The sequence below is a fragment of the Archocentrus centrarchus genome, unplaced genomic scaffold, assembly GCF_007364275.1.
Source record: "Archocentrus centrarchus isolate MPI-CPG fArcCen1 unplaced genomic scaffold, fArcCen1 scaffold_41_ctg1, whole genome shotgun sequence".
NCBI classification, from domain to species: Eukaryota; Metazoa; Chordata; class Actinopteri; order Cichliformes; family Cichlidae; genus Archocentrus; species Archocentrus centrarchus.
Genome location: NW_022060267.1, coordinates 1,697,480 through 1,769,568, shown reverse-complemented (window position 1 = coordinate 1,769,568; position 72,089 = coordinate 1,697,480). Strand labels below are relative to the sequence as shown.

The window sequence follows — 72,089 nt, the reverse complement described above, 5'->3', positions numbered from 1 at the left end:
CTGACTCCTCATTTTGGACAGTGGCTGCTCCAGCTCCAAAGTATTTCAGAAGTGCCCCTGAATTCACAATTAAGATAATATTATAAGTTAGATGACACTTACATCACACATGCATCAGTTACCCTATTAAAATGACCATGATGCACTTTATTAACATTTATTAACATCTTATTAACTAAGCACAACACACAACAATTTATTTTAAAAGATATATGACATGTAGCTTAAAAATGCTATGTCAATGTATATTATAAGTTATTCAATTTAGCATAGCCTATAGCAATAAAAACAAATCCACAGTCAGGACATATGTGTGAATTTGCACTTGTTGTGTTGCAAACACAAACCAGACTAAGTTGTCTGGGTGAAATTAGTTGCATGACATGATGCCTCAATTCTAATTCTAATTCAGCAAAACTCGAAACCAATTACAGTCGCCCTCTGTCACTAATTAGCAACATATTAGCAAGAGGCTAATAAATAGCCTATCGCCTAATGTCAATGACGTCACTCACAGAAATCTGCGTACCTTTATCCTTTGCCCGTTTCTCCTCTTCTTCTTTTTCTAAACTGTGCACCTGATGCTTCTTTGGTCTGTTACCTTGATCCATATTACCTTTGGACAACAGTCCCTTCACCCGTCAATCAACCAGAGTCACGTGATGTAAACAAATTCATGACTCTTTTTTTTTTAAATTTTCACATAGCTAACCCAATTAATTACATGAAGGTATGTGGGTCTATGTTCATTTTAGGAATGAGATACAATTTATTTTAAAGCAGTTTGTGTTGTGTGTCCTGGGATCAGTCTATCCCCTCGCTTCGCCCCCCCTCCCACACACAACCTGTATGACTCTCACTCCGCAGCAAGTTGACATGACAGTGAGGGCGCCCCAGCGCCCACTCCACTAATCTGACATGGAAATGAGCGGTAGTCTAACCCTAACCCTCTGCCTAACCCCCAAAACTGGCGAGTTTTGTTTTGAGTTTTTTTTTTTGTCAGCGCTCGTGCGCCCTCAAATAGATTGCACCCTGGGCAGTCGCCCACATTGCCCATAGCAAAAACCGGCCCTGACCAGGAGCTTCATTTCCATTCATTAGAATCCATGATTCAGCGCCTTTGTTGCCGGAGGGAATCAGCATCTTGTCTAGTTTACCCATGACGACTCGCTCGAAACACTCGTCAACAGTAAACAATAGCAAAGGTAGGTTCAAAAAATTTCTTCTCATACTGTGAGCACAGTACCAGGTTCCAAAAAAACACCTCATCAAAGCATATAGCACATTTAAAGCCGGGATAGCAATGGTGGGGGTGGGGATGCCAACAGGAGTCAGGGACCTAGCTCCCCGCCTAAACAGTTTGCTGATAGTGATGGACATTCATCAGTGGTCATGGTTCACCAGATCCCAGTTCACACAAATCACAGTAGAGAGCAGTGTAGTTAACGAAAACGAACGAAATAACGAAAACTGAAATTGAAAAAACATTGTCGTTAACTAAAATAAATTAAAATTATAATTAAAGGGAAAAAACGATAACTAATTAAAACTGAATTGTGAGTTTACAAAACTAACTGAAATTATCGATAAACTGACTTTCATTTACTTGTTTTTTTTAAGCCTTGTGGATTGATATGAAATCCTTTTTTCCGCTCTCCGAGTTTAAGCTGGGAGCGCCATAGGACAACTGTGTGAGTGAGTGCGCATGTGCGTGCGCTCACCGCGCTGGTCTGCAAAGTAATGGCTGCGGTCTGCCGAGAAAGCGGCAGAGTCCCGTATGGAGGCTCTTTGAGTACAAGAGCACAGATAGAATCTAAAGTCTTGTTGTGGATGATGAAAAATGTGTGGAACGTTTCTCAGTCAGGAAAAACCAGCAACATCAAAGTCCACCTGAAAGCGCACAACAGAAACTGCTCTGATCCTACCAGGTAACCTGGCCTGCGCCTCTGGAGAAACGGGACTACTTGTCGGGTCCACGCAGCCCAGAAAGTTGTGACTAAACTGTTGCGTCCTTGTGCGTTTCCGGCTACTTTATCAGTGAGAGAATAACAATCAGGAATAATAGCATCAATATAAGGACTCACAACTGTCAGCAAATTCCTGGTAGGAGACTGCTGAAACTATCAGGATGGACGTGAAGGAATGAAGAAGGTGAAAAAAAACAGGGACAAATATGTTTGCAGCCAAAAAACTGAGCACAAAGAGTGAGGACCAAAAAAGAAGTCCCAGCTGGCACCGCATATAAAACACCTGCACACGACCACAAGGTAATAACACACACACCAGCTACACAAGCATAAATGTGGACATGAGGTCGGCCACTTCCTGTTGATGTTCATGTGTGTCCTTAATATTACACACATTTAGCACGTCTTGTGAACAGTTGGTTGTTGAATATATTTCTTTAAACGGTATCTTTTGTCAAGTTTTCATTACACAATAATCACTTTCGTGCCTTGAGTCTTGCACCTGATTAGGTATGAAAATACTAAAACTAATACTGAAACTAACTGAAACTAAGCATGAAACCAAAAATAAAAACTAATAAAAACGAGGAAAAACCACTCTGAAAACCAACTAAAACTAAACTATAATGTAAAATCCCAAACTATTATAACCCTGGTAGAGAGGGGAGGGGGAAGAGCATCTGTGGACCCCTCATCCAGGAGAAATATGATTACTGGCCTCAAAGCAGGCTAAGGGAGCTGAATTCCTGATAATGCAGATGTTCTGGAGCAGACTGCCTTGTTATTTTCTCGACAGCCTTCAGTTCTCTGGGACACGCTCAGTAAATCCAATGGTCCAAATTGCTCGGTTACCGTCCTCGATGTGCAGACATGTACCTTATCTCCAGATCTAATCCCTTTGTTCACCTGCGAGCACGTTCACAGCTGGACTTCGAGCATCCAGCTTGCGGCTCAGGTCCATCAGGTATTGAGTCTGAGTCTGTACGGTTCTGCATAGCCCATCCGTCTGGTTGTGCAGTCTTCCCAGGTGCTGAACTGCTGCCCAGATTCTTTTAATTTCCCGGTAAATCAGGTATCTTCCAAGCCCAGACAGAAGAGATCCTGTTACCAAAAAGCCAAATATGTATACGTCTTCCACGTCCTCAACCAACAGTGCTGAAAGACACACAGGTCTCCACGAGCTCCACGAGTCAATGACATATCTGACCAGGTCTGTTCCACTAGGACATGTGGGCTCCCCTTTCCTCGATCTCATAGTAGAGAAAATATAATCAGTGGTGCTGAGGGCTCAGTTTGCCAGATCCATATTGATTCTTAATCTTATTCTTATTTGGTCAATGTGTGAGAGACGCACTTACAGCAAGCAGCAAAGCAGGGAAGATGGGGAGGGCAGGAGAGAGAGAGAGAAAAATGTGACTGTCTCCGTCGAGAGCTGGAAAAAAGAGGAAAAATGATAGCCAGTATAAATTTTATTACCTTTAAGGTTGTCTATAAATAAGCTAATAACTAGGATCTTTGGGAATCAGTGGCACGCCACCTGCCAAGATTCACATAGAAGTCTTGTGTTACTACAGCATAGCCTCCGCCTGCCCTTGGCAGCAGTCTTCACCACTCACGTTTCTGGTCTGTAGCATTAGCTTTGCCATACCACACAGTGATGTAGCTGGTCAAGATGCTCCCAGCCATGCAGCTGTAGAAGTTGCTGAGGATCTTGGTCAACATACCAAACTTCCTCAGCCTCCTCAGTAAGTACAGCCACCATTGAGCCCTTTGTGGGGTGGCTGTGACTCAGGAGGTACTTGAGGTCACCTACTAATCAGAAGGTTGGTAGTTCGGCTCCAGGCTGCATGCCAAAGTATCCTTGGGCAAGACACTGTTGCTCACTGTCACACTCCAACGCTTGCATCAGAGAGCAACAGTGAGCAACAGTGGGCAAGACACTGTTGCTCACTGTTGCTCTCTGATGCAAGCGTTGGAGTGTGAATGTGTGTGAATGGTTGATAGTAAGCACTTAGCTTAGTTACTCATGGAAGTGCTTGTGAGAATGGGTAAAAGCAAACGTGTTGTATAAGTACTTTGAGTGCTCAGAGTAGAAAAGCGCTACATAAGAAATAGTCCATTTACCATTTAACCAGCTGTGTGGTGTTAAATGTCCAAATGAGGTCCTCACTGATGTAAACACCCAGATATTTAAAGCAGCTCACCCTCTCCACTCTCCTCTCCAATCCCCCGAATGAACAGTGGCCAGTGGGGTCTCCTCTCCTTCCTCATGTCCACAATCATCTTCTTTGTCTTGTCATTGTTGAGAATGAGACTTTTGTCTTCCCACCATGACACCAGACTGGTAACCTCCCTCCTGTAGGCAGCTTCATGCCCACCAGTGATACATCCTATCACTGCAGTATCATCTCAAAGGATAGTACTCAGAGAACTGGGAAAAGACACAGCAAAAGTGCACAAGTTGGACTCAAACCCAGTCAGCTGACTTCAAGCATTCCTCGTGTTGTGAGCTAATCTGGCACTTGCCTGCTCAGGTTTTAAGATTAGGCTTAAAACTTTCCTTTGTGATCAAGCTTATAGTTAGGGCTGGATCAGGTGACCCTAAACCCTCCCTTAGTTATGCTACTATAGGCCTAGGCTGCTGGGGGGGTTCCCATAATGCACTGTTTCTTTTCATTCACCTCTTTTCTCTCTGTTTATACTCCACTCTGTATTTAATCATTAGTTATTATTAATCTCTGTCTCTCCCCCCTCAGCAGATGACCCCCCCTCCCTGAGCCTGGTTCTGCTGGAGGTTTCTTCCTGTTAAAGGGAGTTTTTCCTTCCCACTGTCACCAAGTGCTGCTCATAGGGGGTCATTTTGACTGTTGTGATTTGGTACTATATAAATAAAACTGAATTGAACTGAATGTTTAACAATCCACATTTAATTGTTTTATTTTTTGGTGCAGTTGATGAAGCTGTATTATTTATTGTTTCTGAATTTTTATGCTTAAATAGTTTTCTGCTGATTTTAGCTTTGTTTTTTGGTGGTCTGGGAGCAGGCACCGACTCTGTGGGGATGGGGTTTTGGGGGGCGTGCAAGACTGCAACTCTGCTTCCTGGTCTCAACCCTGGGCAGTCAGTTTTTAGGAGGGTTAATAAATTTGGCCAGATTTCTAGAAATCAGAAATCTATATATAGAATTTAAGTTCCTTTGCCAGTTCTGTGTGAGTCAGTGATGTTGGTTTGTGTTGAAGGTTTGGAGAGAAGATCTCCTGTGTGGTGGAGCACGCCAGCCTGAAGGAACCTCTGAGAACTGACTGGGGTAAATACCTGTCTGTCTGCACACACCTGTACACCTGTCTGTCTCCTCACCTGACTGCTTAATTCTGCAACTCTCACCTGTGTGTCCTCAGACCCATCCATGCCTGAGTCAGAGAGGAACAAGCTCGCCATTGGAGGCTCAGGACTGATCCTGGGTCTGATCTTATCTCTGGCTGGATTCATCTACTACAAGAGGAAGGCCCGAGGTCAGAGCAGGACTCAGTACCATAAAACCAGCTTACATGATGCAGTTTCAGAGTTTGTCACTGAACCTGTCCTCATGTTTTCTTCTTCTTCCTGTAGGACGTATCCTGGTTCCCACTAACTGAGGCAGGATCCATCTGCTTCCTGTGTTCAGCAGAATGAGGTCTGTCTGAACTGGACTCTGAACCTGATCCAGGACTAGATGATACTGTGCTGGTGTAGACCTGATCCAGGACCATCACAGTGCTGTTGGTGATTGTTTTGGTGTTCACTGGGATGGTCCTGGATCAGGATTAATGGGGACTCTGCTGTTTGATGCTTCACTGTGTACCTCTGCTACTGAATCCATATAATCCAGGTCTCTGAGTGATTTTGGGTTTCTCTGTTCAACTGATTCACATTTATAGATTTTTACTGAACATCTTTAAATCAAAATAAACAACACAATCTGTCACCTGTGTGTTTATTTACCTGCATCAACACATTAATGTCACACGGGAGATCTTATTGATGTCACAGGAACCAAGGATTTGGTCTTCTCCAGGTAACATCAGGATTAATCCTGGATTTTCTGTACTACAAAGGTGCTTTACTTCTTACCATCACTGTGCTTCCAGATTAGAGATCAACAGGTCTGAAATCACAGCCTACGGACCAATCAGATCTCTCGAATCATGTCACCATTCCTGAGCATCCCTCAGACTTGTTTGTGAGGACAGCAACAGGGTCTGAAGGTTTTTAATAGCATCTGAGTCTTTGTGTTTCCCTGATGAGCATCAAAGACTCTATATCCACGGGTTTCTGGAAGAGCACACGTAGGCTCCATGACAGACGGCTACTTCCACTGTACGGTTTTATACTTCCGGTTACCCAAAGTTACAGCCAGAGTTAATGACAAAATTGTGTTACTTTGTGCTGTAACAGGCGGCTTTATTAGTTGGAACATGAGCTCAGATTCAACTTGTGCTGTTGTCACTACATCAGTCTGTACATTTTTTCAAATTATTTTATTCTGTAAATTTGTTCTTTTTCCCCCAAATTATACTACCCAGTTGCACATCCTATTACTGTATTTTCTCTTTATGTTTTAAGTTTTCCTTTAATGTACAGCCTCTTATTTTTTTACGTTATTTTATTTATAGTGTGACACTACAGTACACAGCCTACACAAAGCTTAAACAATGCCTGCCTTCATGTAAACACGTAGCAGTTAGCACGATGACAGCTGCGTGTCTCCTCGATCACAGCCTTCAGCCAGTCCAGTGTTTCTGTTTCAGTGATCTGAACACTCTGATATCCAGATCAGTGATTTACCTTCCACAGAATAGCTGCAGCATCACTACATGATTTCCATAATCAGCGATACAGGAACAGCTGACTGTCTCCTCTGCTCCACTTTCCCTTAGCATGACCCATGCTAACACTTAGCTTGGCCGATGCTCTGACTCGGCTCTACAGCTGCTTTAAGGAAAACAACGTTGCCTTGTTTGTTCAGCATTACTTTATTGATTTTATTGGTTTGAAGGTAATCTGGTGCTCTTATAATTACGTGATTCCTCGCCATCAATACCTTCGGAAAAAACAAGGTAACTGATAATGTGGATGTAGCGACTTCAGGCCATGATTTCATGTCATTTACAGACAGTCCCATCGCCAGATCTCAGTCTTAAGGGGGGCTTATGAAGTCCAACAGGGGGGCACCACTATTATTAGCTTGATTAGTGATCTGGCTTGGGTGGGCGGGCCAGGGCGGGCCCAACTGATCAGTGGGCGGGCACGGCCCCCTAGGGCCCGCCCATAGCGACGGGTCTGTTTACAGAAGTGACGGGTGAGGCTCTGTTACCTCGCTGCTTTTTAAAACATCCTTGCAATGTATCCACCTCCGATGTGGTAACATTTAGGCAGGTAAAAGAAACTGCAGTGTCAAAATGTTTCAATGAACGGCAAGTGTGTAAGGCCGCAACCGTGAACAACAGCGCAAACGGAAGTAAACTACCGGCTTCCGCTATGAATTATGGGTAATGGCGCGAAGTCAGGAATACTGTGGATAGATTCTATACAGAGTCTTTGATGTATCTTTATTCATTGACACCCCCCCACACGCACACACACACACACACACACACACACAACTTGGCTGCAAACAGTACTCTATAAGCAGCTGTTTGTCCCTGTTGTCAGATATAGTCTAATCCTAGGTTTGAGTTTAGTTTTTCTTCTTTTATCTCAGAGTGTTAAACTCCATCAAGGCTGCTGAAAGAGTGAAAACTCAAACTGTCTTTGTTTAATCATTAATTTAATGAAATGCTCAATTATAACCAGATTCTTATGAAGGAGTATTAGGGCTATATTCAGAAAAAAATGTGCATTTTGAGAATAAAGTCAAAACTTAGAGAATAAAGTCGAAGTCTTCATTTCTAGTTGAATAACTGCCATGGCAGCTACACCCTCTACAAAAGGCCTTGGGTAGATGAAACAACTTCATCAGCTTGTGATTTTATATGTCCCCTCTGTACTGCACGACGGTGCGACCATCAACATCCTCACGTCTGTCCAGTTTGTGTGTTTTTTCCTCCTGAGCAGACGCAGCTTTCTGCACCATCTCTTTAACGTCCTCATACTTCATCATGTTTATATATATGCTAAAAGAGAAATCATTTCCTTGTTACTAAAACCAGTTCTGACTCATCTATAGGACACGTGGCAGCTGTTTGACTTGAAATTACTTTTCTCTCAAAATTTTGACTTTATTCTCAAAATGCACAATTTATTATTTTTTCTCAATGTGGCCCTAATGCTCCTTCATAGATTCTCCTGTCTTCATTAGTCAATTATTTTAGCTTTAATTCCAAGCTTCAAATAGGCAAAATGTTATTAATATTGCAGCTCTTCTCCAAAGCACTTCAAGCACACACGTTTATTATATTACTCTGCAGAGCTTTAACTCTAGCACACACTTACTCTGTTACTTTTATTCTGTTTTAACGTCTTCATAGTTTTTCCAATACTATAGTTTTATCTTCCTTCATAAAATGAGCCACTCTGTTGTCAGTGCACTAATCTATGTTTGTGATTGGTCAGCTGCTGCTGCTTACGTGAGCATGCAGGGAAAACCCTGGATTAATTTAACAAGTTGATAAGCAGCTTCCTGTGACTGCTGATCGTGATTGTCAGGGTGAGTGAATCTAGACAGTGGAGAGAAACCTGTTTTATTTGTTATTATCTATCCTCCACCTGGTCCTTACTCAGAGTTTCTGTCTGATTTCTCAGACTTTTTATCTGATTTAGTGCTCAGTTCAGATAAAATCATTATAGTGGGTGATTTTAACATCCATGCAGATGCTGAGAATGACAGCCTCAACACTGCATTTAATCTATTGTTAGATTCAATTGGCTTCTCTCAAAATGTAAAGGAGCAAACCCACCACTTTAATCATACTCTGGATCTTGTCCTAACATATGGCATAGAAACTGAAGACTTAACAGTATTCCCTGAAAGCCCCCTCCTGTCTGATCATTTCTTAGTAACATTTACATTTACTTTAATGGATTACACAGCAGTGGGGAATAAGTTTTATTACAGTAGAAGTCTTCCTGAAAGTGCTGTAACTAAGTTTAAGGATCTAATTCCTTCATTGTTATGCTCTTCAGTGCCAACACAGTGCAGAGCAGCTACCTAAACTCTGCTCCCAGTGAGGTCGATTATCTCGTCAATAGTTTTACATCCTCACTGCGTATAACTTTGGATACTGTGGCTCCTCTGAAAAGGAAAGCTTCAAATCAGAAGTGCCTGACTCCGTGGTATAATTCACAAACACACAGCTTAAAGCAGATAACCCGAAAGCTGGAGAGGGAATGGCGTCTCACTAAATTAGAAGATGCTCATTCAGAAACACGAGTGTTATTATGACTGATGGTAACACCTCGGGCACACACAGGTCATTGTGGCTCCTCTGAGAGCAAACACACTACAAGTTCCTGCTGCTGCACTGCAGAGTGTTGTTATGAAATATTCTACCATAATTATTGAACTGAAATGACTTTTATTATTAATATTCAGTTTCCTGCAGCTACAAGCTGCAAGCTACAAGTTACACATGTGTTTTTGGACCGCACAGTGGCCTACACAGTGGAGAATGACCTGTGACTGTATGCAGAGAAAACTGGTCCAGCTTTAAATGCAAACACAAATGTATCAAATATTTGTCACAAACCAAAATTAACAAATTCAGCACATTAGATCCATTTTCCTTTCTGCACTTTCATTAACTTTAGCTGGACTTTAGTTCAGTGTGTGCACCTTTTTAAAGTGCATTTAGCTTCAGTTTTTCCTTTTAGGAAGAAGGGAGAAGAACAAGGTCCAAATTCCAAGGTTGGAGGAAAAGGGAAAAACATTCATGACAGCTCATCATCAAACCTCTCAAATTTGATCCGTGCCAGTAAGAGTGTAAAAAAACCGACCTGTAAACAAGATCATGAGATTGTTTTACCAGTAAACACATTTTCAACATCAATTCAACATAAATCATTGTTTTAATCAGTTCCCACCATTTCCAAAGAGCAGGATCCTTCCTGTACAAACACCTTAGAAACTCATCAAAGGAAAATAAATCCCACTTCGGCAAAGCAGCTGAATTCAGAGCAACAGGTTTTACTAATAAAGTCCATTTACTTCAAACCCACTGTTTCTGTATGCTGCACACCACTAAAGCAACCAGTTGTCACTATGACCCCCACCCAAGCCCCACCATTGGTCCATTAGTCGATCTTCTTTTTGAGGTTTGAAGGCAGTTGGCAGACATCTGTTACACGATGCTGCCTCTATGAGGTAAAAAGAGGAACTGCACACAGAATCGTTTGTGCTGGTGGGTAGCAGATTTCGGGTCATGATTGGCCCATGGGCCGGAGTTTGGACACACCTGGTGTAAAGAGCCAATAATGAGTGTGACTTTATTCCAGTGTAACTTCATACATGTGAGCAATAAAGAGAACAAACAGAGTGAAGCAGCAGAACAGATCAAACATCATCTGTAGAGATGAGCAGAAACAAAGACACTGCTGCCCACTGTGGGCCTGCACAGCCATGTTTGCTGGGCCGTGATTGTTCAGTGTTTTTGTGTCAGCCTGCAGATCATTAACCCATCAACATACTGTAACCATGGCGACCCTCCACCATCCTGATGATCCTGATGAGCTTTGGGAGAGAAACACGTGGAACAGGTTCTCCACAGACCTCCACCTTCATCAGTGAGGATCTCTCTCAGCTCCCACTGATCATTCACACTGCTTCAGTTTGTCCCAAACTGTTCTTCCTCTCCCTCAAACACCTGGTACCTGTGTCAGTCTGATATTCCCACCTTTTGTTGTGATGCTGGAGGACCCTCCCCCTCCACCCTGAGTCAGTCAGCGGGCCTCAGTTTGACCCTCCGTCGTGTGTCTCCACCCTGAGAGCAGCCATGTGTATCTGTCCCTCCACCCTCTGCCTCTCCCTCAGCCTGCAGTAGTTCATGTTGTCAGTGATCCATGTGGAGTGTTGGTCCAGTTACACACAGTGTTCATGTTTCTGCTTCAGTCCTGATCTCACAGCTGAGTTTTCCAGGTTGTGACCTCGGAGCATCTCCATCCATGCTTTCAATGTATTTCCATCCATGCAGGTTAAATATTCCCTGTTTGTCCCATTTTCCTGTTCCACAGGTGGATGCTTTGAAAAACTTTAATCTCCGTGTTCATGCGGTGGTGAAGCTGCTGCACGGCGTGGTTCTGGCATTAATATCTGCTGGTCCTCCTGTAAGGCTGATGGTGTTGTTGGCTTTGATCACATGTTTGTTCCCACTTTAAATAATCCGTCTGAATCTCAGCTGCTGATTTAAATTCCAGCAGGAAAGACCATGAAGTCCTCGCTGTCCTCTGTGGGCTCTGCAGGTGTTTTTGGTCTGTGACCCAAAGCAACATTCAGGCCCACGACCTCGAGCATCAGTACTGTGGTGATGCTGTCATCCTAACTGTTCACTCATCCATGGAAAAAAAAATTCCCAATCTGTCCATGTGAGCTGATGTTAATCTCAGTGCCGTCTCTGTGGAAGTGTCCTGTGTGGGCTGCAGGAGGGTGGAGCTTGTTTCTGAGGGTCAGAGTAGGTGGAGGTGAAGCTGTGGAATATTTAGCCAGATCTGACCCTGATGGAGGTCTGATGATGATGATGATGATGATGGTCTGTGCTCAGGGAGGAGTGGATCCAGGTCTCCCTGCTTTAGACACACTGAGACATCTGATCAGTATCATTGTCCTCCCTGCCTGTCACACTGCCTCTGCCTGATTCCTGCTCTGTCCTGGAATAAGGAAACTTAATCTGCATTAATCTGCACACACTTATTTCCTTTTAATTAATTTACTCTCTCCTTGTCTTAATTTTCTCTTTTCAGTTTCTTTTTTGCAGTCGTTTAGTTCACACTGAAATACCATTTTTTAATCTCATGTTCCTTTATCCACGTTTTATTTTCTCACCATGTTTGTTTTTCATAAACGGGACATTTAAACTATTTCAGTTATATATTTATGCCGGCTTTCTGTTTTGGATTTTGAGTTCCTCTTTAAGTTCCTGCTGGTTTAATCTCAGAGCTGGTCTCTAGATTCTCAACAATAACCAACATCTATTTGTGGGTTCAGCCCCAGTAAGTCATCACTTATTAACCCACAATGCTGCTAACCTGTGATCTGCCCAAACTAACCAACAGTTTGCCCAAGTTAACGGTGTTGATCCCAGATCAGCTGTGGCTCTTACCAAACACAGAACAATTCCACATTAAAATCACATTATTTGTCCTTAAAATTACAGTAAAGTCAGAAAATCTTCATCACTTCATAAGTTCTTCATCAGTGAGGTCTCAGCAGTGACTCTGTCAGCCGTCAGCCACTCATCTCTGTAATAAGTCACTCAGAGGTCAGAGGTCACTTTCAGACTCTCTGAAGCCTCTTTCCCACCAACAGGGTTCCGGTGCCGGTGCCTTAATTTGAACCGTTAGGCGGGTTTTCCACCGTGGAAGCACTCGGTGCTCGGCCGAAAAACGGGTTCAATTCCGGCCCCGCAAACTAGCTGGTCTGGAACCAAGAACATGTGACGAAAGCAGCAGAAGGGCGTGACTCTGCCCTCTCAACATCCAGTTTTCTACCATATTACACGTGTATTACAGGAGAAAAGTGAAGCGATTTTCACGGCTGTGAATTAGGTTGGGCTCTAAGGCTGAACTTGCTGCTTTGTATCAGTTCATATCTCAGATAAAAGGACACAAAGTGCGTACTTGTCGTCTTGCTCTAATCTCTGTCTGTGTTTCCCTCTGTGCTGCACACAGATGCTGCAGTAGTTTGGTTTGGACCCTAAAAGGTGTTTGCAGCACAGAAAGGGGAGCGTGTTCTCCCACGTTTGTGCGCTTCGGCTTCGTGTCCAGACGAGGACCCGCCCACACTCATACGTAAAGGAGCAGTTCACAGAAACGAGTTGGGAACGCGGGCTCGTTCTTAAGCGTTTCGCCGGTTCATAGGGAACAGAACCAGCACCGGCTCCTCGGCGGTGGGAAAGTAGCACGAGTCCACCTGCAGGATCAACATGACAGCAGAGAAATCATGAATCCCGTCCTCATCACCAAGACTGTGGTGGAAAAAACATAACTGAAAACACAACTGATGTTCTGATATTTATGGAAACCTTTGCAAAGGGATCAATACAGCAGGAACAGTACAGCACTGAGCAGAGAACAGAGTAATAACAGCTCCTGTATGCTCATGTGCTCCCACCAGCATGCAGCATCAGCATGACAGTAACCTGGGTCATGACCTTAGACACAGATCACAGCCTTCACTCAGTCTTTGTACAAGAGAATTACAGTTACAGACCCAGGAGCTACACAGAGGTGACAGAGCTGAAACATTAATTTCCTCTCCTATGATAAAACACATGTATGATGCTTCATATCCTGAGTCTGAAAATGGAGACATGAATTTAAATGTCCCTCCACCCCCTGCAGACACCGTCCTCCTCCTTTGATGTGGTCTGTACAGACAGGGACATGATGGTCACTGTAATAACTTAAACTGACAAACATCATAATAAATAAAGATTTACTGAACATTAACTCATGGAAATCAGATGTTGCCTTTGAACTGTGTTCAACAGAATTATTTAAAACTCAAACTGGTCTAAAATGATGGAGCCCTAAATGAGCCGACCACAGGGACGTGTTAACCTCAGGTGTGTGTGTGATCTGAGGTGTGTCCTCTAACCTGTACTCAGCCTGTTTAAAGGGGGGAAAGTGGTCACTGTGCTGTTTGGCACCATGGAGAGTCCCACAGTGACCATGGACCACAGGAAGCAGAGAGCTCAGGAGACGAGAAAGAAAACTGCTTCTGAGCAGCTTGATGTTCCTGTGACTGCAGCTGCTCATGTTATTGAGGAGTTGGACCTCCATGGAGCTGTAACCAACCTCAACACGGCCACAAGAGGAGCACTGATGACACACTGAAGACAGATAATAGGAATGGTAACAAAGAGGTCAGAGGTGAACTCCAAGGTCAAGGTACATCAGAGTCAGATCATACCATCGGTCACTGTTTGACTTAATGGAAGGTGACCGAGGAGGACCCCCCTGTAGAAAGCATATCATAAAAAATAAGGCTGTAATTAACCAAAATACATATTTGACAAGCCATGAAGCTCCTGGGAGAACGTCCTTTGGACAGATGAGACAAAACTGGAGCTTTATGGCAAATCCCATCAGCCCTGTGTTCACACAAGCAGCCTAAGCAGAGAATCCCAGACCTCCCTCACCCCACCCACCTCCACCAGCTCATCCAGAGGGACTCCAAAGCGTTCCCAGGCCAGCCGAGAGATATAATCTCTCCAGCATGTCCTGGGTCTGCCCCAAGGCCTCTTTCCAGTAAGACACGCCCAGAACACCTCATCCAGAAGGTGCCCAGGTGGCATCCTAGTCAGATGCCCGAGCCACTTCAACTGGCTCCTCTTGATGTGGAGGAGCAGCAGCTCTACTTTGAGCTCCTCCCGAATGGCTGCACTCCTCATCCTATCTCTAAGACAGAGGCCAGCCTCCCTTCAGAGGAAGCTCATCTCTGCTGCTCGTATCCTGATCTCGTTCTTTTGGTCACTACCCAAAGCTCATGACCATAGGTGAGGGTAGGAACGTAGATCGACCTGTAAATCAGCAGCTTCGCTTTCACACTCAGCTCCCTCATCTCCATAAGGGTAAAGAGGGGGATGACTCGCCCATCACTGGGGGTGAGGTCACTGAAGTGGTTAAACAACTACTTAGTGGCAGGGCCCCTGGGATGGATGAGGTTCGTCCTGAGTTCCTGAAGGCTCTGGATGTTGTAGGCCTGTTGTGGTTGACACGTATCTGTAACAGAGATCCTGGGTGGTGCCACTGGATTATCAGACCAGGGTGGTGGTCCCCATCTTTAAGAAGGGAGACCAGAGGGTGTGCTTCAACTATAGGGGCTCACACTCCTCAGCTTCCCTGGTAGGGTCTGTGCCAGGGTGCTGGAAAGGAGGGTCCATCCGTTAGTTAAACCCCAGATTCAAGAGGGACAATGTGGTTTTGGTTCTGGTCGGGAACCCTGGACCAGCCAAAGGTTGTGCAACTAAATTTTGTCCTGTCCTGGCCGCTCTCTAACCACATATATAAAACAGGATTAGGCTGAACGGTCATGTGCATCTCAAATATGACAGGGCAACACGGCAGCTTCCACAAACCAGCGTCCTGTATTTTTAATGGATTAATTTCAGTTTGTTGGAAGATGTAATTACAGAGTAATATGTGTGCATTTATGAGTACAGTAATCTATTTTTCTATTAAATAACCTTAAATGTCCAACTTAAAACACCTGAAACTTTAAAATACCTGCCAGTGTGTTTTCTGCTGTCAAATCCATAATCACACAACATCATAAACAGCTCTTTATAACCTCCTTTCTATCCAGCGCTGCGCTTGTGTGCGCCTCCAGTTCTCTGATTGGTCAGAAAATCTGACATACACAAATTCTGACGAATCAGATGGAGGTAAATGGCCTGGTGTAAGCGTAGAATTCCCGCCCTGGTGGCCTTGCTATGCGGGCGGAGCCGTGTGGCACAACTGGATTTGACTAGCGGTCCATTTAACCAATCAAAGAGCAGTATTAAGCGTAACTCCGCCCAGGTTTGAGGGGCCCTGTCCCGCCCCCTGAATAGGAATGACCAACGGGGGCGTTACTGGTGGGCGGGGCCTGCCTCACGCTCGACCCAGTTTGAAAGTGAACCAACGGCTCCAGTCGCAGCTCCAGCCCCCAAACAACAACAAGAACCCGGAGAACCTTTAGAACCCGACCCGGTCCCAGCCCGCCTCACCTGCAGTCGGCCCTCCTGACCAGTGAGTACCCCGATCAGCCCCACGGCGGGCCTGCGGTTATATATGTGTGTTTGAGGCGGAGATGAGCCGATGTGCCGGGCGTCTTTTTCCTGATGAGCAGGGATCCAGAGAGAAAGGGTCCGGGAACGGAGCTGAAAAACGGGATAAAATGGCCGCTTTGACGGTCGTAATGTGGCGGCGGGGCGATCCGATCTCCTTCCCGGTCCTTTGTGTGCTCCCTCTCGGGGACTGATCCAGACGTGTTGTTGTAAACACGAAACGCCCATTTTGGAGTATGAATGCCAGGAAATAGCCTGACCCTGTGCATACAGTGCTGACCTCCCCGGAGCGTAGACGGAGCCTTTCGTTGAAAATGCGCAGCAGACGGCGAGACTGTGTGTTTCCATTGCAGACGCGCCCGTTAGCAGCACTAACGGCGCTGCTGCGGATCAAATACCGCTGAATTTCCTGAGAGCCCCGCGGGGCTCCGGTCAGCCTGTCCGCGGGTTCACTGGGACTCTACGCGGCTGTTAGCCGGTTAGCCATGGCTAACGGAGGGGGATGGGGCGGAGAGCTCCGCAGAGGGCGGGAAGCAAATGGTGGTCCATTGTTCTGACTGCTAGCGCGGCTAGGCTAACCACAGCGGCCGCCGATCAGCGCAGGAGGCCCGGATACGCGCCCCGTCCTCTACGCCAGGCTCTCACACCTCCAGCCGCGGGTGGACAGCGGGCACCGGCGCTTCGGAGGGAGGACCCAGCGCGATCCCGGGGAGGGGAGGCTGCAGCAGGGCCGGAGGGCCTCCCGCTGCCCGGCGGAGAAAATGGATCCCCGCCCGCTGCCTTTGTTATTCACAGCGAGCCTACGGAGCGCCGTTACCGGAGATTTACCACGGCCTTATACAGGGCTCATTTAACAGGTTATTAAACTGAGAAGATCGGCATACACACGAGTTAAAGGACGTGTTTAAATAAAGATTAAATCCGCCACGAGAGGTCATTAACACGGTTCTTATTTTAATTATTACGGTTTGATTGATCCAGTTTGTTTAGTCAGGTACAAATACACTAATTATCGTCATCAATAATAACGGTCAGCCTCTATGAGTGCTGCATGTCTGATCAGTCATTAATCATAATAAATAAACTGTGGGTGTATGACACCATCAGCTTGTGTCTCAGAGTTTTCTTTGTGATGATAAACTGAAAGTTTCTGATCAGGACTGCAGAGTGATCAATAAACCAGTGACATGATGATCAGAGTGATCAGTGATGGTGATCAGTAGTGAATCACAGCTGAGGTCAAAGGTGATGCCCTCACCTGTCCTTACTGACAGGTCAAAGGTGTTCAGTTTATGTAGCAGCAGCTGCAGTGTGCAGAAATACCTGCTCAGTGATCTGTGTAGGAGGAGTCTGCAGGTACAGGCTCACCTCTAACTCCTCCTTCTGCTCCTCTCTTCTTCTGTGGTGGATTTGCAGGCCGCCACTATGATGCGCAAAGACATCAACAAGCCGAAGGGGAAGACGTCGGCGTACGCCTTCTTCGTCCAGACGTGTCGAGAGGAGCACCGCAAGAAGAACCCTGAGCAGTCGGTCAACTTCGCAGAGTTCTCCAAGAAGTGCTCCGAGAGGTGGAAGGTGAGACGGGGGGGGGCAGGTGGAGGTGAGACAGGTAAAGAGAGGGCGACCTGGACTAATACAGGGGCTCTGTTGTCTCAACATCAGGACTCATGCTCAGTGTTTACAGGGTTGTTTTAAAGCAGGTAAGTGGTGTTCAGGTCATGTGACCAGTTACCTGTGTGAGACCTCAGGTGAAACAATAATGAAACCTGGTCACATGACTGATCAGATGTGTTATAGACAAGGGACTCATTTCTGTGTGAGTGTGAGAGAGAGAGTAATCCAGAGCAGGAAACACCTCACCTACCTGTGCTCAGCTGTCCAATCAGGACACAGAGACTGTCCCAGCAGTGAGCAGCAGATCCAGCTGTTAGTCTGACTCCAGCTGTGCCTGCTCACACTCACTGGTGTTTATACTGGTTATAGTGGGGTTGTAATAAAGTGTTTTCAGGTCATTAATGTCTGAGTGACCCTCTGAAAGAAGCCTGTAATCATCATTTAAACCCTCCTGATTGAGCTCTTTCTATTCTCTGGATTAATGAGTGCGCTTCATGTGAGGAGCCTCACAGCACAGAGAAACAGAGAGCAGCAGCTCAGTGTTCAGGCCTGACCTCTGTGCTGATGTCACTCAGCCATCCTGGTCTAACCTGCTTCACTCTGAGTGTGGATTTGGAGCCATCGGTCAGCGTGTTGGTGACTGATCAGAGCAGAGCTGTGACTCTGCAGCTTCACCTGGTCACTGCATCAGGAACGCTGCTGTGCTCTTCATCACTCAGTACAACAGCTCACACCTCATCCTCAGTCACAGCTGATGATAATTAACCCTCTGACATGGACGGGACCCCCTGATGAGTCAGGAAAGTCACAGGGCCTTAAAACAATAGAGGAAATAAAATAATGTCAAAGTAAAGTATGTAAAATCAAAAAATAAAAATGTAAATGACAACAGTAAAGACATGAAATAACTGCATGAAGCAGACAGACGTGAGTCACAGTGAATCCTCAGAGCTGAGTCTTTAAATCTGTAGTTTGGTGTTGGGTAGAGATGACATCAAAGGAGGCGGAGCCACTCAGCGTGTGACATCATCAAACGCTACCTGACTGAAATGTCGGCCATATTGGTTTGTCTGCTGAAAGCTGTCAGCTGCTGTGTTATCAGCAGGAGAGAGCTCACTGTGAGCGACTCATCAGGTCATTTTTTCCTTCATCACTCAGAAAGGATGGGGGGGGGTCAACAGCTGTGCTTAGAAGAGCAGTCACACTACACTGTACAGGAGAGCGTCAGATACACTCCTCATAATCATGTGACTGGATGTTCATGTACGTATGCACATGTCACAGTGCACATACACTATAACACTCAGCAGCCTGATCCACTGACCCTTATAATGATCAGACTCAGTTTATCACTGTGACTCTCAGCACTGATGCTCGCCTCTGTTAGCAGGAAGTGAGCCTAACACCACACAACAGACAATACAAATGGTGACCTCAGAAGTCATGTGATGTGCCAGGAACCCCCCCAAACCTTAGACATATATACATGGATGCCGCATAGAGCGGGGCGGCCTGTTGCTGTGACACGTCAGCACGTCCACCATATTGGATGTGGCAGATCTGACTGTAGACTAATACAAGTGAACGGACTGAACTTCATAAAGCGCCTTTCTACAAAGTTATTGAAGTTAATGACACACAGTCAAATATGCACTAATATACACTGGGAAACTGTTAGGCACAAAAAAATAATTCTGTCTTCAAAATGTTAGAATGGCCAAAAAACATGTTGATGTGATTCTGTTTGACTGTAAAATGGTCTGAAAAACTCCACCAGAGTGCAGCATCTCTCACTTTCACCACATCCCATATGGCGGCGACGTTGATGTATGAGTCAGCGCTCAATGCGGCGTCTATGCCCTGAACATGCCTCACTCAAGCCTCTTTCCCACCAACAGGGTTCCAGAGCCGGTGCCTTAATTTGAACCATTAAGCAGGTTTTCCACCGCCGAAGCACTCGGTGCTCGGCCGAAAAACGGGTTCAACTCCGGCCCTGCAAACTAGCTGGTCTGGAACCACGAATGCATGACGAAAGCGGCAGAAGGGCGTGACTCTGCCATCTCAACATTAAGTTTTCTACCATATTACATGTGTATTACAGGAGAAAAGGCCTGTTCCTCAGTACTCAGGACTAGTTTGTACTCAGTAAGTTTGCTCAGGAGTCCAGACTTCCTGAGGACAGGACGAAGCTGCTGAATCACAGCTCAGCTCCAGAGATCAACATTTCCAATGTAACCTGTCCACAGTACATCTAATTAGAGTTGTTTCAGAGTAGATGGTTTAAAAAGTGTTGTTTAAGCACATTAAGGAGCATGAATGTGAGATAATTAGCAGTAAAGTTGATGAATTTACTCTGGAAGGATGTTAGCAGGTGCTAAAGAGCTGTGCATCATTATACTGAGATAAATACTGAGTAATAATATTTTAGTAACATACATATAACATTAATTTGGTCTGTAGATGTAAGAACAGCTGCCTGATTTAATCAGGACCATCATCAGCAGAGGTGGCAACAGTACAGACATCCTGTACTTCAGTAGAAGTACTGGTACTGAATGAAAAGTTCAAGTACTGGTTCAACTTCTTTACTCAAGTAAAAGTGTAAAAGTACAGGCTCTGAAATGTACTCGAGTAATAAAGTAAAGTAGTTCTTTATGTTTGTACCTGATATTAATGTTGATGTATTTGAATAAAGGTTTGTAGTAACGCCTCAGTGTCTGCTGTGTTTGATCAGAGTGAAGGATGCTGGGCTCCAGGAGGGTTTCTCCTGAGTTTAGTGAGACTCGTCCTCTCACTCTGGGTGTTTGCTATGAAAATGAGCCCTGAGAGGTCAGAGGTCACCCACTGACTGTCTGCTCTCTGCCTTCAGGCTCTGTCTCCCAGCGATAAGAAGTGCTTCGAGGACATGGCCAAGGCCGACAAGGTGCGCTACAACCGGGAGATGAAGGACTACATCCCCCCCAAAGGCTTCGGAAAGAGGGGCCGCAAGAGGAAAGACCCCAACGCCCCCAAAAGACCCCCGTAAGACCCCAAATACACACTGATCCACAGACACACAAAGGTGTGTGCTGTAGTTGTTGTAACTGTTCTGTCCTTGATGCTGAGCTGTGTCCTCAGTGAAGTCTCTGCTGTTGCTGGGTTAAAGGTTAAACTCATGTTAGTCCATCACACTACTCTGACCTGTCTGTGTGTCTGTCTGCAGGTCAGCGTTCTTCGTGTTCTGCAGTGAGTACCGTCCCAGTGTGAAGCAGCAGTATCCTGGCCTCTCTATAGGAGACTGCGCCAAGAAGCTGGGAGAGATGTGGAGCAAGCTGTCCCAGTCTGAGAAGCAGCCCTACGAGGAGAAGGCCCAGAAGCTCCGGGAGAAATACGACCGGGTCAGCCTCACTCACACACACACGGGTCACAGACAGACAGATGGGTCACAGACAGACACACGGGTCACAGACACAGATGGGTTACAGACACAGATGGGTCACAGAGACAGACGGGTCACAGACAGACACACGGGTCACAGACACACCGGTCACAGACAGAGGAGTCACAGACACACGGGTCACAGACACATGGGGGTCACAGACAGACACACAGGTCACAGACACAGATGGGTCACAGAGACAGACGGGTCACAGACACACGGGTCACAGACAGACACACGGGTCACAGACACACCGGTCACAGGCACACAGGTCACAGACACAGGGGTCACAGACACATGGGTCACAGACAGACAGACGGGTTACAGACAGTCAGACGGGTCACAGACAGAGAAGCAGATGTAGTGTTTGGGAGGAGGTCAGGGTGGTGTGGTGGGTCAGACCTGCTCAGCTGTTTGTTTCTCCCTCACTTTAACAGGATGTTGGTGCTGACTGGAGGGTTGAACCCTCTGGAGTAGATCTGCCTACTTATGATTTGACCTTTATAGTTGAGCTTACAAACTGCTGACCTCGCCTTCTTTGGTATCATTCTTTTCAGCACAGCCTCACATGTGTGACTGCACACTTATTCTTTCACTCTGACATACTGCAGTGTTCTAGCTAGCAGTTGATCGCCAGGCGCTGCGCCAGGCTGAGGATTTCACCTTCACTCTCGGAACTCTGCTGTCACTGCATTTAGCAAACAGGAGCCCCCCCCCCCCCCCCCCCCCCCCCCGCGGACTCCGCCCCGGCCAGATCGCTGCTGTTATGGCTGCTTGCGCCTGGATTATTTCACTGCAATTTACAATCTACCACAGAGCACAGAAAGTTCACAATGTGCACGTTTGATCTCCCTGCGGTCGTGAGCGCGCTTGATTTCACGGCTACAGAAGTCGAAATGACAACCTGCTTGAACGCGAGGAGAAGTAAGAGGAAAAACGAAGATCAAATGAAAATTTCAGGCATGAATTAACTCGAGTGGATCATCGCTGACAATTTTTTTCCACGCCTCCATTGTTTGTGTGGCTGCGCGCGCGTTTTACTGGCTGTGCTGAGAATGTCAGCTGTTATTTTTTCTTTACGTCAGCTGTAGCCACCAGAACGATCACTATAACCATAGTTTGCTAGCGGGGGCTGCCATTAGCACTAGTGATTGTTTGGTGCCAGAAGCCCCCCACCTCAGTACGGCGGAGCTCCAGCAAAATGTTTTTTATGCTTTAATTATGGACTAAAAATAGAGCTGCAGTAGAGAGGTAATTTGGAGGAATAAAAAGCATTACAGCATTAAGCTCATGCAGCCCCCAGTTTTTCAACAAAAACACTCAATTAACAAGCGGGAGCGGCATTTAGCGGTTACCATTAGCTCGCTAATTAGCATTAGAAGAGCATTAGATCTGAGTAGAAAAAAGCTCTTTACTGTGAGAATCACAAACATATTTAATGAACCATTTTTACAACTTAAAATACAAATATGTTGCAATTTTTAAAACCTTATGTACAAATACAGCAAACAACAAACTTCTATAGAACTATTGACATTAAAAAGCAGCACGGCCACAGAACAATCAGCTGTCACAATAAGACGCCTCACTAATTATTTGTGCCACTCCAAAAACACTTCCTGTCCCCACAGACAGAGGGCGCCATCACAGACAAACCTCCCCATCAGTATCAGTGTCTTCACCTGTTTCTCTGCAACCAAATGCTCACAGACACTTCCTGCTAGTGAAAATCCAGTTTTTACCATTTTTCCTGCATGAAACACGCATCGAACGTGAGGCACAGCCTAGATTATTGATCACAACTTAGTTGGCCTGTCGACATGATTTAAAAACTGGTATGTAGTTTGAAGTCCTCACTTTGCTTTTAAGCAGCATCCCGCTGCTACATCACTTTAAATTGACGTTGCCATTTGGAGGCACTGGTGCATCTGCCGACCCCCGAGGGTAAAACTGACCTCAGGTCTGAGCTTGACAGCAAACAGTGGCTGTCTGAGAGCCTCCAGGAGCAGTTTGATTGGACCTGAACAGCAGCTCCAACCTTCAGCATGAAGCTGAGCACATGTAGAAAAGAGCCAAACATCATCAGCTCCATGAACAAATGTGTGAAAGGAGAGCCATAAACTGCTCTGTTGGCCGTCACAGTGGGGTTGTATGTCATCATCATGTATGAACACAGGAATCTGTGGCTGATTGTGCTGAGTGTTAGGAATAATAAAGCTGTGCTGGTACACAGCAGGAACACTGATGAGTGTGTAACTGAGAGCGTGCTGCTCAAAGGTTAGAGTAAAGATTGAATTCAAACATCAGCTCAGTCTGCGTTCACATCTGATCTGAGGTCAGTACAGTGCAGGTGTCCAGTTTTAGGATATGAACCATTACAGAACAATAACACTGGTTTATTAGCTGATAACAAAAAAACTCAAGGAATAAAGTTGAATGTAAGAATCTGATCATTACTGAAGCTCATCAGGGAAACAGAGACATCCATGCTGTGGGTCAGGGTCAGCAGAGGTCAGGCAGTGTGCAGATCTGATTTTCTGACAGTCTCACTGCCTCAGCTGTGGGTATGCAGTGAAAAGTGGGACCACATCAGAAGACACTGTGGTTTCATCTGGACTCAGATTATGGACCTTGTTGGTAAAGTCTCAGATGGTAAAAGCTCAGATGGTGCAGAGGTGTTTGGAAATGTTGTAGGTAACCGAGTTTATGCTGCTGATAATGGGTCTGAGTGGGACTCCTTCTTTGTGGATCTTCAGAAGTCCATAGAAGCATGGAGTAACTTCTCCAGGGTACAGGTGGAGGTAAGCAGGGAGGTCAGTGGCTTTTCCAGTTGTTGTAGGCAGCAGGTGACTTTCTTCTTGTAGTTGTTGTGGGGTCTTAAGAGCTCCTAAATGTTGTTTGAGTTTAGAAGATCGGAGCACCCCCCCATCAGCTGGTAGTAGGGTGGTGTTTGGACCCTCAGGGCTGTGATGGCCTTGCACTGGAGACGGTGGCTGAAACTGCTCCTGCTCTGCTTCAGGTTGTGTTAGTGTGTTATTGCTGTTTGTGTGTCTGTGATGAGGTCCACTGTGGGCAGCTGTTGCTGCAGGTCCTCCTCTGCTTTAGAGGACCCCCTCTGAAAGGTTCTGCCTGTCTTTGGTTGTGCTGTTTGTGTCTTTTATATTCACTGAGTTTTGTCCTTTCATTAGTTTCTCCACAAACTGAGGAAGTTCCTTCGTACCCGCTCCTGAGCGCGTGCAGTGAGCTGCCACAGAGGATTAACTGCTTCCTGTCTGTGTTTCAGGACATGGTGGCGTACCGCGGCGGCGGCACCTACGCCAGGAACCCCAGCTCTTCAGCTCAGGGCGGAGAGGAGGAGGAGGAGGACGAGGGCGAGGATGAAGAGGAGGAGGAGGACGACGACGAGTAGAGAGAGAGACTGAGAGTGTGTTAGAGAGAGAGAGACAGGTAGGTGTGTGTGTTTCAGAGTGAAGGTCAGGGGCGGAGCCTAACAGCAGATACACTTCCTGTTCCTCCATTAGTGTGCGCCTCCCAACACCGTCCCCTCTAATATAACAGTTCCACCTGAGAGGAAGCACGCTGCCACTTCCTGCTGCAGCTGATGGTAGGGATGGAGGAGGAAGAGGAGGAGGAGGAGGAGACAGGTGAGCTCAGCTTTACATCAGCAGCAGCTTCCTGTCTGACAGCTGAGACATGAGCAGGTCAGAGTTTAAGAATCAAGAATCAAGAATGCCTTTATTAGTCCCACAAATGGGGAAATTGCAGTTAACAGAACATCCATCCAAAACAAAAACATAACACAGACAGGGGGGGGACAGATGTCTGAGGTCATGCAACCGTTTCTCAACGGCGCTACCTTTAGCAGAGAGACAGAAAGAGATACATTGGGATAGTTAGGTTAAAAAAAATCATCTCATACTGTGTTCATAAAGAACACCTTACGAGGTTCCAAAAAACACCTCAGCAAAAAGCATATTGCACATATAAAGCCGGGATAGCAGTATGGTGGGTAGGGTCAGGGTCAGGAGGGGACGCAGACGGAGACGAGAGGGTGGGGGCATTGTGGAGCCCAGATGCCAGCTCCCAGCCAAACAGTTTGCTGATAGTGATGGAAGTTCATCAGCAGCCTTGGTACACCAGATCCAGCTTCACAAATCACAGAGAGGGCTGAGGGGGATAGCGGCCTTCACACATAGCTCTGGAGAGATATGATTGCCAGCCAAGGCCGGCTAGGGAGCCGAATTCTGATAATGCAGGTGTTGTTTTGGAACAGGCTGCTTGTTTTTTCAACAGCCTTCAGTCTCACTGGGAAACCATTCAATAAATCCAATAATCCAAATTCATTAGTTACCGTCCTCACTGAGCAGAACCGTACCTTATCTCCAGATCGAACCCCTCTCACCTGCTACTCCCCAAGTCTACGGCTCAGGTTCATCAGGCTTTGAGTCTGAGTCTGTACCATTCTGGTCAGCCCATCCACCTGGGTCGGCAGCCTCTGCAGATGTCGAACTGCCGTCCAGGTTTTCTTGATTTCACGGTAAATCAGGTATCCTCCAAGCCCAAACAGAAAAGATACCGCTACCAGATAGCCAAATATGTAAGCGTCTTCCACGTCTTCCACCTCTAGGGCCGAGAAGCACACAGGTCTCCACGAGCTCCAAGAGTCGATGACGTATCCAACCGGGTCTGTTCCACTCGGACACGCAGGCTCCCCTTTCCCAGATCTCATAGTGGAAAAAATTCGATCCATGGTCTCGAAGGCCCAGTTTGCCAAATCCATATTGCTCTCAATCTTATTCTTATTCGAACAGTGTGCAAGAGACGCTCTCACAGCAAGCAGCAAGCAGGAAAGATAGGGAGGGCAGGGACAGAGATAGAATGCGACCGTCCCCGTCAGAGGCTGGAGCAAGAAAAAAAAAAAAAAAAAAAAAAGCAGGTGAGGACGTGCTTCCTGCTTCTGGAACATCACATGACTCCATCAGGCAGCAGGTCACATGACCACGCTCAGACAGGTGGAGTCATGTGACTGAGTGTTGATGTGTTTGGGACACACAGAGGGAGGCCGGGCGCTCTGAAACACACACACCAGACCACAGAAAGAGTGTGTGTGTCACTGTGTGTGTGTGTGTGTGTGAATGCAGTGTGTGTGTGTGTGTGTGTTGCCTTTCAGTAACGTACGTGTGTGTGTGTGTGTGTGTGAGGTCATGAGATGTTAAACTGTCCTGTACCTGAGGATAGTAGAGTACCCCTCCCCTCACTGTTACCATGGATACCCCTGCACCCTCCACCCCCTCCCGTGCGTTACCATGGAGCCCCCGTCCTCTCCATCATCATCATCATCATGTTGTTTTTATGTTGTGGAGGTGTTTGGAGGCTTTGTTCCTCGTTCACTGTCAGAGTAGAAACTTCAGCTTTTATAATAAAACGACCGTCTGAGGGAAAAACTCACCTGAGTCTGTTCTTACTCACCTGAGCTCACCTGGGCTCACTGCTGCCAGCTTTAACCATGTGACACAAACATTAAAGCAACAATAAACACTTCAAAGTCAAAGCAGCAGACATGTGATGGCTGAAAGGCATGCTGGGTAATGCTGCCAGGTGCTCCATCCTACCTTCAGGTACGTTTGAAGAGTCAGAGCAGTGACTCAGGTTTTAGACATGTGATCAGATCAATGAGGGAGGAGCAATGTCTGTGACATCAGAGATACCTGCTGATGGACTCAGGAGGGGCTCAGCACTGACCTCTGACCTGTACCTGAACATGCTTTACAGTCAGAGCAGGGCAGGACTCTGATTCTGGATCAGGTCAGAGTACTTTGGATTATTGATCTCTGATGGTTTTAATGCTGAAGCTTTATCACAGGTGCAGGTGAAGCTTCACACAGCCTCAGTGTAACTGCACCTTTCTACCTGTGCACTCACAGCACCACATACAACCACGCCCAGGTGCTTCCTAACATTCACACTGCAATGAACACATCTGAGAGCAACACAGGGTTCAGAATTTTGCCCAAGGGTACTCTGGCATGCAGACCAGAGGAGCCAGGAATCAAACCAGCAACCTTCTGATTAGTAGATGACCTGCTCTACCTCCTGCATGTGTAAATGAAGAAAACCACTGAAGAGAATAATAATGAAGGAATTAGACCCTTAAACTTGGATACAGAAAGACTTCTACTGTAATCAAACTTATTCCACAGCTGTGTAATTAATGTAAATGTTACTAAGAAATGATGGAGCTGCAGTCTGACAGAGTTTAACATCTGTGCTGCTGGTTCCACTGCCACTGACCGCTCTCTAAGGTAAATATATTTAAAAAGGTGCACATCTGAACATGTATAACCACATCAGCTGCACACACTCCACAGTTACTGTACAATAACATGTTCTCTGAGATGTGAACATGAGACGGAGGATGATCCAAATTATTTAGAGTTTTCCATCATCGCTCAGAGCTCTGCAGCCTGCTGACAGGGAAGCTTTAAATGAAGTTAGATTTAAAGAGCAGCAGGTTTCATAGAAGTGTCATTGATTGTTTTCATTTAATAAAGAGAGTCCACATTATTTACAGCTGCATTCACCCTCAAACAGGTGAGGGAGCATCAGGAACATATTCAAAGCCTGTTTATGTTTGCTTATATTTGAAAAACTTAAAGGAACCTTTAATCAGAGTTCAGCATCAGTCAGTAAACCTCTGTGATACTGATGAGGTCAGTCAGTATCAGAGGGGGTGTTCATCAGTCTCAGCTGCTTTGGTGTTCATCAAATTACCAACAGGTGCACTAGAGGGGCAACAATGAGACACCCCCCCAAAACAGGAATGGTTTACAGGTGGAGACACTCACATTTCCCCTCCTCATCTTTTCTGACTGTTTTTCACTAGTTGTGCATTTGGCTAGGGTCAGAGTCACTGCTGGTAGCATGAGGTGATACCTGGACCCTACAGAGGCTGCACAGGTAGTCCAGCTCCTCCAGGAATGCACATCAATATGTGCCATTGGCAGAAGGTTTGCTGTGTCTCCCAGCACAGTCTCAGAGCATGGAGGAGACTCCAGGAGACAGGCAGGAACTCTAGGAGAGCTGGACAGGGCCGGAGAAGGTCCTTAACCCATCAGCAGGACCAGGATCTGCTCCTTTGAGCAAGGAGGAACAGGATGAGCACTGCAGAACTACAAGATGACCTCCAGCAGCCACTGGTGTGAATGTCTCTGACCAAACAATCAGAAACAGACTTCATGAGGGGGGCCTGAGGGCCTGACGTCCTCTAGTGGGCGCCATGCTCACTGCCCAGCACCGTGGAGCCTGATTGGCATTTGCCATAGAATACCAGAACTGGCAGGTCCAGCACCTGATCCCTGTGGTTTTCACAGGTGAGAGCAGGTTCACTGTGAAAGGGTCTGAAGAAGCTGTGGAGAACATTATGCTGCCTGTAACATCGTCCAGCAGGACCGCTTTGATGGGTCAGGGAGGCATAACCATGGAGGGACACACAGACCTCTACAGGCTAGGTATCAGGATGAAATCCTTGAACTCGTTGTCAGACTCTACGCTGCTGCAGAGGGTCCTGGTCCAGATCCTCCAGGACACCACCCACCACCCAAGCATGTGGGTTAGGGTTCAGCCTGATTTAGTGTTTGAATAATCAGAGTAGCAGGACACACCTGAACTACAACACTCACCTGTCAGTCACATGTTCCAATACTTCTGGAGGAGAGTGTAACAGAATGATGTCAGGTGTGTCACAGCCAGTCTCCAGGTTAGAAGCTCTGAAAGAACACAGCACAGGTGAGCTCAGCCAGCCCAGCAGAGGGTGGAGTCACTGAAGGAGCTCCACCTTCAGCAGCATTAAAGTGATGAACACATGAATCCAGGAGCACTCAGGAAACCATCAAACCAAAAACAACTTCACAGCTTCAACAGTCTCTGCAGCTCAGAAGGCATGCTCAGGAGTGACATCATCACACTGACCTCCATCATGCTGGGTCATCTCCATGGAGATGGCTGGTTTGTTATCTTCAGCAGATGGACAGCAGCAGACCAGTGGAGCTGTAGTACGGACAGAAGACCACTAGGTGGCAGAAGAGTCAGCACAGATACAGGAAGGAGTCTGAGTACTGCGTACAGTACTTTGGGTACAGTACATATGCATATGGCATAGTTACTTTGAAAAAGTAATAAAAAGTAACTTAGTTACTTTACTGATTATTTGATTTTAGAAGTAACTAAGTTAGAATACAAGTTACTTTATTAGTTACATTCATCAGCTGCTGGTGTTGTTCCAGAAAATGATCGTCTGTATTTAAACAGACTTGTTGACCTATGACCTGTGAAGCATCTATCAAACATATCTCTCATCAATGATATCAGGTCATTTTGAGAGAGAAACAGCATTTCTATCACAAGGTAGAAACTGCACTCAGTTTGACTTTTATATATTCTTGTTTTTTTATGAAGGTAAAAACTGACATTAAAAATGTCTTTTTAAGCATAAATCTGGCTCAGAGAGCTGCAGAAATCACAACAAACATAACATCACAGATCAATAAAGATATTTGAAGTGGCCAAAAAGCTCTGGATTGATTATAATGTAGTTACAATAACACAGACTCCTAAAGATTGTTGAAAAACAGGTTATTTCTGCATTTTATATATAAGCCCTTCATAAATCATACTGACTGCACTCTGTTTACCAATATAAGCAAAGACATTACACATAAAAACACACAGAAACATCTGGATCACTTTATGGTACAACACCAGCAGCACACAGTGAAACACAAACACAGACTCCACACACTGATCTGACAGCCAGGAGCCCAAAAAGATATGATTAATATTTCTTAATGAATCCTGGTTACAGTGACAGGATGAAACCACACATTTAACAGATATTTTTACAACAAATATCACAGAATTGTAAATACATGAAATACCAATAAAATAAAAAAGTCTGTACATTAACATCTAATGTAAAATAACATGTAACTGTGATTAAAATAGAACTTTTTTTTAAAGAAAATTGAGTTTTTTCCATAAATTAATACATTTAACAAAAATTTTCACAATGTTTATTTAAGACATAAAACTGTTAAATTGCAGTTTGAGGCTGTGAATACATCTCTATAGTTTAATGAGAGTTTGCAGTAAATAAAATACAGTTTGCAGTAATTATAGAGTTGTTCACTAATGAACAAATATGCAACTATGGAAGTTTTCACCATAAAAATGTTAGGCAATAGAAGTGTAACGTCACTGATGGAGCATTTCATAGTTTTTCTGTAGCTTCTAAAATTATTGACCAGAATTGGTGAAATTATAGAAAAGTAAGAATAATATAAAGTTATTTATAGATTTCTTCTTCAGGTGTAATCACAGGTCTGCATCATTAAAAATGCAATCAGAATCATTTAATATCATCTTACTGATGCTTTTAATGAAGTTATGTAACAGTGAAAATGTTTTTGTAGAATATATCAGTAAGAAGTGAAAGGGTTAAATCAACAACAACCAATCAGATTTGGTTCTTTGGTGGGTGCACCTGCAATGATCAACTGTGGCCACAAGATGGCAGTAAGTTACAGTGTGGCAGCTGCTCTTCAAACCTGCAAAGGAAGGAAACAGTAAAGATGCTGTGACAGCCGTGGGGTTTCTGTAGCAGAGGTCATTATGTATCTGCACAGGTAAGAGGCACAGTGCTGCTGACAGCAGGTCTCATGACCAACATGATGCTCTCAAACATCTTGGCTTTCATCACGTGTGTCACAGTGTGACTGTTACTGTATAGTGTTGATATTAATGGAAGTAGGTGTTTAAATTTATTTGTGCAGCACTTTCACAGACATGTCAAAGTGCATTACAGAGAGCTGCATGAAAAGTAGTTAAGAAGGTCACATGTGCATATACAGATCAATACATAGGTTACTAAGTTTTAATGATGTAATAATTTCATGTTACCACTTACCTCACATCTCTGGTAACATGAGTTACTCTGTGGGCCTCTGAGTATTTCCTGTTCCTCCTCACACAGACGAGCAGATACTGATAATGTGGCTGAGTTGATGCTCTCCTGTTGCTCTCACCTGTCCCACTGTCCATGTGTCTCCTGGTTCAAAAATCAGCCAAATGAGACTAATGTAGACATGACCAACCCCTTGTATTTCCCCAACATTCTGTCAACCCAATTTCCAATTTTATCATCAACTCCCGAGTTTTTCGCCAGCTCCTCAGATAACGAGGTCAGTCCAGCCAAGGCTTTTGTTATACTCCCATCCAGAGCAGTATTGTTCAGGATGAACGTACAGCAAAAGTCTCCAAACATGGCGCTTGCTCTCAGGGGGAAACTGTGAACCAATTCTCCAGATGCTTGTCCTTCCATCTTCTTGCTTCTGGTTCTCATTGGGTCTTTTGCTGGACCTCCCTTCTTCTTTGTCTTTGCCTCCGTTCTCGTGATGTATCCTGTAAAGTTCCCCATCAGGCTGCCATTTTCTGGTTCAGTCTCTTTCCAGTTATCAGGATCATTTGCCAAAATATGCTCAGGTCCCTCCTCTTCCTCTGAGCTCTCCTCTGGCCAATCTTCTTCCAGTTGTGGGGGTCACATTGACATGATCCCTGTGAAGAGGTGCTTGAATTCTCCCTTTTTTCTTTCACCCCTTTGCACCTTGTGGTTCACCCGAGCACCCTGAAACAGCTGGGGACTCTGGTGGAGCGTGCCCTTCTGGTAATCCACAAACAGCAGCTGACATTTCCTCCTTTGGTTTTATTGAAGTCAGGAATCAGTTAGGTTTAATACAGTTTGCTTGAGCTCTTCCACTTCCTGCATAAGCTGTTCTGTTTCCTTGATTCGTCCACGCCTAAAAAGCCTTTTTCACATGTACCACAGGTGCTTGGGTCAGGAGCTCACTTGCCTGATAGGCTGCCAGGGAGAAAGGCTGGGATACAGTCCAGCAGCAGCTTTCTTACCTCCTTTCTGGGTGTCTGTTGGCTCTGGAAGAGATGACAACTTATCTTTGTCCTCCTTCAGGGACAGGTCCTTTTCTTTTTTTTCTTTCCTGCTTGGGTCATCCAGCACACGACTGCTACCACGGTGTCCTCTTCCACTCTCTTCTTGTGTGATCTATCCCCACCTTTTCCTTCCGCTGTCCTGCCATTCAGCTTCTGCCTCCCGTTTAGCTGCAGTTGCTCCTGCAGCAATGCACATTCATTTCCAGGGTGCAGGGAGAAGCACTTCCGGGTTGCTGGTGAGCAGGCCTTAATGTTCCCATTTTTCCCACATCTTCCCTGCCATTCTTCTTCTTTTCTTTTTTTCTGCTCGTCTGCTTTTTCGGTCACTGTCCCAGTGTGTTGATTCCAACCATTTTCAGGAAGTTTGGTCAGAATTATTGCTGTTAATAAACAGTAGCAGGTACACAGCTTTTAGCTTTTACCAATCTGATCACAAAATGTAGTTCTCCTTACCAGTGTGGCCAAGTGCCTGTAGAGACTGTAGAGCAGTCACTCTTCTCCAAAGCCTTTTATTGTGGGGTTTGTCAGCTCCTTTCCCTCCTCTCTAATGTGATAGGACCAGGAGCCAAGGAGTGCGCTCCCCTTTAAAATAAAAGAAATAAAATTAACAGAGCAAAATTGAAACAAAGTCAAATTAAACAATTAAGCAAAAAAAATTAAATGAATGAAAACAAAAACAAACATATCTGCTTCTCAATGTATAGAGGGGGTTTATGTCCATGTATTCAATGAGATCATTGCTCTATATATACGTGTATATATACATACATCTCTGGTAGAAATGAAATACATTTTTGATTGTACACCCGTACGCTCTTTGAATAATTCTGATGAGGGATTTATGGCATATCTTTGGTCATGATTAGCAATGGCAGTTGGTAGTTCAGTGATGCACCTTGGAAAAGAAAAGTCTTTCACTAATAGTGTTTCGGGACCTCCACGGGACAATGAGACCATTTCACATCGTGAAATCAGAGAATGCTTGAGCCCTTAAAGATTGATTTAGATTACGGGGACTGCAGCCATCTAACGCTGGGTCAGTGACACAATTTAGGAAATGAGAGTTCAAAAACAGGAGGCTGATCAATAGTCTATTTGCAAACTCAATATCATCAGTATCAATATTGGGGGGACACATCCCCCCAATACTGGAGACAGCCACATTTGTCCCACCCAAAAATTACACTGTGGTGCAGAAAAATACTTGATTTTGAAATCTTTAACTCACGTGCTTATTTTGAACATATCGTCAAGTCACTGATCATAATGCATCAACCTTTATTACAGCATATTAGATATGTTTATTAATATCTTATCAGGAGAATGGTAGTTCACAGAGTAATGACTCAGTTGAAGCAATAAAAGGTGGAGAGGCTGAAGAACTAGTTTAGTGAAATATGTATTAACCTGTTATTATTTTTTAAATATAAAACTAAACAATTTGATCATGAAAAGAACTGTCTGACCCACGTCTTCTAACACACATACATATGGAAATCACACATGCAGTAATATAGGTGTACACAACACTTTTTTTTTCAAGAAACATTTGAAAATGAATAAAGTAAAATATCAAATAATATTTTTTATGCTTTGCTCTGAGTATTTTCCAATATGTGCCCCCCCCAATACTAAACTCATTCCTACGTTCTTGAAGTGTTCCTCATGTTTCATCATCCACAACATGAAACTGGCTTCTGTCTGTGCTGTCAGACTCAGAGAAACTGGGACTCTGCTGCTGTCTCTGCAGACGGCTGCATTACTGTGAGGACCAGCGCACAGCTGCCTGATGGAGCTCCCAGCTTCAACTGGAAAAAGTGATTTCATATCAGTCCACGAGGCTTTGAAATAAAATGACAAGCAAGAAAAGGAACATCATTTTATCTGTGATTTCAGTTAGTTTTGTCAGCTCACAATACAGTTTTAGTTATCTTTTTTTTTTCTTTAGTTATATTTTTCTTTTTAATTATAGTTTTTAATTTATTTCAGTTAACGAAAATGTTTTCAATTTCAGTTTTGGTTATTTCATTTGTTTTCATCAACTATAATATAAAAAGGATCCTTAATAATCCTTTTGCACTGTTTTTGGAGCTTACTTTGTATCATCATGCAGTCCAATTTTGTAGCTGTTTTTTAAACTTTAAATGATAAATAAAATGTCAAAAGCAGCAGACGTCAGTCTGTTCACCACACCACAGTGGAAATGGCTTCAAATTCCCTCAAGTGGCCTTTTGGTGGTCAGATTGCCACTACAGTGCCAGCAGTTCTGTTTTAGGAGTTTAGCATGAAATTATATGATTTTGGCTTTTTTCCCTCTTTTTTTGTGTTTTTCCAACACACACAAAGGAATTAAACGTGTGCATTTTCTGACAGAAATACTTCATTTTCTTGAGAAAATTTCAGGGGTGCCAACATTTTGGCCCATGACTGTATCTGTGTTTGGCTGCATGCTATCAGCAGATCATTACAGATATTTTTGAACTGCAGCCTTGCGCTAACTTGCCCTGTGGGGGGGTGTTCTGGGTCGTTCAGAGACTGTCGTTCTCTCACTCCATTGTTTCTTTGATTAAATTTAGGTTGTCATTTGTGTGCTTGTAAAACTGGTACCTGAAGTTAATGCTCCTTGTAGTCCACTGTTTCAACACTGGATTAAACCCAAATCATGTATTTGTGTCCTCACAGTTTCCCAGCATGCCCTGGCTGTGGTGGTGGAGGTATATGAGGGGGAAAGGTCCGTCCTGCTGCCCTGCCTGTCCTCAGGTTTAGTACCTGAGGACAATCCCACAGTGATGTGGACTCGCAATGATCTCCATCCCAAATCTGTGCACCTGCGAGGAGGAGGAGGAGATGACCTCAGAGGGCAAAACCAGCGTTACAGCGGGCGCACATCAATGAATGTTTATGCCCTGATCACCAAAGATTTCAGCCTCACTCTGAAAGCACCTAAAATGACTGACAGCGGCAGCTACGTCTGCTCCATCAGTGCTGCAGGAGGAGAACTAAGACTGAGGGAGATCCAGCTCCAGGTCAAAGGTCAGGTCCCAAAATCTGTTGTACTTATGTAACCAGTGGCTTCTTCTCTTTCTCCCTCTGTGTTGTGTTGATTATTGGAGGCCAGACCACTGAGGTATTTTGGAGGAAATCTGCATTTATTCACTGACAAAAGTTGGGATAAAACAATGTATTCCAGTTAGTGACTGACCACTCTAAGCCCTACACAAACACATAAAGACATTATTATCTATTACAGTTGGTTTCTGACCATTTACTAAACTTTCACTCACAGGATGAGGGGGGGGGGGGGGCACAAAGCTGATCCTTACAAAGGAGTTGTTCCAGAAAAACAAACAAAATGAACCAATAATTCTATATAAATAAACATGAAAATAACAGACAGGACATAATTGTAACCTATATTAAAGAACTGTTACATTGACAGGTCAACAGTCAGTACTGCAGATCAAGGTTAAGTATTAAGTAAAGAAGGAAATTGTTCTGAAACTCTTGATGAAACGAGTAGGGCTGCAAATAAAGATTACAATTATTTATTCAATTAGTCAACAATTATTTCAGTCTAACCTCACCTGTTCAAGCCTGCTCACCTGTTAACATCACCGTGTTCTCTTCTCACGATTAAAATACTGACCCATAAAAATACGAGTTTGAAACGAATCAAATATATTTTTAACATTAATGTGACACCACAATAAATATAAAATACAAAATGCATATTAAAGTGAATGAATTTTTGTTTTTAAATGAAAATATAATGTGCAAATAAATAAAAATGGCCTCTGTCCAAAAGTTCAAATAAGCCTTCAAATGAAATCAAAAATTTTTTTCCGTCCAAAACAGCTTTAAAGTTTACGGATGATTCAGTTCATACAGAGGTTTATTATTCAGAATGAACACTGATATTAATATTACTGTCCTTCAGTCGTTAGCTAACATCACTGAAATGGTGGTGCTTAGCAAACATCATCCATGAGAGCTTGTTTCAGGTAAACTAACAGAAACACACCTGTACAAACATTAACAGGTATCAGTGACGCACTAACGTACCATCCAGAGCTGACGTCACAGCTCCAGGGTGCAGAGCTGACGTCACAGCTCCAGGGTGCAGAGCTGACGTCACAGCTCCAGGGTGCCGTTGTTTTAAACGCTCAGCACTGCAGCGATGCTGCTGGAAGCAAAGCTCTGCTCTGCATTCAGCTTTATTTTAGTTTCTATCAAATGCTGCCACACCTCTGACAGTCTGTCTCCATGTTCTTTCATTTTCTCCTCCCTCCTCTCTGTTCCACCAGCGTTACGCTGTTCTTTCACTTTCTTCTTCGTTGGTATTGTTGTTATTGGCAGACAATGGAGGGAATACTGCCCCCATATCTTCCTGTAGTCTATTGCAATTACAAAATCACATAAGTGGAACAAAATAGATGGATGGGTTTAAAATATGACACTTCGACGCTGAAATTCCACATCGACTCATTTTTGTAGTCGACCTCATCAATTATGTCGATGAATCGTTGCAGCCCTAGAAACTAGTATCAACACATAACATTTATCTGACCTCATTGGCAAGAACAAAACGTGAGGAGGACTAAAAGAAGACCTTACTGATGCAATCTGTGGGGTAGATGAGATCACATTCATTTAGGTTCTGTGTGTGTTCTGCTCACGGAGGCCCAGCACACACACTTCTGTAAATATATTTACAGCTGCCAGCTGACGCCAAGACAGTGATGTTTGTTTTTTTCTTAGATCTGTGTTAAAACCAGCATTTCCAAATATTTTAATAATTCAACCTCAAAACCATTCATCACGATCCTTCAGTAGTTTGTAATCAGCCCATCAGTTCCAGGTTAGTTCGCATTCAAAACAAAAACAGCCAAAGAATAGAGATCCACTTTAGTGGTTGCAAGTCAGAGGTCATTGCTGTAGATAGTCAGTCATGCTCCAGTTACCATCACAGCTGCTGCTTCTGCAGCTGATGTTGTTTATCGTCCTCTCAGACCAGCAGGTGGAGGTGAAGGTGGAGGAAGGCTCAGAGTCTGTCATCCTGCCCTGCAAAACCAACCCTGATCTGCCCGAGGACACCAGGGTGGAGTGGACTCGCTCTGAACCAGAACTTGTGATAGTCCATGATTATTCAAACAAAGATGCTCACAAAACAGGACGGTCTTTACAGAGACCGAGCAAAGATGAACAAAGACCTGCAGAGAACTGGAGACCTCAGTCTGACCCTGAGACACCTCACACAGAGAGACAGTGGAGGATACATCTGCACCATCTACAGGGACAAAGACATCCTGAGGCACAAAGTAGTGCTGCAGGTCAAAGGTCAGTGCGATAGATACAAGTCGGAGTTAAATGGTCATTTATTTGTGTGTGTGTGTGTGTGTGTGTGTTTTCAGAATCAGCCTTATTGACAAATACAAGAAATTGGGCTTCGGTTATTTCTTTGCTCTCCATGTACATAACAGACAAAACTGACAATAGTAACATGGCACAGAAAATAACATGTATAGCATATATATATATATATATTTGATGGTGCATAGAGTGAAAATGTTGGAATAAATTATGGAATGATAACTGGTTACTGTATACATACAGTATAAACATGAGGACTTGACTATATATATGGTATATAGACCAACAAAGAGCATATACAGTGTGCTTTGATTCAGCAGCAGGTATGATGGATGTTTAAGTACAGTCTATATGAGTGTTGATCTGCAGCTCCAGCCTTTAAGAAGCTTGGATTGGTACAGTCAAAGCACGCCTGTAGTTCCAGCTTTGCCTCAATGATCCATCTCCTCACTGTCTTAATCGCAGGGTTGCAGATCTTGTGTTTTGCTTGTGAGTCAGGAGAGGATGAACCAGGTAGTGATGGTGGAGTCCCAGAGCAGCACAGGGCACAGTCCAATAGGCATTTTTAATGTGGTGCAGCAGTGATCCAGAATGCTTTTGTCCCTGGTAGGAGACTTTATCTGTTTTCTGAATTTTGGCATCTCTGGGCCGATGTTTGCTCTGTTCCACTAATACCTACTCGGCTTGACTTGACCCGGTTTCATTTGTTTTCCTTTAGATTAGATTAGATGAAACTTTATTAATCCCTTTGGGAGGGTTCCGTCAGGGAAATGACAGTTCCAGTAGCACTTTTACATTATAGGCACACAAACAGAAATATGCAAGCAAATGAATAAATAAATAATAAACAAAGATACAACAAAGACAAAGAAGAAATAAAATGTCTGACAGATGAAGCGATATTGCCCAGTATCCAGTAATGCTTTATGCTACCTTCTGTTTGTGATCAGGCTCAGTCTGCTGCTCCTCTCCTCCACTGTCCTCTTGTTACCCCTCCTCCCCCCCAAAGAGGAGCTGTACAGCCTGAGGGACAAAGAGGTTTTTCAGTCTGTTATTCCTACTCTTGGGAAGGAGTAGTTTATCACTGAACAGTAGTGTTGTAGTACTTGAGACCGCTTTTTGATGGTCTCGGTCTTGTCATGGACTCGGACCTTGCGGACTCTGGATTTTATTTCAAGACCAGTCAAGACCACAGCTGTGGAAATATCACTAAATTGCCAGAATACTGTCCAATTTATTTGTTAACATCTTTTCTTTTATTGGATACAAACGTACTGATTCAAATCCAACAAAGATTGCGCTCCTCTGCCTCTCAAATGAGCACCTCGCAGACTCCGCCCCAGCTAGGTCGCTGCTATTATCGCTGCTTACGCCTGTATCATTTCACCAGTTTGCAATCTACCACAGAGCACGGACAGTTTCATTCCCAATGTGCACGTTTGATCTCACTATGGTCACGCGTGTGCTGCATAAATCAAAATAACAACCGGCATGAACACGAAGAGAAGTAAGAGGGAAAATGAAGATCTAAGGAAAATTTCAGGCTTCCGATTCAACAAAAAAATCCCAGCATGAAAGGTAAATACCAACCTTCATGTATTTGATACACAAACTAAAAATTTAATGCAAGTTTTAGGACTGCAACCATTGGCGGTTCTAGGGGCGGGGCCACAGGGGCATTGGCCCCATATGAAATCTGATTGGCCCCCTGAACTGCCCCTGTCCTGTCCTGTCACTCTTCTGTCCTCTGTCCGAGAGCGAGGATCAGCTTATAGGTGGATGCAATCCCATGCCAAACAGGAATATTCAGCGTGAATAAAGCTTACAGAAGAAGAAAATTTGAATGCTCTCGGTACCAGTGAGCAGCTTCATATGAGCGCAGCTTTGCAGCTTATATCCTTGACATGAAATTGCAGGCCAGAAGTAGGGGGCGGGGCTGGAAGTGGCCCACAGGCTGGGAGTTTGAGACCACTTTGTTTCCTTTTTTTCCCCAAGTAAAATGTGTTATGCGTCACATGACGGTATAACGTCAAAACACTGTGGGGAGGGGAGGAAAGTGTGCCTGCTCTGTGCTGTGACAGGAGCCACACTTAGACAGTCAGCTCGCATCTTTGATGAAACCACAGCACTGCATACAGGAGAGAACCTGAAGCCAAAGTATTGATCTCATCACATTGGTATTGATTAATATCAATGCCAACGTTGGTATCGATATTATCGATATTTAGATCGATCCGCCCACCACCACCACCTTTAACCAACATCAAACCTTTACTGGGAAACAGCTGCAGGTCCTTCATCAGATATATCAAACATATCTCTCATCAATGATATCAGGTCATTCTGAGTCAGAAACAGCATTTCTATCACAAGGTAGAAGCTGAACTCAGTTTTTGGCAAAGTGACTTTCATGTATTTGTTTTTTTTGAAGGTAAAAACTGTCACTGACATTAAAAATGTATTTTTAAACAGAAATCTGGCTCAGAAAGCTGCAGAAATCACAACAAATATAACATCACAGATCTATAAAGATATTTGAAGTGTCTAAAAGGCTCTGGATTGATTATAATGTAGGTACAATAACACAGACTCCTAAAGATTGTTGAAAAACAGGTTGTTTCTGCATTTTATATATAAGCCCTTCATTAGCTGTTATTATTCTGTTCTTTGGTCAATGCTGGTGTGAAGACTGTGCTGTATTAATCCCTTTGCAGCAGTTTACTCTTTACTTTCAATAAATCATCAGAACATCAGTTTAGTTTCAGAGCTCAACAGTTTTTTCCATCACAGTCAGCTGCTGAATGACAGTGATGCTGGTTCTCTGTTGGAGCCAGAACAGCTGCTCTGAGACACAAGCTTGGTTAGACACTCACTGTTAGGCCTGAATTAGTCGACTGCACTGGGTCTTTGTGGGGGCTGCGTACACAAGCGGGCGACATTCATTATGTATGTTAATTGCCTGCTGGTCATGTCCCAGTGTCCCAGTGCCGACAGAAACAAAAACTGCCAGGACTTGTTTCCCTCCAGGCTCCTCCCTCTTTGGAGGCAGTTTGTTTTTTGTGGCTGCAAACACGATTGTCCCTCTAGTTTGGATGAAAGGCAGTGAAAAAGTTTGATAATGCATGTGATGGATGTGTAACAGTTCCTCTCTGCTGTATGTGAACAGCATGATGAAAACTGAACAGATAAACAGAAAGTACCTCAGAGCGCAGTACCAAGGCTACTATCTGCAGTGCCAAGGTTACTATCTGCAGTGACAAGGTTACTATCTGCAGTACCAAGGTTACTATCTGCAGTACCAAGGCTACTATCTGCAGTGCCAAGGCTACTATCTGCAGTGCCAAGGTTACTATCTGCAGTACCAAGGCTACTATCTGCAGTACCAAGGCTACTATCTGCAGTGACAAGGTTACTATCTGCAGTGCCAAGGCTACTATCTGCAGTACCAAGGCTACTATCTGCAGTACCAAGGCTACTATCTGCAGTGCCAAGGCTACTATCTGCAGTGCCAAGGTTACTATCTGCAGTACCAAGGCTACTATCTGCAGTACCAAGGCTACTATCGGCAGTACCAAGGCTACTATCTGCAGTACCAAGGCTACTATCTGCAGTTCCAAGGCTACTATCTGCAGTTCCAAGGTTACTATCTGCAGTACCAAGGCTACTATCTGCAGTACCAAGGCTACTATCTGCAGTGCCAAGGTTACTATCTGCAGTGCCAAGGCTACTATCTGCAGTGCCAAGGCTACTATCTGCAGTGCCAAGGTTACTATCTGCAGTGCCAAGGTTACTATCTGCAGTACCAAGGCTACTATCTGCAGTACCAAGGCTACTATCTGCAGTGCCAAGGATACTATCTGCAGTGCCAAGGTTACTATCTGCAGTACCAAGGCTACTATCTGCAGTACCAAGGCTACTATCGGCAGTACCAAGGCTACTATCTGCAGTACCAAGGTTACTATCTGCAGTGCCAAGGTTACTATCTGCAGTGCCAAGGTTACTATCTGCAGTACCAAGGCTACTATCTGCAGTACCAAGGCTACTATCTGCAGTGCCAAGGTTACTATCTGCAGTACCAAGGTTACTATCTGCAGTACCAAGGCTACTATCTGCAGTACCAAGGCTACTATCTGCAGTGACAAGGTTACTATCTGCAGTACCAAGGCTACTATCTGCAGTGCCAAGGCTACTATCTGCAGTACCAAGGCTACTATCTGCAGTGCCAAGGCTACTATCTGCAGTACCAAGGCTACTATCTGCAGTGCCAAGGCTACTATCTGCAGTACCAAGGCTACTATCTGCAGTACCATCTTGACAGCTACTTATATTCAATTTTTTGATAATGTTTCTCTGCAGAATCATTTCCACTCTGGGTCACTGCTCTCCTGGTTCTCCTGGTTCTCCTGGTTCTCCTGGTTGTGCTGCTTGTTTCTGTGGCTTGTTTATTTCGTTTCCAGCACTATTTCATGTCAGGTGAGTCTCTCCTACTACACACCCCTTAATACTGATGGTTAACAGGTGCCTTCTGATGGTTCCTTGATTGCCACTTGCACAATCTTCTAGAAGCTGAAAGAGGAGTTTCTGTCCTAAAAACCTGCTGCTGCTGTTTGTGTTTGTTGTCCTCTCAGACCATCAGGTTAAGGTGGATTCAGGGAAGCAGTCTGTCCAGCTGCCCTTCAAAACCACCAAAAACATACCTAAAGCTGCTAGAGTGGAGTGGGAGGACAGAAACAACAGAAAGGTCCACGTGTATGTGAAGAACATGGACCGGACTGAAAAACAGCACCAGGCTTACAGAGACCGAACAGAGATGAGGAGAATCCTGCTCAAACCTGGAGACCTCAGTCTGACCCTGAAACAGCCCACAGACGGACACACAAACACCTACACCTGCACCGTCTACAGCAGGGAGGGAAACATCCTGCTGAAGAAGGACGTGGAGCTGACAGTCAGAGGTCAGTGCTGTAGATACAGGTCAAAGGTCAGAGGTCACAGGGTACTTAGTTTTGACTTGAATCAATGTCCACTTTTGACCTTTTTGAAACTAATTTCTCTGCATTATAACCTCCATGCCAGTGGAGGTCCTTGGATTGTTAGAAACTGTAGACCTCTTAATCAGCGTGGGTTGGATGAAGATATTTCCTGTGATATTTGTAAGATCACACAGGAAATGGCTCAAAGAGGGAGAACTTATTTGTCTTTGGTTATAAATGCAGCACTTACAAATAATGCCTTACAACAACTAAAAATACTGAGTGAGACACTGATGGTACTAAGATATCAGTGTTGATTTCTACAGTAATCAAGTACTGCCTGTCTTTGCATTGACCTTCCCCAGTCTGAGTCAGTTTAATAAGCCAGATGATCTTTACTGTGACACACTGAGGTTATAAAGATGGCTGTATCCTCTGGAAGCTCAGGTTTGTTTCTCACACTGTTGTAACAGAGGATCACTGACCCCCACATTACATTATTGTTTTCATTGGAAAATTGCGGACCAGCCTCTTTTCTTAGACAACAGTGGCAACATTTCTGCTGTTAATTTAGCTAATAATCCTAAATCTTTACTCGATACTGGGACTGACCAAAGTCATTCAGGACTCCACCTAATAAAACAACCCTCATACTGACCACCCAGTGGAGCACCTTCTCTAAGAGACTGATTCAAGAATACATACTGGAAATTTTTCATAATCCTCTCTGATATACAGCATAAAGCAACCACGGGGAACACACAGCTGAGAGGGACAGCATGACAAAGGGGAAAGGGAGACTCAGGTAACTTACAAAAGGTAAAGAGGTGAAGAATAAACATGTGGAAGACATAGTGGGAACAAATTAGGGACAATGAGACAAGGGAAGTCAAATAACCCACCAAAATAAAACAGAACAGAACTTACACAGAGACAAAGGGGCCTAGGGGTAACCCTGATATATAACATGAGGCCCAACTCTCCACCCCTTTGAGGAGCTGGCAGCTGAAAGGACCTGACCCTGTCCCACCTGTTTATCTAGATAGGTAACCACAGCTTTCCCAAACTCACATTTGGCCAAGTTCTGTGTCAGAGAGGCAGTACCTGATCAATTCACTGAGGGTTTTGATGTGCTGGGTGGGTAAGTAGGCCACTATATCGCCCAAATAAACCTCACAATTAGCGACTACACACAGAACAGTGCTCATAAGCTGCTAGAATATGGCGGGTGCATTTGGTAAATGGTAAATGGAGTAGTTCTAATATAGTGCTTTTCTACTCTGAGCACTCAAAGTGCTTAATTCTCAACCTGAATGGCATCACAGTTTACTGGAGGAAATGGTGACGGGTGACAAAGGTACTGATGTCAGAGGCACGTTTGGTAAGTGGGACCTGCCAGTAACCTTTAGGAGGTCTAACTTTGTCACAGACTTAGCTGAGACGACACGAGCAACACAATCATCCATACATGGCAGTAGGAACGAGTCTGGTTTCGTACTGGCATTAACCTGTTAACTGGTGGCACCAAAATCACCTGAAAAATGTAAAGAACTCCTCTGGTTATTATTTGCTCTGGAAAACCTATTTTGTAGCCTATTAACGGCCCACGTCCCATCCATATAAAGTGCATTTTATATGGCAGACTAGACCCTCCCATTTTGATTGACACCTCATTCGGCCAGTCATGTTAAGTAATGGGTTTCACAGAGCCAATAATAACCAGAGGGCGTTATGTAGCTTTGTCAGGTGATTTGGTGCTTCCAGTTACATTATTGGCCAGTTATGAGGCTACCTTCATGGTAGTCATTACAGAACCGTGATGTTCAGGTTTGGAAACAAGCAGTGATGCCGAGCTCAGTAATGGGGTAAAAAAAAAAAGTGATTTATGAGGCAATCAAAATGAGTTATGACATGTCATAATTTTATGACAGGATATGTCATATTTCCAGGACCAGAAATATATTTCATAATATTTCATAGTTCATAATGCGTATATCATAAACGGGTGGTGTAAATGTAGGTTGGGAATGCCTCTGTGCCACCAGATGAAACTTTTTTCATGAAAAAGGCTCCTTTTCTATAAAAAACTGCTGCTGCAGGCGAGGCAGGGAGGACCCCAACGCAGGACACAAGGAGAGCGTAAATAAGACTTAACTTTTATTGTAAATACTTAACACGAATAGCTGGTAAGGAGCCAGCTGACCAGGAAACCCGAAACCTGAAACTAGAAAAACAAAGGCATGCAGCAGGAAACATCAACACTGACAAGGACCCGAACAAAGAGCAGAGGAAAACTAAGAGCTTCAATCCACACGAGGAAATCAGGGAGAGTGGAAACAACAGGATGGACTGTCTTAGTGTATTTGTGTTCTAGCACAGATTACGGGGTTCATGCTAATGATTATCAGACTATTCTTTTCTCTTTTCACTGACTTGATAAAATGATAAAGTTTTAGAGCAGCGCCCTCCTTTCAGTTTCCAGAGACACCCAGTCAGCCAGGTTTGAGACTTTACTGGCCAGATCAGGCCCCCAAACCTTATATTTGATATTTCTGGACTTAGCCATTTATTTTCTCTCTTTTTGTTAATATTGATTAAAAATGAAATAAAGAAAGAATAACAATAAAAACAATAGGCTTTGCAAATTGATATTTGTTTCCATTTTCTCATTATTCAGTTTGCTTTCAGTAACAGCATTAATGTTTGAGTTCTCACTAAGCATGTTATTGAATGTTATGGTAATGGCAAACTTGCCATTGGTGTCTTTATGAACTTCAGTTCCATTAAATGATTTTTGGTCAGGCAGCTCTGTCTCCCTTTGTTTCCTCCCAGTTATGCTGAACTCTTTGGTTATCTTGCGCCTCCATGTTTGTCTCCACGCCTGTGTTTAAGGATCCTGGCAAGAATCTGAGTGTTTCACAGGCAGCTGGAGCGACTTTGGCTGTTTGGTCTGGCAACAGCGATCAGAGAGAGAAAATACATGGTTAAAGTTACAGATATTATTCTTGTCCTAATTAGTAAAAAGAAAAGGAAAACTAATTGGACTTAATTGTGTCTTACATCATATACAAACAGTCTGCTTTCTGTTTCAGAGTGACACAGTTTTAGTGTTAGTGACACAAACCTTCATTATTTTACTTTCATGACTCCATTTATTTATTTTGTACTCTGTGTAATTTGTGTATCTTTATTGGTCTCTTTCTGAATATAACACCATGTAGTTCAGTCAGTCAAATTCAGGTGAGTCTGACATGTTGTGGTAATTCTGGGGTCAGAGGTCATACTCACACTTCCCTCCTTTGTCGACCTTTTACACAGAGCTCACAGCAGAATAGTTTTCTGTGATGATCTAACTGAAATCAGGACGTGTCCCTCCTTAGACCTCCTGTCAGGAAAAACAATAATCAGTGTTACAGGAAACAAAGCAGATTATATTCCTGTGGCCTTCCAATGATCAATAAAACAGATTATGAGTCAGATACTGAGAACGTTCAGACTGGAACTGAAACATTGCAGTCAGTTGTTATTTTCCTGCAGTTCTTTGACCTTTGACCACTAATGTGTTTTAGTTCTTCACTGAGAGCCTGTGACTGAGCGTGCTTAAGGCCTAACGCTCCCCATGTTGAAGAGATCTCCTGTTGATGACCCTCCTCCTGGTCTCAGACTTTACACAGAGGTCAGGGGTCAAGGAACTTACAGTTCACCTGTTTGTCTGAAGTTGGGCTTCTTATTGAGGGTCATGTGGAACCAGGAGCCTTTTTCCTGAGAGCTGTCAGTCTGTTCAGGAGAGCTTGGTGTGATCTTGAACACCTCCATCTGCACCAGTTTCTTTATTGGTAGCTGATCCAGTCTCTGCAGTGTTGTTGTTCAGGCTCCTGTTACAATCAAACTGAGAAATCTTTATTAGTTAAATCTTTACTCTTCTCCTAGTTCATATCCCTCCTTTGAGACATAAACTCTGTTTGTCTCAACAATTTAACTTATTTATCTGAAGGGCATAATGCTTTTTTTGCATTATTACTTTTTGTATTTTTCTTCTAAGTTTAATTTAATATCAATTGGATCAAAACTCAAAATGATCAATTCTCCTTCCTCTTGTAATCTATCTTTGTTTTAATTAAATCTGCTAAATACATAAATGTAAATGCATAAAAGTGTAAATCAGTTAATTTTTTTTATCATATATTTTCATAAATGGTCCCCTTAGAATTATAAGGTTCTATTTACATTCTGAGCAGTTTTGAGATATTGAGCTTTAAAGTTTTTGCACTCTGTATCACAAAAATGACACATGGAATAAGTCTCGTTCACACATGATTATGAAACACACCTTATATGTATTCTAAATCAGTAATATCAAAATCCTATTAAATGTGCAAATAGGTTTTTTTACACAAGTAAAATGCAGATAGAAGCTTATAATTGTAAAAATGTGTTTTCTGTTTGGAATTATTAGGTTCTCTCTGCAAAATGTGACAAATACTGCTGATTTTCAAGGACTGAAAAATAGTTAACTTATAGTAAGTTTAAACCATAAAATTATAGATAGAGTGTTTACAAGTATGGTTAAATGAAATTGAATGAATTCTGTGACATTTTTTAAGTTTCTTATTTCATGGTTTTCACACACACTTCCCTTTACTAGAAGAAGATGATGCTCGACAAAGTTTCATCTTTGAATGCTACAACATCTCCATCCATCCAGTGTCTTCTGCTTATCCTGTTCAGGGTCGTGGGGGGGCATCAGTCTATTAAATAAGAAAGTCATTATTCTTAAAGTCTAATCTGGTTACAACGCCACAGCCAAATTAGCTCTATTTAATTAAACGGTTTTCACGATGCCGCCACGAAGGTGCGACTTTAGGACTGAACAATTCTCTTTAGAGTCGCTGCTCGTCAGCTTTTATGGTATAAAGCCAATTCTCACACCCCATTCTTCATGCTGTGGATGTCAGGAGTTATCTTCCAACCACACACACTTCTTGGTTAAATACATTAATCATCAGCCTAATGCTGAAGGGCAGTTTAACGTTTCCATTACCTCATTCTGACTCATTTCAACTCTTATCCCGTCACATACTTTGTTTCTTTCAACCACTATTTTTAATTCTTAATGTCGAACTTTTTTGTTTTGTTTTGTTTTTCTGATACTTTAATGTGTATAAATGTCAAAGTTTATTTAACAGATTCTCTATAAATGTATTCTCTCGTGAGCTCACCTCCTCCTCACTCACAGAAAGATTTTAACACCCAATTCAGCAGAATTCAGTTATTTAAACAACAGGTTTCTGCTTATCTTTTTATTATGAGGCCTCACTCTGAGTGTTTGAGGTGTTCAAGTCCCAAAGGTGAGTCCTGGAGAAATGATTCCCCTTCGTTCTCTTATGCCAATCATCTCACTTCAATCCTCCACAATCATGTCGGAATCACCAAACTGACAGGACACGTGATTTGTTTGTGAAGGAAGACACTGAAACACTTTAAATAAGTAAGACATTTAATATATTAAAGAATCAGAAGTTATCACACATGCATATGTGGGACTCAGAGGAAGACACAGGCCTGTGTGCTGTCCCCTCTGTTCCTCTCTAACTGTAACATCTTTATTCTGCCACTATCTACATGTAAACAGTCAGTGTGCTGCAGGGTGACCTTCATCATTCAGTCTTCTCCAAGCTGGTCCTCTGGACCCAGATTCCTCTCATCAGCGATAAACCAAAAAGCATCTTCTCTCCTGATGTTTTAATTTAAGCAGAGCAATCTTTCCCAGATTAATAACAGAACATGGTGATGATTTAATTGTACCTGCTGTAGCCGAACCTCCAGGATAAGATGGACTGAGACAGAGAAGTTAGTCTGGCGCTTTGTAATGTTTCTAATGTTTAATGTTGTTTGCTTCAGCCACTGTTTATTAATTCATTTCCTGGATTTACTTTTAAACATTTGTCCAGTTGTCATTTTAATCTTTGGGTAAAAAATAAACCTCAACATGCCATACTACTTAAAAAAGTCTCTCTGCCCCCCTGTAGTCATTCGTTCAAGGCCGTGAGCAGTGGGGGGGTGAATAAGGTCCTACATATGACAGATTTTCTCTGCCACTAAACAAGCAGGGAAATAACCTTTAATTTCATCCTCAAAGCCTCGAGCTTTAGGTATTAAGGATGGGCAGGAAACTACATGAATCAATGTATTTCTGATTATAATCTGTGAAACAAATAACTTTGGAGCCTTGCATTATTATAGAGGGCTTTCAACCTTGTTGAGCCATAACATTTAATATTAAACAGGAATCAAACCTTTACAGTTATGTGTTAAAAAAAAGCACAACTTCTAAACTAAGGCCTCCTAAAATGTTTAAGAAATGCTTCAATTAAAGCCAAAGGCGTGCCTCTTTCCCCCTGCTGGGTTTTTGTACATACCAGAAACGGTTTGTGCTCCCGTAACGCTCTACAAATGTCTCACAATCATAGTAAACTACTTTCTCGTAATGCTTTACCTCATTTTCAGGTACTTGAATGTAACACAGATGCCTGTCACCCTAAAAGGTCTCCACACCACAAATAACATGTGAGATCCTTACATTTATAATAGATCAACCCACACCGCTTACATTTTTCATAAATTTCACAGATATTAACAAGCCTGTCCCCAATCTGTTTAGGGATGAAGCAGACTCTGGACCTACAGACTCTGGACCTACAGACTCTGTTACAGGGCAGGGTTCTGAGGAGCTGTGATCAATGGCACCATCAGGATCCAAACAAACACAACAATGAACAGCAGTGAGATGCTGGGTTATTAAACCTTGTGAAATAATGCTGGTACCTAGAAAAGCTTTTAGGTTTTTAATTGCATGATAATGATTCTGAAGCAGAAACATAAATAAAACTGTCCCTGCTATCCTGTAAAACACCACAATCTTACAATCCAAAGCTGTTTCAAAGTTATGAATGTCACTAAAACTCACAGGGTGGTCTTCAGTCAAACCTGCCTTTACATGGATTTCCCTGCCAAAAGTTCTGCCTGTGAATCATTTAAGCTGCGGTTTAGCAAATGTGCTGTATTGATAGCAAAACACAGATGAATGTTATTGCAGACAACATATAAAAAACACCTTTTTTTGTGTATGATTTCATTGTTGAGCATTTTTTTCAAGGCTCTCTTACCACTGACTCCAGGTGGTCTTACAATTTGGGCTGTCAGCATCAACGGCACATCTGTGACTGAACAGCACAGAGTAACAACTGCTCAAATTCTGATAAGTTTATATCATCATTGCCTTGGACCCTGATAATTGAGGAGACAATTTGACCTTCTAGTTCACGTGCTGCACATGTGTTAGAAGCCTACACACAGCCTCCTGGGCTGATTCCATCACACCCTGATAATACAAACCACACTCTGGGACAATTTTAAGAACTGGAAAGTTTAAAATCTGTCCAATTATTACGGGAAACTACATCAGGGGGCATACCACCACCACCACCCCCTTGTTGTGCGTTTGAGGCGTGTGATGCATGTTGATGTTGCAGCAACTGTTGGTGCAACAGCTGTTGAAGATGTAGCAGGTTCAGGTGTTGCTGCAACATCAGCATCATAAACTACAGCAGCAGGAAGCAGTTTGGCTCCAAATTCAAAGATTGCTGTATATGACTTTAAATAGTAAAGTTTTTCTTAATATATGTGTATAAATATGGATACACACGTTATTGAGCTTACCTGTGATGCATCACCTGAGCTGGTAGCTCATTGGAGCGTGCTGTATTTGGTATAATGGCGGATCGATACTCCGCCCTTTTCTGCTCGTACCCACAAACTTGAATTCATGTCCACACAGAAGGGAAGAGTTCATAGTGGAAGAAATTAGAGTTGTATTCACAAGACTTTAGACTCACAGCTTTTAGATTCATACTCACATAAAAACAGTTTCTCACACTCATATATTTCAGCAGAGGTTTAGGTACAAGAATTTTACTGACATACAAATACGAATATGAATGTCAGAATTATGCACACATCTTTTTGACAGTTATCTTACTCCATACTTAGATAAGATGGTGTTTATTTGTCACATGCACAGTTATACACAGTACAGTGCACAGTGAAATGGATTTTGCACCTGCAACCATATATACACACACATATAAATAAGAAGAATAAAAATGAGTAATTCACACTATATACTATACACACTTTAAATGGAATTATAGAATATTATAATAATTTACATTGTGCAATAATAGTCCAGTTTAGGGCTCAGAGTTGAGGCTTGTGGGTAAAAACTCTTCTTCAACCTTTCAGTCTCAGTCCTCAGGCAGCGGTAACGCCGGCCTGATGGGAGCAGGGAGCAGAGAGAGTGTCCGGGGGGGCTGTTTTAGGGTCTTCATGGCCCTCAGCCTGCACTGCTTGATCGTGTTTCTGCAGCTGCTCTCTGAGAGATGAGAGCACTCCCTGCAGTGACACTGCCTCCCCTGGGTCCACATGGCCTGATCATTCTGTCAGGGCTTGCAGGGAAATGAAGGACCCAAATGCAGGAGCAAGCGTTAAAAGTCTAAAGTGTTTATTTCCACAAATCCAACAGAAAGTTTGGGGGCTTGTGTCTGGGGCTCGTCTCCAGCGCTCTGTCAGCCTCACACGTTAACAGAATCCAGCTCGGCGCTGCACACAAACAGCGATTAATCCACAGGACAAGAAGCAGGTGAATCAACAAGAGAATGTGCCGCATAGTTTGGCTACCTGGTAGGGGCAACGATTCAGCAAGGACTGAAGATTTCCTACGGCTTAACTACCCATCATGTGAGCATTCAGGAAAACCGGTGAGTGATCAGTGATTGTAATCACGTGTGCAGCTCACTGCCAGAAGAGGCTGGTGGGAGGGTGGAGTGAACGCCAAGCCTGCCCAAAAAAACAACACACCCACACAAACAACACACTGCCGAATAATGCCGGCCCGGAGAGGGTGGGGACCATGACAGATGGTGAGACAGATAGAAGCGAGTGTCTTGTTGTGGATGATGAAAACATGTGCAGAGAATAAAACCACCAACATCAAAATCCACCTGAGAAGCTCACAATGGCTACAGAAACTTTTTATTTTATTATTTTATTTATTTTTATTTGAATACCCATGATCTAGAAGATACTTGACCTCTTGTTGCATTAAGGTGCGCTTAGTGGGGTTCACCCTGCTGCTTAATCAGCTTATGATCACCCACATCAATGTCATAGTCCCATAGTTTGAGTGGGAATATCAACAAAGAGGATCGGGTTATTTTCGATGAGCTCTCAAACATCTGTCTGAGCAGATGTATCAGATTCTCTTAAAGGAGAAACCAGTGTGACGTGCTTACTAACAGCAAAGCTGTCTTCTGGCTTAAGGGATGGAGACTGAAGGGCTGGCCGAAGAGTGGAAGGACTGGCAGAGGCAGCTGCTGCACACTCCAAGTCAGGAGCTCTCGGCCTTAAGTGCAGAGCTTCCACCTCCAACTGCTGCTTTTGCAGTTCCACCTCCTTTATGCGCAGTGTTAGCTGCAGCTCCTCTGTAGAAGTTTGAAAAGGGAGACTTTGCAGTGAGGTAGGAGCAACAGCACCCAACTCAACTCCCTCTGCAGGAGTTGGCTCACTAAAAAAGCCCCTTTCACCCAGCTTTGCACACAGGAGCTCCTTCAGCTCTTTTTTTCTTCACATTTATTGGCACTGACACATCAAAGAAGTTAGCAATAAGTATAAGATCACCTTTCTTACACCTTTTAAGTTTCTATCTTGTTGGACTTGAAGTAAACTTCTCCAACTTAAACTCCACACTGCCATGCCCTCACAAGAAAAAACTGCCAACCAGAAAGGCAAAATTATTATTGCACACTTTCTGTAAGTCCTATAAACTTCATTTCACTTCTTAAATATCACTGTGTTCGTCTGCTATATGATAGATTTAACTGAAATTGCTGATCCAAACAACCAATGATTTAAAGGAAAATCATGAAAATTATCAGGAGTGCCCAAACCTTTGCACACCACATCATTTTCTTCAGACATGAGCTGAAGCAAAACAACAAAGCAAAGGTTCTGCGCTCCCCCATCCTCACCTAATTACTATATATTCAAATGTTATCAGTTACAGTTGCCAGAGGTGGTAAAAGTACAGGCATTCAGTACTGCAGTACAAATATAAATACTAGTAAACAGTGATGACCAAAATAAATACAGTTGATCATCTTCAGCTCTGAGTGAAGCAGCTTGTTTGCTCCACATGTGGATCAGTTGTGTGTTTCAGTGTGTGTCATCAGTGAGTGTGTGCTTGTGTGTGTCTGTGTAGATTCTCAGTCATCCAGGTCATAGTAGTCTCTGGAGCTTGAAAAAGGCGACTGGACTTCTTTTTGTTTCTTGAAGACGTTCCACCTCTCATCCGAAAGGCTTCTTCAGTTCTCAACCAAATGGTGGAGAGACCCAGGTATTTAAACCCCTGTGGGCGTAGTCCCCTGGAGGTGGTTATGACCCTCTATTGATCATGTGCTTGAACACATGTGCCCAGGTGTGAAGGGGGCGTGGGTCATATTTAATCAGTGGTTTCAGTTGAAACCAATTTAGGACTCCGCTCCATTGTTTCCTGTGGCCTATTGAGGTCACTGGAACAAAGGTGTGAATGGGGGTTGAGACGTCTGGGAAGGGAGCTCAGGACAGCACTGTAAGCGGGGGAAAGTTGGTGACGTAATCCACCTCCTCTGTTCAATGATGGTTGTTCACAGTGGACATAGATGGCTTCTTTCACTCCTCTTTCAAACCATCTGTTTTCCCTGTCCAAAATGTGGACATTGGCATCCTCAAAAGAGTGCCCTTTTTCCTTCAGATGCAGATGTACTGCTGAATCTTGTCCTGTCGAGGTGGCTCTTCTATGTTGTGCCATTCGTTTGTGAAGAGGCTGTTTGGTTTCACCAATGTAGAGGTCCGAGCACTCTTCACTGCACTGAACAGCATACACTACATCGCTGATCTTGTGTTTGGCGGGTTTGTCCTTGGGATGAACCAGTTTTTGTCTTAGGGTGTGACTTGGTTTGAAGTATACTGAGATGTCATGCTTGGAGAAAATTCTTCTGAGTTTCTCTGACAAGCCTGACACATATGGGATGACAATGTTGTTCCTCTTGTCCTTCCCATTCTCTGTAGTTTGTGTTTGGCCTTCATTCCTGTGCATCTTAGCTGATTTGATGAAGGCCCAGTTGGGGTAACCGCATGTTTTGAGGGCTTTCTTAATGTGTGTGTGTTCCTTATGCTTCCCTTCTGCCTTAGAGGGAACACTTTCCGCACGGTGTTGTAGGGTCCTGATCACCCCAAGTTTGTGTTCCAGAGGGTGGTGGGAGTCAAAGAGGAGATACTGGTCTGTGTGTGTGGGCTTCCGGTAAACTTCAATGTTGAGGCTTCCATCTTCCTCGATGAGCACCGCACAGTCCAGGAATGGTAACTTGTTATCTCTGGTGTCCTCCCTGGTAAAACGTATGTATTTATCCACTGAGTTAATGTGACGAGTGAAGGCTTCTACTTCTTGGGTTTTGATTTTGACCCAGGTGTCATCTACATATCTGTACCAGTGGCTAGGTGCCATCCCTTTGAAAGAACCAAGAGCTTTACTTTCCACTTCCTCCATGTAAAGGTTGGCTACAATGGGAGACACTGGGGAGCCCATGGCACATCCATGCTTCTGTCTGTAGAATCCATCATTGTATTTAAAATATGTTGTGGTAAGGCAGAGATCTAAAAGTGCACAAATCTGATCTGGGGTGAAGCTGGTTCTGTTCAGTAAGGAATCGTCTTCCTGTAGTCGTCTTCTGACGTTCTCCACTGCCTCAGTTGTAGGTATGCAAGTGAAAAGTGAAACCACATCAAAGGACACCATGGTTTCATCTGGATCCAGTACAAGATTCTGGACCTTGTTAGTAAAATCTGTAGAGTTTTCAATGTGGTGGGGTGTGATGCCAACAAGCGGTGATAAGATGGTGGCGAGGTGTTTGGAAATGTTGTAGGTGACCGAGTTTATACTGCTGATAATGGGTCGAAGTGGGACTCCTTCTTTGTGGATCTTTGGGAGTCCATAAATGCATGGAGTGGCTTCTCCAGGGTACAGGCGGTAGTAAGTGGGGCGGTCAATGGCTTTTTCCTTTTCAAGTTGTTGCAGGCAGCAAACAACTTTTTTCTTGTAGTTGCTTGTGGGATCACGTCTCAAGACCTCATAAGTATTGTTGTCACTGAGGAGTGTAGTAATTTTGTTGTGGTAATCCGATGAATTCAGCACAACCGTGCACCTCCCCTTGTCGGCTGGCAGTATGGTGATGTTTTGATCCTTGCTTAGGGCTGTGATGGCCTTCTTCTCCTGAATGGTGAGGTTGGATGGAGGAAGTCTTGCACTGGAGAGAGTGGCTGAAACTTTCATCCTGATCTGTTCTGCTACAGGATGAGAAAGTTTGTTATTTCTTATAGCGGTTTCTGTTGCTGTGATGAGGTCTACTATAGGAAGCTGTTGTGGGGCTATGGCAAAGTTGAGTCCTTTGGCTAGCACATTTTCTTCTGGTTTGGTGAGGACCCTGTCTGATAGGTTCTTCACCCACTTTCCTTGGTTTCCATTGCTTATCGTGTCGTCCTGTTTGTTAACAGATGAATGGTATGCCTTGGTTTGCAGAGTTTGAAATTTACGTAGTTGTCTTTCCACCTCCAGGGGACTACGCCCACAGGGGTTTAAATACCTGGGTCTCTCCACCATTTGGTTGAGAACTGAAGAAGCCTTTCGGATGAGAGGTGAAACGTCTTCAAGAAACAAAAAGAAGTCCAGTCGCCTTTTTCAAGCTCCAGAGACTTGTGTGTGTCCTTGTTTATAGTCGGCTTCATGTGGATCAGCTGTGTGTTTCAGTTCCTCCATATTTTTGATGAGCAGCACTTTAGTTTGATCCATGTTCTACTGACTTTGAATATTTGACAGTTTGTAGCCAAAAGCTGTTACCCAGAGTCTGTAGGTACATATTAGATCCATGTGGTTGTCTCCCTGTTCCAGCAGTGCATCCTGCTAATAATAATGAAGGATCTAATTCCTTCATTGTTATGCTCTTCAGTGCCAACACAGTGCAGAGCAGCTACCTAAACTCTGCTCCCAGTGAGGTCGATTATCTCGTCAATAGTTTTACATCTGTAGGATACATTTTAGGGGTCTCCATGTTCCTTTTTGACTGCAAATTAAAACCCAATTAAAACCATAGTTACCAACAAATCACAGGGTTGAGCAGGTTCTGATGCAGGCTGTTTATTAGACATCTTAGTTACACACAAATAGTTAAACAGACACAGACAGTAACATAGTGAAGACTGAGTTACACACACAGAGTAACAGGAAAGAAGAAAGAACCTGTTGATGAAGCTTCCTCATCACTCCCTCACACCGAGGAGAGCTGAGATTAAATATGAGTCCAAATAAACTCAAACTGTCCAAATGATCCATGGCTTCTCTTCATTGGCTCCCATTAAATCTAGAATAGAATTTAAAATCCTTCTCCTCACATACAAGCAGAGGTGGTATAGTTACCTTGAAAAAGTAGTCCGTCTACTGATTACTCCTTTAAAAAGTAGCTTAGTTACTTTACTGATTACTTAATTTTAGAAGTAACTAAGTTAGATTACAAGTTACTTTATTAGTTACTTTCAGCAGCTGCTGGTGTTGTGCCAAAAAGTGATCGTCTGTCATAAAGTGATCCTGATGTTTCTGTGTGTTTTTATGTGTAATGTCTTTGCTTATATTGGTAAACAGAGTGCAGTCAGCATGATTTATGAAGGGCTTATATATAAAATGAAGAAATTTTTCAACAATCTTTAGGAGTCTCTGTTATTGTACCTACATTATAATCAATCCAGAGCTTTTTGGCCACTTCAAATATCTTTATAGATCTGTGATGTTATATTTGTTGTGATTTCTGCAGCTTTATGAGACAGATTTATGTTTAAAAAGACATTTTTAATGTCAGTTTTTACCTTCATAAAAAACAAATGTATAAAAGTCACTTTGCCAAAAACTGAGTGCAGCTTCTACCTTGTGATAGAAATGCTGTTTCTGACTCACAATGACCTGATATGATTCATGAGAGATATGTTTGATATGCTTCACTGATTATAGGTCAACAAGTCATTTACAGCCGTTTAAATACAGGGAAGGATTTTTTTTTAGGAAATACCAAAAATTGCTGATTGGCAGACGATCACTTTTTATCACAATACCTTTTCTGCTTCTTCAGCCCCCCCCCCCCCCCCCCCCCCCCCCCCCCCCACTTACTGGTTTGTACTGAAGTCCAGCTTTTGTTGTTTGGGTGCTGGGGGGCTCCTGCATCAGCTGCAGCTCTGCTCACTCTGTAAGTGTGACTGCGCCATGACTCCAGAGGTTTCCTCATATTTGACGTAGTGTTTTTGAAGCTAGATAGCACTTTGTCACCAGCACGGAGCGAACAACTAACCTTGATGCTGTCATTTTAGCTGACACAGACTCACAATAGTGCCTGTCTTTCAGCTAGAAAACGCACATCTCTCTCCTCCCTCCACTGTTTACCTTTGTGTCCCTGTGCTGTTGTTGTCCTCATGATGAAAACTGGACTGAACATCTGTCAGACGTCACTCCCCGAGACGCAAGAAGAAAACAAAAATATATCTTTGTACTGAGAAAAATGACAAAAATAGTAACACACAGTGACTTGGATAAGTAACTTTAATCTGATTACTGGACTGTAAATAGTAACACATTAGATTACTCGTTACTGAGAAAAAGTAGTCAGATTAGAGTAACATGTTACTAAGTAACGTGTTACTAAGTAACACGTTACTGACATCACTGCATACAAGGTCTTGAATAATCAGGCCCCATCTTATCTCAAAGACCTCATAGTACCATATCACCCCAACAGAGCACTTCGCTCTCAGACTGCTGGCTTACTTGTGGTTCCTCGGATACTTAAGAGTAGAATGGGAGGCAGAGCCTTCAGCTTTCAGGCCCCTCTTCTGTGGAACCAGCTCCCAGCTTGGATTCAGGAGACAGACACCCTCTCTATTTTTAAGATTAGGCTTAAAACTTTCCTTTATGATAAAGCTTATAGTTAGGCTGGATCAGGTGACCCTGAACCATCCCTTAGTTATGCTGCTACAGGTTATTTTGACTGTTGGGTTTTCTCTGTATTATTGTAGGGTCTTTACCCACAATACAAAGCACCTTGAGGTGACTGTTGTATTTTGGTGCTATATAAATAAAATCAAATTGAATTGAATCCTTTTGCTTCCTGTTTCCAAACCTTAGCAGCTGGTTGGTTGTTGGGGTTTCTCCTGGGCAGAGGGGGGTCTTGCCTCCATGTTGTCCCAGTTCAGGTTGATCCCTTTGGACTGCAGAAAGCAGCCACATGTTGCTCTGTGGAGCTAGCATCCAGCTCCCCGAGTTCCTCACTTTTATCAGCGTTCACCAGCTGAGTGTATGAGCAGGCTTTTATGTGGATCCCAGGAACACTGTTCCAGGTCTGCGATCCTCTCCTCCTTCTCTGCATGTTGAATACGGAGCAACTTTAACTCCAACAATGCTTGGGATACTTTTCTGCTTCAGCCTGACACCATAAATTTCCTCAGTTAGGAAGTCAGGACACTTTTTTCTGTCCTCGACTTCCTCAGCTGTCCGAGTCCTCTTCAGCCCCGTGTTACCCAGTGAGCAAGTTCAGTCAGCTGTTACCTGGTCAGCTGTTAGTCCAGCAGCTTGTTGACAAGTCTGCAAGCAGGTCTGCTCCCATCTTTAGTCCAGTGTCCAGTATCAGAGCTGTAATCCAGACAGGCTCATACAGAGGTGTGTCAGTATGTACAGTCACAGCTTTGAGTCTGGACTTGTGACACTAACACTGAGTTCTTTCAGACAGAGTCAGCTCTGCTGCTCATTGGACACACACCAAACACACCTCTGTCTCTGTTCAGTGAAGCAATGGGACATATTTCAGATGAGGAAACATGTTTTCACCCAAAGATTTCATTTCATGCAGTCAGAATGTGCTCAGAGCTGCTGCTACTCTCTCATGTTGTGTTTGTTGTCTTCTCAGTCCATCAGGTGGAGGCAAAGAAGGGGCGGAGTCTGTCCAGCTGCCCTGCAGAACCACAGAAAATCTGCCTGAAGATGCTAAAGTGGAGTGGATGGACAGATACAGCAGGAAGGTCCACGAGTATCAGAGCGGCTCTGACCATCCTGAAGAACAGAAGCAGATTTACAAAGACCGAACAGAGATGAACAAAGACCTGCTGAGAACTGGAGACCATAGTCTGACCCTGAAACACCCCACAGACTGGGACACAAACACCTACACCTGCATCGTCTCCAGCAACGTCTCCACCGTACTGGAAAAACAAGTGGAGCTGAAAGTCAGAGGTCAGTGCTGCTGTGTGTGTTTGAAATGTGTGTGAGTTTCATGGGAACTTCTTGACTTTGGTCTATTATCTAAAGCAGGATGTGAGCTGTGAGGCAAGTCCAGCTGTGACAGGAGACAGCACTCTGAAGCAGCACATGGACAAAAAAACATCACAGCTCCATCAGCTCCAAACGCTGCTTTGACTTTCATAGATCTCTGTCCTCTGTGACCTTCTGCTCTGATCTGCTTCTGTCCTCCTGCTTTCTCTACAGCTTGGAAACCTGCTGCTGTCTGTACAGCTCATGTTGTGTTTGTTGTCTTCTCAGTCCATCAGGTGGAAGAGATGGAGGGGGTGGAGTTTGTCCAGCTGCCCTTCAAAACCACAGAAAATCTGCCTGAAGATGCTAAAGTGGAGTGGATGGACAGATACAGCAGGAAGGTCCACGTGTATCAGAGATGAACAAAGACCTGCTGGAAACTGGAGACCTCAGTCTGATTCTGAAACACCTCAAACAGAGCGACAGTGGGACATACAGATGCTGCATCTGGAGTAAGAGCAACATCATCAGATCAAAAACAGTGAAGTTAGAAGTCAAATTTTTGGATCCATCATTATATTAACCCTCTGGGGTCGACATACCGGTGTGTCCAGATGACATCATCAATTCTAGATGACGTATCATCAGTGTGCTGCCTCAGTGAGTCTCCATTTCAACATGGATCCAAAGTGTGGACTTCAAACTACGTGCCAGTTTCAAAGATGTGTTGATAGGCTGAGTAAATCCAGAGTTATGATCAATAATTAATGCCATGCTTTTTCCTCTATATTGTCCTCATGTTTGATGTTTCATGCAGGAAGAAATAATTCCCCACATCCCCTTTCCTATTGGTGGGAAAATACACCAATAAATGACATGGCAGTGTGTGGCATCAGGTTGGTGAGGAACAGGTGAATAGGTAGTGAAGGACAGACCTGTCTGTGATGGCGCCCTCTGTCTGTGGGTGTAATGATAAGTGTTAACTAAGGTGTCACCAGCAGGTGTCAGTGTTGTACGAGAGCCCACGTAGGAGGTGTGGAGAAGAAGACAAAGAGTTAAGATGGCAGTTCATGTTACATGTCAAGTCTGAGTCTTTTAATAAATGGCTAGCTGAAGCTAGCCCAATGTTCTTCAAGCTCTTTTATTATAAATAAGACAAGAACATTACATGGTACCAGGAGTGGGGTCGAGTAAAGGAAGCAACACAACAAGATGGATGCAGTAAAACCGCCGGGTCCGCTGAAGTTGACTGGAAATGTGGATGCAAGTTGGAGAGCTTTCAAACAGCATTTGCAGCTGTACATGGCGGCAGTCGGAATAGATCGACGAGCAGAGGAAAGAAAAATCGCCGTGCTCCTCACCGTTGCCGGCCCAGAAGCGATAGAAGTCTTCAACACTTTTGTGTTTGCTGAACCTGCCGACAAAGACAAGTTTGACGAGGTCGTAAAGAAGTTTGATGAACACTGCCTGACAAAAAAAAAATGAAACGTGTGAAAGATACGTGTTTCGCTCACGCCTACAGCAACAGGGTGAGTCATTTGATAATTTTCTCATAGACCTCAAGATTAAAGCTCAGTCATGTAACTTTGGCGATCTGAAAGACTCCATGATAAGAGATCAAATAGTTTTTGGGACTAATGAAAAGAAGCTCCGAGAGAGATTATTGAGGGAGTCAGACCTCACATTGGCCGAGGCTGTTAAAATATGTCAAGCCGCTGAGTTAGCACGATGCCAGATGCAGACATTTCAAGGCCCTGTGCTAGGAGAAACGCACCAACAAAATGGCGTAGTGAACGCTGTGGCGCCAAAAAGGACGCAGCGGAGCAAGTTTAATGACAGTGCCGACAGGAATAAAATGAATAATAAAGGGATGTTCGCTTGCAAGCGATGTGGTGAAAAACATGAAGCTAGAAGGTGTCCTGCCTTTGGTAAACGGTGCATGAAGTGCAAGGGACTGAATCACTTCACCAAAATGTGTTTCTCAAAGGGGAAGGAACAAAGCGTGCATACAGTCCAGGAAGACATTGATGACAGTGATGACTTGAGTGACACCTTTTTCATAAAGACGGTGTCACATGGTGAAAATGTGACTGTGCAGTCCTTAGCTGATGTATTCCAAATGGTTAATGTAGCAGCTAATGATAAATGGACTGTTCCTTTGCTAGTTAATGGGACGGTGGTGACATTCAAAATTGATACTGGAGCCAAAGCTAACTTGATTAGTGAAACGGATTTCCAGACATTGAAAGAGAAGCCTAAAAGGTTTGCAGAAAAAATCGCTCCTTTGAAAGCTTATAATAATCAGCCGATTCAAACAAAAGGGGGATGTAATCTAAAGGTGACAGCTAAAGGCAAACAGCACAACCTGCTGTTCACCATTGTGCCTGCTGGACATGAATCGCTGCTAGGAGACAAAGCATCAGAAGACTTAGGTCTGGTTAAAAGGATTTACCAGATAAACACAGACAGCCTGGAGATAGCTGAACAAAATAAAAGTGGTACACCGCAGCACTGTGAAGGGACTTCTGCTATAGTGGAAAAGTTTACCTCTGTGTTTCAAGGACATGGAACATTGCCCCAAACTTACAAAATTCAGCTGAAAGAAAATGCCAAGCCTGTAGTGCATGCTCCAAGGAGAGTACCAGCGCCACTTAGACCAGCTTTAAAAAAAGAACTGGAAAGAATGATGCAAATGGGTGTCATTGAGCGTGTGGAAGAGCCTACAGACTGGGTCAACTCTATCACATGTGTCAAGAAAAATACAGGTGACATTAGAGTGTGCCTTGACCCTAAAGATCTCAATGAAAACATCAAAAGAGAACATTATCAGATTCCAAAACGAGAAGAAATCATGAGTGAGATGGCTGGAGCTAAGTTCTTCAGTAAACTTGATGCCTCACATGGATTCTGGCAACTGAGACTGGACCCAGAAAGCAGCAAATATACCACCTTTAACACACCATTTGGGCGTTACTGTTTTCTGAGGCTTCCATTTGGCATCAAATCTGCTCCAGAGATCTTTCACAGAGCTATGGAATCTGTAATTGAGGGTCTTGAAGGTACCAGAGTCTACATTGATGACTTGGTCGTTTGGGGAACAACAAGGCAGCAGCATGATGAAAGGTTGAAAAAACTCTTGGGGAGGGTCAAAAAGAATGGACTCAAACTGAACAGGGACAAATGCCTTTTTGGGGTCACGCAAATGACCTTTTTGGGTGACAAGATCACAAGTGCAGGGGTGGAACCTGATCAGTCAAAAGTGCAAGCTGTACTTGACATGCCAGCCCCTACTGATAAGAAAGGTGTACTGCGAGCCATGGGAATGATTAATTTCCTAGGTAAGTTCATTCCTAACCTAGCTGTCAAGACTACATGCCTTAGAGAGTTGCTACGTCACGACACGGTGTTTGAATGGACAAGGCGACATGAGGACGAATGGCAGAGATTAAAGCAGACTGTTGCTGTTGAGCCAGTGCTCACGTTCTTTGATCCAACAAGGCCAACAAAAATTTCCACTGATGCCTCAAAAGATGGCTTAGGAGCTGTCTTGCTACAGATGCAAGAGGACAGTTGGCAGCCGGTAGCGTATGCATCAAGGTCAATGACAGAGACTGAACAACGTTATGCTCAGATTGAAAAAGAGACTTTGGGCTTAGTGTTTGGTTGTGGAAAATTTCACAGTTATGTCTATGGCTTACCAACGTTTGCAGTAGAAACTGACCACAAACCGCTCATAGCAATCAGAAAAAAGAACCTCAATGACATGTCACCCAGGATTCAACGCCTGATGATGTTTCTACAAAGGTATGACTTTGAACTGATTTATACACCAGGCAAATACATTGTTCTGGCGGATGCACTGTCACGAGCACCAGCTCCAAGTGATGACACACAGTGTAGCCCTGTGTCTGTTGATGTTGAAATGCACATAAACATGGTGACTGCTTCTCTCCCGGCATCAGATGTAATGCTACAGCAAATTGCGCAGGAGACGGCGAAAGACCCGCAACTGCAAAAGGTAATTCACCTGAGCCAGAATGGATGGTCACGAGGTGTTTGTCCGGGTTGGTATCCTGTGCGTGCAGATTTGTGTGTGGCTAATGGTCTGCTTCTGAGACAAAACAGGATTCTCATTCCACAGTCTATGCGTCGAGACATGCTACAATGCATTCATGAGGGACACTTAGGAGTGGAGAAATGCAAAAGGAGAGCGCGAGAAGCTGTGTACTGGCCAGGAATCAACAGAGATATAGAGGAGATGGTTCAAAAGTGTGAAACATGTCTTAAACATCGGTACAAGCAACAGAAAGAGCCGATGCTGATTGCAGATCTTCCCACTGCACCATGGCGAAAAGTAGGTACTGATTTGTTTCATCTACATGGAAAGGACTATCTTCTAGTGGTTGACTACTACTCTAATTATCCTGAAGTAGCGCAGCTTTCCAGTACATCAGCACAGTCTGTCATCACACACATGAAAAGTTTTTTCTCAAGACATGGGATTCCCCATTGTGTGGTGAGTGACAATGGTCCACAATTTGACTGCGGTGAGTTTCGTGATTTTGCAGTTCAGTACGGATTTGAACATGTCACCTCTAGCCCTTTGTATCAGCAGGCTAATGGACAGGCAGAGAAAGGGGTCCAGGTTGTGAAACGATTGTTTAAAAAAGCGAGAGAATGTAATGCTGACCCTTACCTGGCTTTATTGAGTTACAGAGCCACTGCCCTGGAATGTGGAGCATCTCCTGCTGAGTTGCTCATGGGTCGCAAACTGCGCACCACACTTCCTCACATGCCAAGGAAGGATGGCTACAGGAGTGACAACAAGTGGGCTGACAAAAGGATGAAGCTCAAGCAAAGACAGAAGAGGAACTATGATAAAACAGCAAGGAATCTGGTGCCTCTGCAGGAAAAGGATGTTGTGAGGATTGATGGTCCTGAGCTGTGGGACAGAAAAGCAACTGTACTGCAAGAGGTAGGACCCAGATCGTTTGTTGTCGAGACAGAGAATGGTCAAGTTTTAAGGAGAAACAGGAGGAGTCTGTTAAAGATTCAGAATGGTGAGAGTCAAGAGAAAGAGACAGGATGGGAACAAGAGAATGTTGCGACAGAAGTGCAACACAGTGAATCTTCTTCATCATTGCCAGTGACTGTAACACTCAGAAGGTCCACTCGACCTAAGAAACCACCTGAGAGGCTCATAAAACAAATATGAATGAAGTAACGGGTTAACTGTGTAAAGAAAGTGGTAAAGCGTTGCTGACTTTAATGTGTTAAAATGTGTTCCTAATGGTTACAGTTACAGGAAGTGAAAGAGTCATAGTGTAATTTTAAAGACCAATGCTAGTTTGTTTGTTGAAATGTGTTGAAAATACCAAGCTTGAATATATTTCTTTTGAGCCATATGCATACATTGAGTTACAAGACATAAGGAAAGTTCATTACTGAAACATGTATGTTGTTGCATTCTGTTTAATATGTAAGTGCTAGTGAAGACTATGTGAATGAGGAATAACTGCTGTGACACTGAGGTAATCTTTTAAGCAGCTGAAAAAAAAAGGGGGATGTAATGATAAGTGTTAACTAAGGTGTCACCAGCAGGTGTCAGTGTTGTACGAGAGCCCACGTAGGAGGTGTGGAGAAGAAGACAAAGAGTTAAGATGGCAGTTCATGTTACATGTCAAGTCTGAGTCTTTTAATAAATGGCTAGCTGAAGCTAGCCCAATGTTCTTCAAGCTCTTTTATTATAAATAAGACAAGAACATTACAGTGGGGACAGGAAGTGTTTTTGGAGCGGCACAGATAATTAGTGAGGCGTCTCATTGTGACAGCTGATTGTTCTGTAACAGGTGTACACAAACTCCTGCAGCAGTGCTGCATTTAATGTCAGCAGTTCTACAGAAGTTTGTTGTTTGCTATAATTTTACACAAGTTTGTAAACATTACAACTTCTGTTTGTGTTTGATTATTTTTGTCTTCTTCTGTCTGTCAGTGAGTTTTAGCTCCACACAGCATTTCAGAGCCAACATGAGCTCACAGAAACCTTCATCAGAGTCTCTGTTTGTGAGTCTCTCAGTGTGTTCCTCGTGGCTTTGCTTCCCTCTCTGTCACTTCCTCCTCTGTCTCCTCTTTCTGGCTCTGTGTCCTCCACTCTTCCCTCTGTCCCTGCATTCATGTCTAATGCCAGTCTTCTTGTCTCTGGATGAGCTCGTGTCCTTTAGGGTTCCCTCAGAGTGGACTCTGTTCACCTGGACGTAGCGTTTTCACTCGCTGTGAATGATGAAACCTTTCTCCCACTGAAAACGTCATGTCCAGATCAACAGGATCAACTTCCTGGGATTTCCTTACCTGGATCATTGAGCGTGCATCAATACGTCTTTGTGGATCATTAGCTCTTTGGCTGTGATAGAGAAGGTCCTACAGAAACAGCTGATGTTGTGCAGAAGCTTCAGTCTGTCTCTCCTGACGCTCCCAACTTTGTGCCGGCTGATTTGAACCACGTTTCCCTTAAAAAGACATTTCCTAGGTCAGGATGTAACACGTCCCACCAGGCGGGATGAGACTCTGGACCTGTGTTTGGCTCAGGGAATCTTCTCCTCGACCTCCTCTGGGAAATGGAGACCACAGCTGCCTCTTAGGAACAACAATGAGCTGAAGCAAACAGTGAAGTGGTGCAGGAAGCTGACGGGAGAGCTGCAGGTGAATCCAGAGTCTCTGGACTCCAGGCAGGTACAGAGGATCTCTAGATCCGTCTTAAAGGACACTTCTAACTAGGGTTTAATATTTTTCCCGAAAATGACATGAATTAAATCCCGGGAAATGACGAGCCATTTCCCGGGAATCCCGGGAAAAAAGTTTATTTATTTTTTTATTTTAATTAGGCCTTCTGTAGCCTGTGTCGGCCTTAACCTATTGTGATATTGTAGAGGTAGCTTTCCAGCTATGTCCTGTTATGCCCAGTAGGGGGCAACGTCGGCTTGATTAACGCAATAAAACCTACATCTGGACATTCGAGTGCTCGAGCTATGCGGTGTTGTATCGTTCCTCAACACTCCCTTAACAAATATAATTCGAATATTCCTCCATTGTACATGGAATTATACCAAGATATTTTACAACTGCTGGTACAAAACAATACGGTTCATCTCCACAGCATTGATAAAGGCTCAGCCACGCTGTCGTGGTGACATCTGTTGCGCTATATCTCCACCAGTGGAACGCTGTAATAGTCATTGAAAAGTTAACTACCGTACTACACTATAATATGGCATAACACAGGGCCTTGAGTAATGCACTACGACTTGGTCATTGCCATTCTGGCAACAGCAAATTTATAACACCGTGTCTGAGGGTTAAAGTAGGTTCGCTGTGAATCGTCTTTTGAAAAACTGGCCGATCCTTATAGCCTAAAAAATATACATTTTACTCAACTCCATTTTAAAAGCGAAATATGTTAAAGCAATCTATTTCATGATAATTTCTTCACACATTAGGCCCGTATCCTAATTCATGATTGTTAGTAAGCGGCTGCAAACGAGGAAAAGAAACACTCGAAGTTAAACAGATATTTCTTTATTGTTCAGGGCAGGCATATTTTATAGGCTATATAATGCAATATAACAATATATAATAATATAAAATTATATAATACAAAATACCTTAGGGTAAACACATTGCCTACGATTTCAACAAATTAAAGAGGAAAAAAGTACAACTGTGTAATACCTCTATTAAAACGCTTGAGATGAAGGCTGAAGCCTTAAACGGAGGCTGAACGTGCCTGAAATGAAGAGTAATGCTTTTCGCATTAAACAAACCCTTCTCTCAATATTTCCTTAAATTTAACATTCTGAAGCTTTCTTTTCTTTCTGAAAGTCAAATCGACGCGCGCGACTTTTTTCCCGGTTTCCCGTCTAACGTTTCCCAGGAAACGGGAAATGGTTCTGATCACATTTCCCGGGAATCCCGGATCCCGGGATTAAACCCTACTTCTAACCTCTGACTGTCACTTCCAGCTTCTCCCGTCAGGACGCAGGTAGAAAATTCCCAAATGTCAAACCAAGAGTTCTCAAAGCAGTTTTGTTCCTACAGACAGAAGTTCTCACACCTTCCAACCCCACGCTGTGTTTTTATGTCTGTCATCATGTTTTGTTGAGCCTTGATATCGATGCCGTGTAGATGGATTGAAGGAATTCTGCTCCGACACGTCTCTTGGAATAACATGGATTTATAAGAAGAAAGAACAGTGTGGTATGGAGCACTCCTGGCTGTGTCCAGGAGAAGGACCGCCCGTCGTCTTCTCCCGACTTACAGAGAGTAACAGTTTATAGAGCACAGATATCCTACCCCTAACATCTGCTACATATGGCTGCATCTATAAGACTGGCTGTGCCAATACAAGAGAGAGCCTCATTCTTTGGATCTTATCCTCAGCTGTGTGGAAGTGATTCTCTATAATAAGGAGGCCTCTGTCCCTGAGCCTCTCCACTCAGGAAAGGAGCCTTACAGCTAATGTAGGAAAAAGCAGATCTGGAATCTGAGGCATGCAGTTCATCAGATACTACAGTTTTTATTCCATTTGATCTGATTGTTTTTAACATGTTGTATCTGAGCTGTTTTAATCATGTGTGTATTGTTTATGAGCTGACTCACTACACTGCACAACAAACTGACCTTTGGGTCCAAATAAAGGAACTTGGCTTGGGTTTTACTTCCTGTATTGTCTCAGTGCTCCTCAGACAGCTCTTTGGTCTTGGGTGTGGTGGAGAGGTCGGAGTGTGAGTGACTGAGTGTGTGGACAGGTGTCTTTATACAGGTAACAAGTTCAAACAGGTGCGATAATCCAGGTGATTAGTGCAGAGTAGGAGCGCTTCTTAAAGAAAAGCTAACAGGTCTGTGAGAGCCAGAGTTGTTGCTGGTTGGAAGGTGATCAAATACTGATTTCATGCAATAAAATGCAGATTAATGAAATTCAGTGTCTGCATTTAGAGACTGCATTGTATGAAGGGGGGGTGATAGACCTCTGCCTCTCCTCTAGGACCCCCCCCCCCCCTCAAAAGTGTGTGCAGTTTGTCACACAGCATGTCTGCTAGCTAAAAGAAGAGCTGCTGTGTTTCCACAGAGAGAGAAGTTGACTCAGAGATGGAGGAAGAGGACAGGAGAGGAAGAAGAGGTCAGATTTAAAGGAAGCACTGCTCAGGGACAGCTGAGAAACTACAAATTTAAAGCCCACATTTTAAATCACATCTCGGATCTGTTTATGAACTTATGATCCACAGATGACACCATGATGCCATATCCTTTCTCCTCCACAAGACCCTTTCACACATAGACACTGGTAAGGGGAACTATGTGAGAGTGCTGTTTGTAGATTACAGCTCAGCATTCAACACCATAGTTCCCTCCAGGCTGGTCTCTAAGCTGCTGGACCTGGGCCTGGGCCCATCCCTGTGCAGGTGGGTTCACAGCTTCCTGACCAGCAGACCACAGGTGGTACGAGTGGGTCACCTCACCTCATCCTCCCTCACCCTCAACACTGGATCCCCCCAAGGCTGTGTGCTCAGCCCTCTGCTGTACTCACTGTACACCCATGACTGCGAGGCCACGTCAGAGTCCAACGTCATCATCAAGTTTGCTGACGACACTGCTGTTGTGGGACCAATCTCTCACAATGAGGAGACAGCCTACAGGAGAGAGGTCTCCCGCCTGGAGAACTGGTGCCAGGAGAACCACCTCCTGCTCAACGTCAGCAAAACAAAGGAACTGATCGTGGACTTCAGCAGGAAGCAGCAGAGGGACTACCATCCACTTGTCATCAGTGGTGCTGAGGTGGAAAGAGTGGACACTTTCAAATACCTGGGAGTGACCATCTCACAGGACCTGTCCTGGACTTATCACATAAACATCACTGTGAAGAAGGCCAGACAGCGTCTCTACCTCCTCAGGCGGCTGAGAGACTTCAAGCTCCCACTCAAGGTGCTCAGGAACTTTTACACCTGCACCATCGAGAGCATCATGCGTGGGAGCATCACCACCTGGATGGGAAACTGCACCAAGCAGGACTTCATGGCCCTAAAAAGGGTGGTTCGTTCAGCTGAACGGACCATCAGAACCACCCTCCCCAACCTGCAGGACATTTACACCAAGCAGTGCAGGCTGAGGGCCATGAAGATCCTAAAACAGCCCAGCCACCCCGGACACTCTCTCTTCTCCCTGCTACCATCAGGCCGGCGTTACCGCTGCCTGAGGGCTAAGACTGAAAGGTTGAAGAAGAGTTTTTACCCACAAGCCATCCGTCTGCTCAACTCTGAGCCCTAACTGGACCATTATTGCACAATGTAAATAATATAGTATTCTATAGTTCCGTGTAAAAGTGTGTGCATAGTGTATAGTATATGGAGTATAGTGTGAATTACTTATTTTTAGGGGTGGGACTCGATTAAAAAAATTAATCTAATTAATTAGGAGCTTTGTAATTAATTAATTGAAATTAATCGCTTTTTAATATTTAACATGAGAAATATTAATTTAAGTTTGGTTGATGAATAAATCAATATACATAAGCTTAAACTTCAAAATGTTGTTTATTTTCCCACCAGTCTACTACACAGACCAACAAAGGGTGGAAGTGCTCCTGTGATAAGCAAACTCCTGAAATTCAAGTGAAGCATCATAACTGGATAGTTTTATTCAACATTAATGTCTCACTTAATGTGGAAATTAGTTGAAAATTAATCATTCTCTCAGCTGTATTCCTTGATGTTGAAATGTGTCATGCTTGTTTTAACAGCTTATTTTGAATAAAAGACTTAAAATTAAACCACAAAAAGGAGAAAAAGTTTGTTCTCCATTTAACAGCTGCTTTTACACAGCTGTGCTTCGCACTCACGTTGCTTGGCGACATGCAGAGGTGAGGCAGATATGAAGGCTAGCTGCTCACTTCCGGCCTTTGCGGCCTTTGTGGGCCGGGTCCTTCGAAGGATGCGGCCCCTGAATTTTTGACATCGTGCATCAATATAATCTGTATGCCTGGAACTGAAAAATGTTCCACGATGCAAAGTGCCATTAAAATGCATTAAAATCTTTAATTCGTTAATTTCCCCCTAATTAATTAATCAAAACTAACGCGTTAAAGTCCCACTCCTACTTATTTTTATTCTTCCTATTTATATATGTGTGTATATATGGTTGCAGGTATAAAATACATTTCACTGTGCATTGTAATATGTATAACTGAGCATGTGACAAATAAACACTATCTCATCTTATCTATGATTTTTCATGTTGTGAAATAACACTTATTTTGCGTTGTTCAAATACTGCAGTTTAGTGCGGGATAAACAGGTTAGTTTGCAGTACTGTGGTGAGTTTACAGTAATGATCTGTGTTGGTGCAGAGCAGCTGTGCTGTTCATGCTCAGAGGATGTTTAACACAGGTATCTGTACTTCTACTAAAGTACACAATAATGTACTTTTGCCACCTCTGATGACTAATACTATTAATAAATGACTACTACGAGTACAAATGCCAACAATAATATAAAAAATGATGCTGCTTCTGCTTCTTCCCAATGAAAAGAACGCCTACAGCAAATACAACAAAAGGACTGATTGATCACATCAGTCTGGTCTCACATTAGTGGGTACCACAGTGAATTCATGTCCAAGTGTCTGCATCCAACCAGGAACAGGAATGTATCAGATGAAGGTGTTACCAGAGGTGACCAAGGTCAGAGGTCAGACTGATGAGCAGCTTTGAAGTCTCAGCTTACAGATGGTGCCGGACACAACAAGCCCCGCCCCCAGCAGATGTATTTGCTCATGTGACCGTGGTTATTCTCCAAATACTCGATCACAGAGAGAACACACAAGCCCTGCTGTCCAAGAACTTCAAATTAAACTTTCACTTTATGGTTATTTTGATGTTTGTAAGAGTTTCATCCCAGGAAACGTCAACTGGAGGCCCGTGGGCCACATCCGGAAAGCTCTTCCATCCCAAACGCTCTTCCATCAGGAAAGTATCCAGGCAGATTTAGAAGGTTTTGAACTCTTCATGTTTCTATATTCATTTAAAAAATCTACAACAAACACACTTGTGAAAAGCAGACTGTGCAGAGATAAACTCGTTGCTCTTATGTAACATTATATTGTTCCCGTCATCATCATGAGAACAACTGCACACAGTTGTGGTGTCTCCATAACAAACATCAACATAACAGGAGAACACGTAAGAGCAGGACTTCCACATCATCTCATTAAACATAGAATAAAATTGAAAGGAAAATTGATATATCAGATGATTAATATATTACTTAGGATACAAAGTTTATTTATTTTTATTTATGAGATCATCTGGCCCTCACACTGTCTGCAGAGGAAAACTCCGGCCCTTGGACAGATGTAGTTGATGACCCCTGGTGTAAATTAGTGATCCTAACTCTGGTCTTACTTGGTCCATTAGTGCTCGTTTCTCTTCTTCTACACCATCGACGGGATGCTGACGGGACACCAACCAGCTACAAACTAACAAGTTAGCCTCCAACTCTTGTTGAGCCTCTGACTAACTGATGTCTGTGGTTGGTGTTAAACTGCTCCTAAATTTCACTGTGAGGTACCTTAAAGAGTCTTCAAAGGTCTTAAATGTGAGTTTGCTGAAGCTGCAGGAACCCTGCTTTGATCCTCCAACACATCAGGAGCAGCTGCTCCATCACCAACACCACAGAAGAAGAACAACACTGGATCAGGTTAAAGAAAAATCCGTGCACTGTAAGAAAAATCCGTAAAAATACAGAACAATTTACTGTTTTTAAATGACGGAATTTTCTGCATTTATGTTTCACAGGCCTTTTCCCGTATTTTTTTAATCACGCATTGCATTCTGGGACAATCGACAAGAAGCGGGAAAATTTAAGATGCAAAGCTGCCATCTTCTTCGACAGACATTCAGAGTCGGATATAATTTTGCACACTTCTGAGGTAAATATATTTTTAATTAAAAAGATGGCTCTTAAAGTGTTTCATTACAAATGTGCTATGTTGAAAACATGATTTTGTTGTAAGAATGGCCAGCCTGCATCTGCCATTATGGAGAACAGAGGAATAATTTGCATAGTAAAGGCCATTTCACACCGGATGCGTTGTGTAAAAACAACATGAAATTCTGAGTCTTTCGGATGCAAACTTGTCATGTAACCTCCATACACACCGGACGTGTTGCGTTTTTGTGAATACAGTGGCTTGCAAAAGTATTCATACCCCTTGAACTTTTCCATATCTTGTCACATTACAACCACAAACATAAATATATTTCACTGGAATTTAATGTGAAGGACCAACACAAAGTGGTTACAATTGTGA

General features: G+C 43.7%; 1 protein-coding gene and 1 pseudogene across 1 annotated transcript; both read left to right on the top strand.

The window, feature by feature from the left end:
• Positions 1-15,737: 15,737 nt before the first annotated feature.
• LOC115776971 (high mobility group protein B2-like) lies at positions 15,738-24,768 on the top strand. The gene is made up of 5 exons (XM_030724789.1): positions 15,738-15,887; positions 17,342-17,500; positions 20,409-20,560; positions 20,742-20,916; positions 24,241-24,768. Exons 2-5 carry the CDS (start codon positions 17,351-17,353, stop codon positions 24,364-24,366), a joined length of 603 nt encoding a protein of 200 aa, XP_030580649.1. The 5' UTR covers positions 15,738-15,887; positions 17,342-17,350; the 3' UTR covers positions 24,367-24,768.
• A 3,916-nt stretch (positions 24,769-28,684) lies between these two features.
• On the top strand, positions 28,685-49,038 carry LOC115776930 (uncharacterized; annotated as a pseudogene).
• The last annotated feature ends 23,051 nt before the right edge of the window (positions 49,039-72,089 follow it).

Bases quoted from the DNA above. Each gene is read 5' to 3' on its own strand.
- LOC115776971 (XM_030724789.1), top strand. From the start codon at position 17,351: ATGATGCGCAAAGACATCAACAAGCCGAAGGGGAAGACGTCGGCGTAC. The intron at 17,501-20,408 runs GTGAGACGGGGG...CTCTGCCTTCAG, and splicing joins AGTGCTCCGAGAGGTGGAAG to GCTCTGTCTCCCAGCGATAA. The intron at 20,561-20,741 runs GTAAGACCCCAA...GTCTGTCTGCAG, and splicing joins AACGCCCCCAAAAGACCCCC to GTCAGCGTTCTTCGTGTTCT.